The sequence below is a fragment of the Dermacentor variabilis genome, chromosome 1, assembly GCF_050947875.1.
Source record: "Dermacentor variabilis isolate Ectoservices chromosome 1, ASM5094787v1, whole genome shotgun sequence".
Lineage (NCBI taxonomy): Eukaryota > Metazoa > Arthropoda > Arachnida > Ixodida > Ixodidae > Dermacentor > Dermacentor variabilis.
The window spans coordinates 148,275,198-148,338,065 of NC_134568.1; the positions used below are offsets into that span (position 1 = coordinate 148,275,198).

The window sequence follows — 62,868 nt, forward strand, 5'->3', positions numbered from 1 at the left end:
CGCGATTGGAACACGAGGGTTGCAATGTGGGCTTGTTGGTAATGCATCTTCAAGGGGAGTACGGTAGCGCGATTAAAAGACGGTACAAAAAAAGACACATAGGGACACACACAGCGCTAGCTGTGTGTGTCCCTATGTGTCTTCTTTTGTCCCGTCTTTTAATCGCTCTACCGTACTCCCCTTGGCGACTGGAACGCTTTGAACGTGGGCTCTTTTAATAGTTCATCAATAACTTCTTTTATCACGCTCGTTGAAAACAATCTACTTACTTCTCAGTAATTATTTTTGTTTACTGTCAGTATCACTTTGTTACTACCTTTGTTTTGCATTTTAACACAATTATCTGTCCAACCCAAATCTTGCAGCGTGAACCTGATTATATATTTTTACTCCTGCTGATGTATAAGTTTATTCTGTGTATTAATGTGTATTTCTAAACCGTTATCATTGTCATGTTTGTATGTCAGTGTACTTTTTTGAATGCCCTTTCTGTTGCGATCCCTGACGGGATTGACAGTACTGCATAAATAAATAAATAAAATAAATAAATAAAATGATTACGCATTTAAAGCACAAAAATGAAGCTTTCGGCAACTCAGCCACGGCACTCATTGCTAAAATTAGGTCCTGATACAACCTCAAAATACAGCAAGGTCATACATCATACCACAACGAGCTCCCTATGTAGTGAAATAATCACCCCCTCCAAATACAGTTTCATGATGCCCAATAATAAACAATAGGAAGGCAGTTTCCAATTCCTCTCTACGATTAATAAGCTTTCTGTAAAGTTCGTTACAGCACAAATCCCAGGCAAAGCTATAGTGTCCAACAACAACACTCCTGCTGAGCCATTATAGAAATTTCTAAGCAACCATTTTTAAAACCTCTCTTCCACCGTTCCATCCTTTCTTCAGAATACGGCCCACTTCCTTCGAATTATCCATTCCAACAACGCAACACAAACCCGCTCTCACACTTTGGATGTTTCTGCCCTTTACAGATATATACCTACCATGTAAGGAAGGAATTGAAGCCCCCTTGCAACAACTTAGGACATCCTACGAGTGTATTCTGTAGAATTTTCTCTTCAATAATAAACTTAATTCTTACTCTATATTGAATCCTAGTTGAGCCTATTACCTACAAGCTTTCTGCACCAGTATGGGTAACCCATTTGCACCGACATGCGCCAACATTTTCATGGGATAGCGGGAGTCATATTTCTTAAAATTAATTCCTTTAAAAGGTCATACTTATCTCCTCTGCGTCGGTGATATGGCATCAAAGCAATACACGCATTCATTATTTAATTTAATAGCTCACATCCTACAGGATCAAGTTTATGACAAGGTGCGCTAGAATGTAACCGCTGTAGCCTAACACAGCTAGATAAACCAAATTCAACATAAACGAGTCACAGCAACATATGAAATTGATTTACAGTGGGCTAAAAAGCGAAGCCTCAGCCAGGAGCCAACATTTCGAGACAAGATGACTTGTCTTCGTCGTGGAAACAGCTGTTTTCCTTGATAGAGTTTATACCACGCGATTCTGCGACGACTGCCCGGCTTATTACATATCGAGAATTGGTGACAAATTTATACTTTTTTTACTGTCAAAACTTATAGCTGCGGTGAATGTCAGAGTTCGCGATATAATCGACAGGTAAAGTTACTAATTAACAAGTGTTCACTATATAACTTTCGATTGACCCTTAAGAGCCCAACTTGTTCGCCAAAAGAATTGCTTTAGAACGCAGCTCTTAGGCGCCCGTTCCTGTGTTGAGTTTCGGCGTCCCTTGGCGTAACCGAGAGAACGAGTGCAGCGAAGAATGAAAGAGCGAACGCCGGCCGCAGCTGGGGATGAAAGACAGCGGTAACGAAGAAAGCGCGAGGAGGAAAGTGGAAGAGGAGGGTGCAGCGTAACCTAAACCACTTGATAATTTGAAAGTAGCAATACTCTCCGTTATCCGATCCGTTATCCGTTACATTTTTTTTCTGCCAGGTGATAAAATGCGTTACTTTGTACATCTGATCTAGTATTGCTTGTGGTACATCCCTCTGTGTTATATTTATTTGTCATATTCAGTGCGCCTTCTTATAATGAATTAGTTGCGAGTACATCGTCCGTCCATGTGTTTGTCTTCTCAATGTGAAAGCGTTTGCACTGTGGTCTCTAAACTGGGGCCCTATAACGTAAAACTATTCAAACATATATTTATTCCAATCTCCTGACGTCAAATTTGCGTAACCGCCGACGCAAGCATCGGGCGATCATCCGCAGGGTTGTCTCAACAGACCAATCAAACGCTCTCCTGGTTCATAGGAGGTCACTTTTGTTTGCTTGAAAAACGAATAACATTACCTACACTGAGCGGCTTGCCTTATCTAATTGGCTAACAAGAGGCGAGGAGCTAGCTCAAGTGGAGAGGGATTTGATGGGGCCGAGCCACTGCACTGAAAATCGATAATCGGATGAAGAGGGTGGTGCCGGCGTCTGCGATTGGTCCGCTTTCCCTTGCATAGCTTGCGGTGGCTCGTCGACAATCGCGGCGGCATGCAACGGAAGCTCAAGAATCACGCTAAAACAGATCCTCAGCAAAGAATAGTTGGCAGAACGAGGTCGTAAACGTGCCGAAAGTGCTCGAAAACGTTATACGGCCACGCAAAAAAGTTTTATTTCACGCAAATAAACTCATGCTCTCCGGCAGGTGCGAATAGCCAGTGCGTGAGCGATCGGCAGCAGCCATCTTTTATTCCTTTCGGAACGGGGGCAGCCTGCGGCTATTCACAAAAAAAATTCAGTTTTGTTCGGAATATTAATGCATCTTTAAAGCGTACACGTCACTTTGACGCGGTGAGTTTAAGCGTTTTTGTGACATCGCGTGACAAGCAGGTGAAGTGGGCGCAGCCCGAAAAGCCTTGACCAATAGCCGAGGGCTGAAGGCGAAAAGGCGTCGAATCAGAGGTGACAATTTTGCTTTTGTTCGGACAATTCATGCATAATCTGTGTGTGCAGGTGGGGATCTGGGGGAGCTATCGCGGTTTTCGTGACGTCGCGTAACAGCCAGGTGAACTGGGGGCGGTCCAAAAAAGTTTTTTGACCAATCGCGGAGGGCTGATTGCAGAATTGTAATAGAAAAGTTTGGAATAGTTTTACGTTATAGCGCCTGAATAGGTCCGTTGCGCAATTTCAGTGCGAGCAAGCGTGCGCGATCATCTGAACACCCTCTGCACATTGCCTGTATGCGTGAGAAAACGAAATAATCACGACCCACTCATGCGTACGTGGCAGCCCAAATCAAAGCAGATTCAACAAGTTAAAAATAACGCAGAAACTCCACTGAAGTTGTGTGAGTATACGTAAGCATACCCCAAAATTTCAGTTGGTCCACCCCCAAATTTAAGTTGCCTCCCCCCCCCCAGATTTCAAGTTGGCCCACCCCGAAATCTCAAGTTGGCCCAACCCCAAATTTCAGTTGGTCCCCCCCCCCCAAATTTAACTTGTCCCACCCCCAAGTTGGCTACCACCAAATCTCACTTTAGTAATGGTGATCATTTGTCGGAAAAAACGGCGGTGAAAGCGCATGATACGATACGCGGCCGGCTTCCTACTGACCACAAGATGGCCGCCGTCGGCTTCACTGTTCTGTCCACTCCAGCAATTTTTTTATGTCATTTTAGGCTCCCGCGGAGGGGACGCGCAAAGGGCGAGGAGGAGGCGAGGAAGGCGCGCAACGGTGGCAGAGTTCAAAAAGTGGAGGTAGTTTCAAATTATCAAGGGACTTTAGCGGAACCATGGAAGAACCATATCCAGGGACTTTAGCGCAACCAAGCGGGAGACACGCGGTCCGATTCGTTATCCGATACGGGGTCCGATGCGCCGGAACGGCAGCAGGAATCGAGATGTTTTGCCGTGCCGCAGCGTCCGATCGGACGCCCGGCATGCGACAAGCCGGGCAGGTTTTCATCGTTTGACACGTCATCCGACAACCGCACCGTCGTTTGACCGCAGCCAATGACAGCACGGTTAGCATGCGACGTTCTCAAACGTTCCCTCCACAAAGGCGGCGCCGGCGGGCCGGTTTCTCGCCGTGTTTCTTTTTTTCCTTTTTTTTTTTCTTGCCGGCTACAATTCGTTTCCGACCCGAAATAGTTACCAGTTCAGTAAAATTGCCTCGAACGTGTACCTGTTCTGCAAAGCAGCGCCTATACGGACTCCCTTCAATAGTCTGGCGGCGCAGCGATCGGCCGTCAGCGCCACCCTGTCAGTTGCGCGAAACACCAAGGCTGCCGAGGCGGCCACTGCTGCGGAGGCATGCTTTTGCGGCGCTCGTTTGAAACCTGTCGCTCGCTCTAAGTTGCTGTTTTAAGGCAATCGAAAACATCGAGGCCCATTTTGGACCACAGATGCTTGAGAAAGGATGTTAAATTTACGACTACAACCATGTATATCGTGTCAAAGAAGCAAATAGCACGGACATCGCAGAGAGGTGCTTAAAATAAATGATGTGGTTTTAGGTGCCAAAACCACGATCTGATTAGGAGGCACGCCGTGGTGTGGGACTCTGGAATAATTTGGACCACCTGGGGTTCTTTAACGTGGACCCAAATCTAATTACACGGGTGTTTTGGTATTTCGACTGCATCGAAATTCGGCCGCCGTGGCCGGGATTTGATCCCGCGACCTCGTGCTTAGCAGCCCAACACCATAGCCATTAAGCTACCACCGCAGGTCGCGAAGTATTTGTCCCAACAAAGCAAGCACGATTACGACGTCGAACTGAGATAGAGTTAACAAATCATTATTTTATGCCACTTAAGTGAGCAAATACGGCCGCGGGCATCTTTCAACTGTCATTTGTCGTTCATTACTTGGAGCGTGCCTTGCACCTCACAATTGTAGAGGTTTTGGCGAATTGGCAGGTAAATGCATTTTTCTCCGTTGACAAAGTGCCTCGAGCATATTCTGGTATTTTCGTTCGGGCTCCAATGCGAGAGGGCATTACCGCTGAAGCATCATAGAGAGCAATGAGCTGAGACTAACGTGAAGACTGAACGTATATATGCGCTAGCGTGCGCGAGAGAAATGCCAATTTTCGAATACCCGACGTGTGCTGCAGTGTACTCCAACCTTAGTTCTGTTCTAAGCGCGAGAAAACATCGGCACGAGTGAGCTCGGTTCCAGCATTCGCGTCTTGATCTTGGCGCAGGAAGAAGCACAGTGCGTACAAGGCTCCAGCACGGAGCGCAATTACGAAGCTAGATTTGACACGTAAGAACCCCTGCGCGTTTGTTTTGGAGCAAAACGAGCTAAACAACTAATTAAACTGATTTACAACAACGGGAATCAGTTCACGCGGTGTTATGCAGTTGACGCTTTATTGCGTGTTTTTACGGATGCCGCTGCTGGTTCTTCTTTATTTTATTTTTCCTTGTTTTTGCATTTACGTCTTCGTTCGTTTAACAAAAATTTGCAAGACTGACACGAACCGCGACGATCCACTTCAGCCGCCGGGTTGCTTCCCCCGGTTTTGAAGGGAAGCGGTACAATTTCATGCCGACATTCCCTTCGCGGTTGTGACAATCCTTAACGCAGCAGTATCTGCGCTTGTTCTTTTTGTTCATACTTCCCACGAACGAGCTGCCAAGAGGCCGCGATGAATCCACTGGAAAATTGGAAAAGCAGGCTTTCAGGCTCGAGCCCCCTCCAGAGTTCAGAGTTTCCCGGGGGGGGGGGCTGAGCCCCCACCCCGCCCACACACACACACACACACACACACACACACACACACACACACACACACACACACACACACACACACACACACACACACACCTAATGTGCCATTACCAGAGCTTTGTCACCCACATCATTTGACGCAAGACCATAAATATATACAGGGTGTCGCAATTAACTATCATGCACCGAGATTTTAAAAAAGCGCAATGCGTTATTTGAAGAAAATCTATAGCGCGTACTGTTTACAGTACAATGAAGTAGCTGCCAGTTATTTTTTTCTGTTTCTGACTTTTAATTTCGTTATTGTAGTCAATTATCTAACTCGAGACGTGCTATCCTAATTATCAAAGTGTCAATGACGCATTCGAAGGCACAGCCAAGGGCATCTGTGATATTTTCAGCGACGTACTAATTGCGTACTTATTTTTCGCGACTGATAAATAAACCCCGCGAAATTTCACCGCAACCGGGCTACCTATGACCACGAAAGTTGCTATGGATCTTCCCTAACTCATCCGGCACCCGATTTTACCAGCGGAAGACCCCTGCAAGTAACAGTTGTTTGGCAGTTAGCCCTTTTATCCTGATCAAGCCGGGGCGCCACGCTTGCCTAAGGGCAACCGGCGTCTCGCCTCCGCCGCGGCCGCGTTGTGCGGCGTTTGCCTGCCTCGCCGAGCCCGAGCCCAGCCATGGAGTACGCCGTAGAAGGCGAAGACATTGACCCAGCCGAGCTGTCTGACGGGACGTGGAAGACGGCCCTGGACATGCAGCAGAGATATCGACGCCGGACCGGAGCCGCATCGAGGCCCGACAACGGAGAAGCCTCGCCGAAGGGTGAGCCAACACCGATACCGCGACGACGGGCCCGCCCGCCTCCGATCGTGCGCCGTCGACCCATGCCACGCTTACCAGTGGACGATTACAAGGTGGTCTTTCGACCGAAAGGTGCCGTCAACCTGACCGAGGTTGGGCCAGCTGTACTCGCGGACGCGATATGCGCCGCCGCCAACCTCGACGTTCGCCAAGCCCTCCCTATTGACCAGGTGAGGATCCACCCCACCAACAACACGATCACGGTCAGTACCCCGGACCGGCAGCGTGCGGAGGCCTACTACAACATCACAAAGCTGCAGCACGCTCAGCATAAGCTTGATACGCCTGTGACAACGTACATTCCGGCGCCCGACAACTCGGTGCGAGGGGTGGTGTACAGGGCATACAGCTATGAAACGGACCAAACCATCTACGCCGAGCTTCGCAACAGAAATCCTGACCTGACAATTGTGAACGCGCGGAGAATGGGCACGACTCGCCACTTCGTGATCACCTTCGCCGGAGTCAAGCTCCCGAAATTCGTACGTTACCTGGCTTTCACGTTTGAAGTCTTCCCGTTCCGAGAACGGCCGGAGGCCTGCTTCAACTGTTGGAAGCTGGGGCACCGAGCAGACGTGTGCCCTCAACCCCGACCGACAGAACCAAGATGCCGGCGCTGCGGGGAAGCACACCCTTCGCCACCCAACGGAGAAAAGCCAACCTGCTCTCCCTCTTGCGTAGTATGCGGTGGAGGCCACCCGACCGGCAGCAGGAGTTGCAAATATCGGTTTATCCGAAAAAAGCAGCCCGCCAAGCCAGCCAATGCTAACACCACGCCGTCACCATGTGGAGGAGACGAAAACGGCAAGAAGGCGTCGGCGAGAACGTCCAGACCACAGGAGCGGGGTCAGGTGAGCGGCCAGAGCCGAACCGAGTCCTTTCCACCTCTTCGCGGCCGGAGCGATAGCGTGAGGCACCGGTCGGCGTCCCGGCCACCTGGAGACCGCTCGAGCTCCAAGAGCACACAAGTCGCCTGGGGAACAGCCAAGCCTCAGCCGAAGCCCCGGAAGAAGCTGCCCCAAAACCCGCAGGTAAGGGAGCTGGCGGAGCAAATGAAATTACTCCAACAACAATTAGCTGCAGCTAATAACAAAATTCGACAATTAGAAAATGGACATACTCCTAGTAATGCCCCCAGCACAAAAAACGCGAGCGAGATCGTGGCTTGTGCTAAGCGTGGAGCGGTAGCAGAAAACGACATGGAGGTAGATGGTGCGCGCCGCACTAAACGGAAGGCGGAAGGCCCCGCCGCAGTACCCGTCGAGAGTGTCGCCGCGCCGGACCCCCGAATTTCAAAACTGGAACGCGTGATCGAGAGTATGGTTGCTCAGCAAGCCGCCCAAAACAAACAGCTGGTAGAAAGTGTTGCCGCTCTTAGCTCCGCCATGACTGCAGTTATGTCCCACATTGGATTAACCACGGCACAACCCCAATCCCAACCGCAACCTTACCTTCAGCCTCAGGTGGTAACTCCGCCTGCACCAACGCCAGAACCAAACATGCTACGCGATTCTGTGACTCAACGCGCTTCCGGAGTGCTCACAAAAACACCTAGCACGGTTTCACCGTGCATGGAACCGCAAAAACAAACGTGATGGCCAAAGCACCAATCGTAATCTGGCAGTGGAATTGCAGGGGCTTCCGCCGTAAACGCAGGTCTCTGGAATACACGCTTCAAAATCACCAAACCAAACCTGACATAGTTGCCCTTCAGGAAACTGGGATAGCGGCAAAATTATCAGGTTTTGCGGCTTACAACGAAATTACCGCTCCAGATATCTCTCCGGCCACGGCGATCATGGTGAACAGAAATCTGACCGCCAACCAATTAAACCTTGAATTCACGGCGGTGTCATACACCTTCGTTGAAATCCTGCCAAAACGACGATCGGACCAAACGCTCTACATTCTGAATGTTTATAGCCCCCCTAGGGATAAAAGCCTAGCAGTAGCTACACTAATAGGCAAAGCATATAAAGCTGCAAAGCATGCACAACTCGTGCTGCTGGGAGATTTTAACGCGCACCATTCGGCCTGGGGCTACCAAAAATGTCAAAAGAAGGGCACTAAACTCTGGGAGACCGCTCAAGACCTTGGTTTTACTCTTCTTGTTGACCCTGAAAGACCAACCCGCATAGGCAATAGCGTGAGTCAAAACACCTCGCCTGATTTGACTTTCACCAGGAACATAGACAATGCCATCTGGGAGAATACCGAACTAAACGTTGGTAGCGACCATTACATTCTTTCCATTACGGTACCCTCCAGAGGCTACAAGCGAAATAAGGTGAAAATTAAGCACACTAGATGGGACGCTTTCCGGTATGTTCGCAATAGACGCGAACCCGCAACCATTACAAACCTTGAAGAATGGATATCCACTCTTCTCAAAGACGCAGCTAACTCGACCACAGAGATAGACCAGGAGGAGGACGGCCCGGCTCCAGATGCTAAATTGGTCCATCTATGGTCTGCGCAGCGGAGTCTGCAGAAGCGCTGGCTCGCGCAGAAACACAACCGTGGCCTATACGCAGACGCATCGCGCAACTGGAACGGGATATCGAGAAATACTCACGAAAGCTCAGTCAGGAACACTGGCACCAGCTATGCGACCGCCTTAATGGCCAGCTAGGGTGCAAAAACACCTGGTTCCTGCTTAAACACCTACTTGACCCCAGTCAGACTAAAACAGCATCACAAAAGAACCTTCAGAGGATCATACATTCTTTCCCGGGAGATAATGATGCCCTTTTTGAAGCTCTAAAAAACCGCTACTTTAATACAAGCACCGATATTCCTCTACCCGTAGCTTATACCGGAAAGGAAAACAGGGAACTAGACAGCGACATTATGGAATCTGAAGTACGTGCTGTCCTAAAAAACATCAAGACAACAGCGGCGGCTGGCGAGGACCGCATCACCAATAAAATGCTACGGAACCTAGACGATCAGTCGGTTACCGAAATCACAAATTTTTTCAACATCCACTGGAAAGAGGGAACTATACCTACCAGCTGGAAACATGCAAACGTAATTTTCATACCCAAACCAGGCAAGAAGCTGGAGCTAGAGAATCTCCGCCCTATCTCCTTAACCTCTTGCCTGGGGAAGGTTATGGAACACGTCATTCTTAACAGGCGAAACGAGTACACTGAAAGCAATGGGCTGCTGCCCCATACGTTGATAGGCTTCAGATCAAATCTGTCCACTCAAGACATTATGTGGCAAATACAGCACGATATCCTACATCCGGGCCCTATAAGAGCCACCCGTACAATTCTAGGGCTGGACGTGAGTAAAGCGTTCGACAATGTGTCACATGCTTCAATACTCACAAATCTAGCCCAAATGAATGTCGGGAAGCGCACTTATAGCTATATTACAAGCTTTCTCAAGGATCGCACTGCAGAAATACATTTTGGGGACATTAAAAGCGGACAATTTCAATTAGATACAAGGGGCACCCCTCAGGGTGCGGTCCTCTCCCCCTTCCTTTTCAATGTGACCATGCGAAACCTGCCTCCATTACTGGAAAGCATCCCGCATATCAAACACTCCATCTATGCCGATGATATCACCATCTGGACCAATAGCGGTTCCGATGGAGAAATCACGGAAGCATTACAAGCGGCCGCGGATACCATACAAAATTTTGTGCGACAGAATGGTCTAGCGTGCTTGCCGACAAAATCGGAGCTTCTCGTCATCCGTGATAAATCAACCAAACACGCCACCGAAAGGGACGCCACCTTCCCTATACGAGTCAGTATGGAAGACGGCCCAGTTCCGCCCGTACTGACTATAAGAGTCCTGGGCATGTTAATTCAACATAACACCCATAATTCTGAGGCGATTGTCCGATTACGGACGACAGCCCGCCAAATATGTGGCCTAATCAGACGAGTAGCCACACGACACCGCGGTATGAAGGAGGCTGATCTCTGCCATTTGACGCAGGCTTTCCTGATCAGTCGCGTCGTGTATTCCTTCCCTTACTACCACCTACGCCTTTCTGACAAGGAAAAGGTTAACAGCGTCATTCGCACAGCTCATAAAGCTGCCCTTGGTCTCCCGAGGTATGCGAACACTGAACGCTTACTTGAGCTAGGTATATACAATACCCTAGACGAACTCGTGGAGGCCCATAAAACAGCCCAACGTGAACGACTCTCCCGCACCGCAACTGGCAGAGTTATTCTAAGTAAACTCGGGCTGAATCCCGTTATGAATTCAGCAGGAAGAACAACATTACTCGGTGCGGTCAAAAGCCGTTTGGTTATAAAACCATTACCCAAGAACATGCTCTCTGGGAGACACGACAAGAGGCGGTCTGCCAGAGCCAAGGCCCTTCAGGAAAGGTACCAAAACAACCAGCACACCGCTTATGTCGATGCAGCAAAGCAAAATCACCAAACTTACGTAGTGAGCGTCGTGACCGGAGAGGGAAGTATCCTCAACGCCGCGACCATAAAAACAGCGTCCACCGTGGAAGCGGAAGAGACTGCCATTGCTTTGGCCATCATGAATCCCTCCGTGCAAACAATCATAAGCGACTCCAAAAGGGCAATAGTCAACTTTTCGAGAGGCAGCATAGGCGTATGTGCAGCGCGAGTCCTACGGGACTTTAATAATGAAAACACTGTTGAACTCGTATGGGTCCCTGCCCATTCGGGGAATCAAGGGAATGAGGAGGCGCACTGGGTAGCCCGAGGTCTAATCAACCGGGAGATGTGCCCCTCAGACTCGGATCCCATGGATGAGGCACCGACGACATACCAGGAAATAACAAACTATTACAAGCAAAAAAGGCGAATTTACCCGCCTCCAAACGCAAGCCTCACGCGAGCGCAAGCCTCGAACCTGCGTCGAATCCAAACTAAATCGTTCCCCAACCCACATTGGCTATCCATAATTACCAACGGGCAATGGAACCCAATATGTCAAAATTGCACAAATCAAACATTGGCTACCCAAAATCACATCCTTTGGGGGTGCGAGGGCTTACCCCCTCCCAGGTCGCTCCTGCCAGCTCCCTCACAACAGACGTGGGAAGAGCTGCTCAGAACGCCGGAAGAAAAAGTACAAAAAGCCCTCGTTGCCTGGGCCGAAAGGGTCGCTCCTCGTGAGGGGCCATTCTAGGACTCGGGCCTGCCAGGTCATAACTGAGCAGAGTGTCAATAAAGTTGTTACCACCACCACCGCGAAATATGGAGAATACCACGTGACTGCGCTCCCACCCGCATCATAAAGCAACACCCTCGCACGGGCTCCCTCTGAGTTATTAATTAAAATTAAATTATGAGATTTTACGTGCCAAACACCATTTTCTGATTATGAGGCACGCCGTAGTGGGGGACTCCGGAAATTCCGACCACCTGGGGTTCTTTAACGTGCACCTAAATATAAGTACCCCCACGGGTGTTTTCGCATTTCGCCCCTATTGAAATGCGGCCGCCGTTGCTCAGAGTTACCCAGAACAAAATAAAGGAAGCAAAGAAAAAGATCGTTATCGAGTTAGTGCCTTATCTGCCGCACCCAACCTCAAGCTACACGTCGCGTATGGTGTCAGTTGCAAACAAGCTGTGATAGTTGTCTGAGCGCAGATAAAGTGCAAGGATGGTTCCTCTTCTTTTACTTCTTATTTTTGCAGCCAAACCTATCATCACAAAAGCGAATTGACCACGTCAGTGCAAAGGCTTAAAGGTGCGTTTTGTTTCGTCCCAGTCACCGTGTCTGTGCCTAATGCGCAGAGGGTACACATGATCCTTGCCTTCGTATCTTCAAATGGCAACAAGAGGAAGGCCGCAAATATATATATATATATATATATATATATATATATATATCAGTCATGGAACTGTGGCGGTTGACCAAATACATCGACTATCATCAGAAATTATGAAAACCTGAGACAAACTGGCAGCTTGTTGAGACGGAACTGCGCTCCCACCCGCATGATAAAGCAGCGCCCTCGAACAGGCTCTAATTCTGAGTTAGCCAGAACAAAATAAAGGAAATAAAGAAAAACATTGTGATCGAGTTAGTGCCTTATCTGCCGCGCTACGGACGAATTAACACGTCGCGTTTGGTGTTAGTTGGAAACAAGCTGTGATGGCTGCTGTCTTAGCGTAGATAAACTGCAAAGATGTTTTTTTTTGCCATAATACCTATCACTACAAAAGCTAATTGTCAACGTCGGTGCAAAAGTTTAAAGGTGCATTTTGCATTGTGTGACGTCCCAGTCGCCATGTCTTGCTCTATTGAGCAGAAAGTCTACATGATTCTTGCCTTGGGATCTGCAAATGGCAACAAGAGGAAGGCCGTAAATATATATATATATCAGTACATGGAAGTGTGGTTGTAGAGCAAAGGCATCGGCTAGCATCAGAAATTATGAAAACCTGAGTCAAAACGACAGCTTCAAGAAACAGCGGCGGAGGATTCCATCTTTGTGTCTTAGCTTACGCACAGATGTTCTATCATTTATGGTCTCAAACCCTCATGCTAGCGTGCGGGACGTGGCCGCCTGGGTACCAACTTCCAAGATATCCGTTTGGAGGATTCTAAATGACGGCCTTTCACCCGTACCACATTAACCAGCACCAATGCTTAGAAGATAGGAACCTGTAGAATCGTCTAGATTTCTCGAACTGGTTCCTCACAAAAGGCGATGGGCCACCGGACTTTACGACCAACATCATGTGCACCGATGAAGCCAATTTTTGCAAGAGCGCCTAGGTAAATTTGCGTAATGCACACTATTGGAGGGACTCCAACCTACACTGCGTAAAGTGCGATCGGCACAGGACCAGTGGTCGCTCAATGTGCGGTTCGGAATTTAAGCCGGTGCCATAATCGGTCCCATCTTCTTCGATCACACACTGACTGGACAGCGTTACGTCAACAAAATCCTTGAAAGAGTGGTGGATGAGTTTATCAGCGGAGTCCCGCTGTCACGTCTTCCACTTCTGTGGTATCAGCAAGATGGAGCGCCAGCACACAGCAGCCGGGCACGAAACTGGCTGGATGCGACTTTTCATGCGCAATAATTGGAAGGCACGGGCCTGTAAATTGGCTGGCTAGGTCAGCTGGCCTCTCTCCAATCGGTTTCTTTCTTTGGGACTATGCGAAAGATCATGCTTACGTGATAGAGGCGGACGTCAGGTTAGTTCAAGGCAAGGTTAACAGATGTCTGCCGCAGAATTCCGGCGTTGGTCATCAAGAAATCCACTGAAGATGTGATAAAACGGACACAGTACTGCGTAGCTGCAAAAGGACACCTGTTTAAACGCGCCCTCTAGGCTTGTATGCAACGGAGCTTACAAATTTATAGATAATAAGGCCACACTGAAATCTGTTGTTCTCATTTTTTTTTCTTTTTTGCAGACATCCTGATTGCGAATTTGGCTCATTTACAAGTGGTGTACTTTTTTTTTTACGCTTCGGTTTTGCCTTTTGTCCACACGTTGGTCGCTCACCGGTCAGATTATTTCGCTTTTATTTTTTTACACGAACCTGTTTTTGCAGCCCCTATACACTTTCATGAAAAATACAACGGTCACTTTAATTTGGCTTTGGTCCGAAGCGAGTTTCTGGCGCGAAATATAGCTTCGCGCGCACTCTTTGGATGCGATGCGAGCAAAGCCGGGATTTTGAAACATTCTATGCCTATTACATTGGTTTTTTGCATTTCGTGCGTGCTCAGAGCGGCCCTTCGGTCACGTTATCAAGGGGCTTTTATTGTCCACGTGATCAGTCCGCCTTGAGAGACGGGTAACAAGTGTGACGTAGAAATCAGAGGAAAGAACAGCTGCAAAGCCGCGATGCCTGCTGTTGGTGCCCATTCCGTACTATTATCAAGGTCATGCGCTGTCTCTTCGGCATTGTGACCAGGCAATGCAGTTGCTTTCAATCAGCTTATTTCATGTCGCTGCTTTATGATGCGGGTGGAAGCGCACTCATGTGGTATTTTTTACATACTTCCAGAGGTCTTTTTTGCCAGTCGGAAAAAAATTGTACGCAATTATTAGTACGTCGCTGAAAACACCCCAGTTAGATGTCATTTTGGGGTGTCTACGAATGCCTTATTGACACTGTGAAAATCAGGACAGTACTTCTCGAGCTAGATAATTAATTGCAATTTCCGAATCAAATCTCAGTAACGAACGAATTACTGGCGGCTACTCCACTGTATTGGAAACAATATGCAATAGGGTTTCTTCGAGTAACGCAACTGCTCTTCTTTTAATTCTTGGTGCATGATAGTTGGGGAACACTGTATAATACACTCAGTAACCGAAACGAGGCCAAGCTGGGTTCACTCGAAATCGGAATAAACAGCAGTCATGCGCAGCAGCGCTTATACTCGGACTCACAGAAAAAAAAGAACAAGTGAGAGAGAGAGGCTGCAGTTTCGCCGGAAAGGCGAAGCAGTATTAGTGATAGCCAATTATACGGAAATTACACGAAGGAAGATTGCACCACTGAGAGGACTCAGGCTGTGAAATTGACCTGTCTTCAACTATTAGGTCTTGTATATAGTCAAATAACACCGAAACTTCAGCGCTCAATTCTTCGAGGTCACACGAAGTTTTTTTCATATATATATATATATATATATATATATACATATTTACATATATATATACATATATGGGGATGGGGTTCGGAAAGATGGTCGGGCCCCAGCCCACCTCCCCCCCCCCTCTTGGAAAAAATGAAAATTCTCCGCCTATGCAGGCATTGTTCTCGAAACCGATCCGTTCACGTCAACTTCGAATTGAAACCATGATGCAGTTTCTTACAGCGCCAACGGCAAAGCCTAAAGTAAACTTGAGGCACTGCAACGCAGCTTAGGTTGACTTGATAATGAAAATAGGCTGACTTGATAATGAAAATTCGAACACCTTCTGCCTCACCACGTCTCGATCCGGCGGTGTTTAATTATGTAAACTGAGAGCCATTCGCTTCGTTAGTACGTAAAAAAAAAACCTCGCATACCCGCCTCATAAGGAAGACACCACAAGCCTCACATGAATTCACTTGATTTTTAATAATTAATTATGGGGCTTTACGTGCCAAAACCACTTTCTGATTGTGAGGCACGCCGTAGTGGGGGATTCCGGAAATTTGGACCACCTGGAATTCTTTAACGTGCTCTTAAATCGAAGTACTTTCGCATTTCGCCCCCATCGAAATGCGGCCGCCGTGGCCAGGATTCGATCCGGCGGCCTTGTGCTTAGTAGCCCAACACCTTAGCCACTAAGCAACCACGGCGGGTAATTCACTTGATTTGTGACCACCGCCTGGGAATAACGATATCATCAACTCTACTAAAGAATGAGGCTTCGGATTCTTTCTGGCTGCAGGCATACAGTCCAAAAGGCATATTTCACCCAAACATTTGGGTCGAGCAGCCTGTGTCTGTTCGCCAAACAGATTCATCATGTCTGTTTCTCAAGTAAAAATAACCAGTAAATTGCTCAAGTGAATTGAACGTGTAGCACGAAAAAGGGAATAAATATCGGTACATTCCTTTCCGTATGTTGCAAACAGCTGTAAGCCTCGGTTAGCTTTACTTCAAATTACCGCCACATAACATTAACGGTGAAGAACAGCCTAGTTTTCAGAACCAGTTAAAGAAGCAAGTGGTGCTGCTAGAACCAAAACTGCAGTGTTAAGTTCCCGTATTACTGCCGAGTGTTACTGTGAAGAAATGCAAAAATTTGATATTATACCATGAACTACTAGTCATGAGTAAACATCTTTTAGCGGATTAAATTCAAGGTAAATGTTGGTGAAAGTCACATATAGCCAACGTTTGTGAGATGCTTGTTGCATCACGGCGAGTATGATATCCTAAATAGATTCTTATGTGTGTTTTTTGCGGTTATGTTTTTATTATTCACGCGAGCTACCACTACAAAGTGTAGATCCGCGCATGAAAAACTCTCAATGGGCTGGTCTGAGCTTCTTCGGCTGGCACTGTAGCGTTAACTTTTAGAAATATATTGTCGTCTAGGAAATAAGCTTTTTAATTTTTCGCGAACGAAGACGTCGTAAAATATATTTGAGATGGCCGTCATAGGTAAGCAAGCACCGGGAACCTGGATGAACAAACGGAAACGCTGCCGAAGGCGCCCGGACACCGCCCGAACTGCATCAGACGACAGGCGCGAGTCCGTGACCTCGCGTCACGCGAGCGGCGATCGGAGCGCCACTGTAGCTCGTTCTCAGGGCTAATACCATATATGGAAACAAAGCGCTGCATGAGCGGAGGTCCGTCGGCGGCGGCTGTTGTGAATAGCGCCCACGTGTCACGCCCGCGCTGCCTCTCGCGATCTCCCGAATTGCGAGGCAGTTGCGCCCCACTTCGCTCCATTTGCAACGTGCATGCCGTACGAAACAGATTGTCCGCGCCAGCCAGTATATCGCGAAATGAAAAGACGTATAGAGCTACGTTGCAATTTCGCATTATGAAGTATCCTAATGATCGGTGAATTTTTTTATCCGCCCCATTTCTGAACACATCTTGGTTTTAAAAGTATGTTGAACCTGCAGTACTTCTGTAAAGTTTAAAAAACTGTTAAATAAGGAAGCGTGTTCTGAAAATAGGATTTTCCTCAACATAGATGCAAGTTTAGGTGAAGTTTTCTGAACGCACGACAATATAAACCACCAAATGAAACGCACACACGCATACACAGCTACCCGTACTAAAATCAGTTACCAGTGTGGACCATTTTTAGCAAGCAGAATGAGAAACAAAGAGATTGACGTGTAGGGCCCGTATTTGGTGCCGCCTGTTACGAACTTCTAGGACTAGCAAAACTAAAGCTACGGCGCTGAAGGGATTACCTCAGTACATGCATTTCTGCAGGTGCCCAACGCTCAATTCACACCCTCTCTTGTTTTAGTGCAATGTGTGCGTTTTCTAGAGAACGTCATCGCGCGCAAGCGACGAGAGCACAAAAGAAAGGAGAACACGGGCACAAGCGCAGTTCGTCTTTTAATTCCTGAATTTTGTACTCTCGTCACCTGTGCGCGCAGTATTCTTCAAGAAAAATCTGTACCAACTCAGTCAACTTTCTGTTCTAATGAGCGCACGTACGCCAACTGTATGACCCGCACTGTTGGTTTCACCGTTATAACGCTAGTAATGCTAGGGTGCACCCTTTACAGGCAGCAACGAGGAAACGGTTGCCCGGAAGGAAGGAAGGAAGGAAAAAGTGGAGAAGGAAGGCAGGGAGGTTAACCAGTTTTGCCTAACCGGTTTGCTACCCTACACATGGGAGCGGGATGGGGGGGATGAAAGATGGGGAGAAGAGATAGAGGGCACATAACACGGCACACACATCGTTGGTTACAGTCTGTCACTCTTGTGCGGTACGTGACATCGCTGTCACAGCCGCTTGTCCAAGCCCGTATCCTTCATAAACCGAAGTAGTCCCTTCGTCGCCTTCAGCTGCGATGACTTCAGTCGGCGGCCCGGAGATTTATTTAGAAGCATTGAAGTAGACGTTGTAAACCTTTTGGAAGAACCTTTACTCCGTCGTCACACAAAATTGACGCTACATGAACCTATATACAGTTTGGACAACGCGTTCAATAGGCCAAACGACCGCACCTCGCCTGACGAGGGAAGCGAAGTTATGTGCGTGGTATTCCTCTCACGAGAAAATCTTAGGCGGTATTAACTCTGTAGGACTAAGAGTGGGGCTATGAAGGTTGGATAGGAATATAATGCGGTGTTTGTGTCCTTGCAATATAGCGATCAAAAACTGCGAAATTATATTTTACAACCGTTTTAATTACGATCGACATGAGAAAAAAGTCGAAGTTTCGCCTGCAATGCGAAGCATCGATTGCGATAGCAAATTAGTGCACAGCTATACGAAGTAAGGATAGTAGCTTTATCGCCCGTATAAATATTTAGAAATTCGCGTACTAACTGAATTAACAAACATGGTGTCAGCGCATAAACAAACATGAAAATATCACACTCGATGAGCGCGGACACTCGCTGTCAAAACGCTGGTGTGAGCAAGCGCGGCGGCAGCAGCGAACAAAGTGACCTTCGCGCGGTCTATCGCTTCAACGCAAACTAAGAAGCGAGAACATAGTGACCGTTCCGTGTGGTGGTTCGGAACCAAGGACAGATTGACCAGTTATGCCGAAGTAACCAAGTGTTACCGCTTAGCTCGACGGACAATGCCGCCTCCCCACCCGGCACTCAGTCGGGAGGAGGCCGTAATCGTAAGGCAAATATAGACCGCGTCACTCCTCGCCCCCGCAATGCTGCACGTGCTTCACCCAGAGCTCTATCCGAGTGGGATGTGCGGTGTTTGTGCAGAGAGTCCGGCGGACCAATGGCACATCATGTGGGACTGTGCCAGGTTCCCGACGGCCGCTACCTCCAGGACTTACCCGCCCGAACTTCAAGGTGCACTGCAGTCTGCATATAAGGACACACAACTATGGGCCGCTCAGCAGGCCCGAGGTGCGCTCGAAAATCACAAGCCTCATGACCCACTACAAACGGGCCCAACTGGGGCAGTGCAGAGTAGGGTGTAACCTCGGGTCGACGCTTGGCCAGCGTCACGACGCGTTAAACCGTCGTTTGCAGGCGCTTTATTAACGTTATCCGTATCCCATCCTAGCGCGCACAAAGGTATGAGCTGTCTGCTGATCACTTTCACAATACGGCGCACGCGAGCGTACAAAATACGCACTTGTTGGCGGAGTCGAAAGGGGGAAGGGGGGTTCGACTCCTCCCTTCCCCCTTTCCCACGGTACAGACAAGAGGTGGGCTCCGAAAGAGCAACGTGGATTAAAGGGAAAGCTTGAATGCGAAAGCAAGACGAAGGCTAGAGTGTCGGTCCGAAGGGTGGGGGTGTTTTCATGTGGGCGATCCCCTCTCCCATGCACAGAACATTGCAGCCCCACTCATGGCGCGCCTCTACCTCCTTTCGGATCGCGTTAACAATAACTGCTGAGGGGGGATCATCGCCAAAATTCCACACACAGAAAAAGATGGCACGAGCGCCTGCATAAAACTTGGAGGCATTATTGCTCACCACCAGGCTTTCGTGTCATCGAAGAGCTTCTCATTTCTGGTACTTGACGGTATCATCAACCAAACTGCGCGAAAGCATTTCGAAAATATTGCGACTTGCTTGTCTAGGAAACGTATAATGAGTACCGCCCCCGCCCCAGTCTTTTATTTTATTTCTTCTTTTTCTCTCCCTTGTCTCTGACTTTGATTATGTTAATAAACTTGAGAAGAGCTTGCTGTTAGGCTAGTTTGTACACGCGGTCAAGAATGAAAACAGCACAAAAAACGGGAAAACAACGAAAGACCTACAGAACGCTGGCCGCTGCGTCGTTCAGCAACACGGTGAATGTTGATGAGTGTGACAGACAGAGACTAAAGGGGGGGGGGAAGAATTTTAAGAAGGGGAGTGGAATGATGGATACGAGGGAAGGGAGGGGTGGAGTCACGCGCATAAAAGGCGTCAAGAACAAAGTTGGCGGATAATTATGGACAGAGGGAGGGCGTCTCGTCGCTGCCCGATCGCTCAACACCAGACGGCCGTGACCAGTGGCCAAGCTGAGGTTCACCTACACCGTCGTGACACCTACTGCATAAGTGTTCAGGAGATCCCATGCTAACTAAACGTCTCGCCAATTTTCAGAATAGACGGGTGTCAGGAGACACGACACTTTCAAATCTTTCGGAGCTACTGGTCCTTGTTTTAGTGTGAACTACGTATGCCGTAATTTTCACAAAGGCTTCTAAACAGGAAGCAATCCTGCTTCGGACTGTCTGCCTCATCAATTCCCGAGTGCGATCAAATAACAATATGCGTTGCGTGATGACAATGCCATGATCGCAAGCTACTTACAAACATCTCTTCAAACAAGTCGGACAGCAGGTTAGCGAAAGTGAGTGACACTTGCATCACATGATACTATTGAAGTTCTAGTGCAAAACTTCGTTCCTTTATTTTTAAATCTAGAATAATATAGCATGCCTACAACGCCGAAAGCGCGACTGAGTGCGAGGAAACTTCCAAAATAGTGCCCGCCCACTCCTGCACGTAGCCGTGGCCGAACCATTCGCTAGATCTGGCTGAAAAACAACGGTTATCTCCGCTATTACCTGGGCTGCAACAAGTCTGGTCTGCTAACAAGAAGACACACGATAGTGCGACGTCTTCTTCTTGTATGGCACTGTCTTTAGCTCTGTTCATTTTTCCAAGTCATGTAGAAGCAAGGTCATCGCCATACATATCATATAAATGTATCAATTCGTAAAAGCAATTTTAGTTTTTTTTAATATCATATTTAAGAATATCATAAGGATGATAGCAGAATTTGATGTGAAATGGCTGCACACCTTAGCAATGAAAAACTTTTGTCATAATTAAGCAGTGTTTCGACAACGCAAAAACGTGCATCCCCTTTAAAGCATTCTTGTCCGGGTATTAGCGTCTTGCACAAACTCCATATATATATATATATATATATATATATATATATATATATATATATATATATATATATATATATATATATATATATATATATATATATATGGAGTTTGTGTGTGTGTGTGTGTGTGTGGAGAGAGAGAGAGAGAGAGAGAGAGGGGGGGGTGAAGGAGGGGAAGAGTGACAGCTGTCGCTCGCCCCTCTCCCCGAAATAAATTTCTGGCTACGACACTGGCTGCTACTACCACACGACTGCCACCCAGCCCGCCTTTCAAACGAAGCTGTCAAATATTGGTTCCAGTAGCGCTGAAGACGAACCCCGCTTCATTCATTGCCTCTCCTATTTTCTGTTGCATCCGTAGTTGTTAGGACTTGTTTGTTCGCCTCGACGTTTTGTTGTCGCGGAGCTCACGCATTGTTGACGTAGCTCCCAAAGTACGGCGTCAGTTACGTGTATCGTAGATCGTTTGAATAGCGCAAAATGTCGAACGCAATCGTGCCGCTTTTCTGGCAGCGTATTCAAAAAGTGATCGCGCATGGCAGCAGCGCCATGTCAACGAAAATGAACGTTTTCTGACAAACAATCCGCAACCCTTGCGATGGTTTTTCATTCTCACTTAATGCAACTTCGAATACAACAGGAACTTTTCACCACCTTTAACCTTTGTGGTTGGCATCAGCGTGCAGTGTAGACAACAAAGAACGGCATCGTTGTGCCACGATCGCGAGAAGTCGGGAAGAATTATTGCTAGGTGTTGCGTGTACCGTTGGGCGAAATGAGTTACGCTTGAAAGACCAGATACAAAGTTTTTCTGGTACACACCTATATTCCCCGCGCAGGTCACTGTATCTTCAAGATCGAAGATGTGCTGTAAAAGAAGCAGCGCTAGACTGGACGAAGGTAAAAAGAAAATCAACAAGCCGTAGAATAAGCCTAAAACCGAAAGTCATGTTTTGAACACCACTTGGTTAGAACATGATCCTTTTAGTCCAATTAATAGCGTTTTTTTTTTTTGTTTTTGCATTTCAGTCCTCTTGTAAGACTCTGCACAGAAAGAGACGAGTCTTGCGAAGTAGGCGTCATTAATCGTATTCCTCCAGTAAATTTCTATCGGGCAGTCTAGACGTTGGATGAACATGCGGCTAAGGACAAGCATTCTAGATGTGGGCAAATATGAATCAACCCGCTTAGCAGCGCACTTAGAACGTGAATGTTTTCTAACGACCAACTGCGTAAGCTGGCTTATTTAACGTTCGTTCGACCTCAACTTGAGTATGCCTCTTCACTCTGACCATATCAAAATTATCTTATTGAAGCGTCGTAAAGAATTCATATTACGGCAAGTCGTTTTATTTATTTATTTTTTTTTTGCAATGAAACAGCTCAGTAAAGCATAATTCAAATCAAAATTGAAATATCGTTACATAAGATTCCTTGAACACTTGTCGTGATATGTAACACGACAAGTGTTCGTTCACTACAGGGCGTCCCGAAAAGTCACAAAAGACAATCCTCGCTGTCCAAGCAGGGGACGCGTATAACGCATAACTTAGTAATCGCTGTATTAAAGGGCCCCACACCAGGTCTGGCCATCTTGAGCTGACAAGTGCAGCGCATACAATGCGCGCTAACGATCGTGTTTGCAAAAAATTACATTCCTACGCGCCATGGAAAGGTCCGAAATTTCAATCCGAACGGTTTTTCTTTCCCTCGCGGCGACCGCGCTCAAAGCCGGATGGTGACGTACTCGTGTCCTTGCGCCTACGTACCCGTGTCTGCAGTGTGACATCGCTCGTGGTAACAAGTGACTTCGAGAATTATTCAAGACATTTGTTATTTGTGTCATCTGCTGCTTGAATTGACGAATTGAAGTTTAGAGAATGAATAAAACACACAAACGGAATGTCCACGTGTTTTTTTGTTTTACTTCGCACCGAAGCGAGAGATGTACTTCCGCTTCGTCTTCTTGTTCCCACGGTCGTGCAGTCGCGTGCGCAGGTACCGAAATTATGCCATTTTCTACCGTGTTCCAGCTCTGCGATTCGCTTGTTCTGCCTCAGTATTCTTGTAGCACTGAATTATACCGCTAGTCATGTGCCTTTGTGCACAGCGCGCAAAATGGTGTGCTGCGTATAATGGTGTAGAGCTCTCGCGCAACGCCGTCAGCGGAAGTGCGCAGCGTAGCAAAAAAAAAAGAAAAAGCGAGGAGAAAGAAATGAAGGCGTGGCCCGTGACGTATGCGCACGCATCCTCGAGGTCTGGTATGGGAGGACGCAGGGAAGGAATTTCGCTTGCGGAGGCTAGACGGGCGAGTGGAGAGCGTCTCGCTATGCAGCAGAGCTCGCCTCCTGAAATCATGGGTTCGCGACACTGAAGTATTTCTATCTCGGCTATTAATGAGCCGATTTCAAATATTATCAGATTGCAGCAGAACGCTCCCCAGAGGACATGTAACAACTTCCAGCGTACAATCAAAATTTGCTATGGATCTGGCGAGGGGCCTTTAAGCAAGAAAATTTAGCTTCAGCTGTAATTTTGTTGGACTTTCCTGCGCGCAGCCAAAACTACCAGCTTTCAAAAGTGGGGCGGGGGTCAATTACATACTTTGCCCACCTACTTTTGAAAATGGGGGGGGGAGCAAGTGCCCCCCTTGGCCCTCCCCGGTAGATACGCCTACACGTCGGTGCGTGCGTCCTTGGCATAAAAGTTTTAATGTCGGGCTTCTGTACTAGTTTCAAAAGTTTCAATATCGGGCTTCTGGCTTCTGTTCGAATCTTGCCTTCGGGCCAAATCTATGTACACCCGCGAGCAAAAGTATGCGGACCAGGGATTGCGCAATAAAACTCATTTACTCCTCTGTCTGTGAATGCAACTTGAAAGACTGCAGTCCAAACTTGGCATTACGAATTTTCTAGTACACTCGTCAGTTACTATTCATGCGTGATAATTATGAAGAAATTCCTTCTTTCGGTGACCCTGTGGTCCGTATACTTTTGCTCACAGGTGTACATCCCACAATTACCGTGCTGGCTGAACCGCCTCAATTGCAGCTCTTGTAAACACTAGTGTCAGAGTTCCCTCTAGTAATTATGGCCTGAAACTCTGCTTTCAGCACCTAAGTGTCCACCTAGTGGTCTGTCCATTTCTGCCGCCGCTGATTGGCTGGAGCAGTACAAGCGAGGCGGGGGAGGAAGGCTGGCACCTTCCAGGTTTCACCGTAACCTCAGCCCAGCCAACCAGCACTTCAACTGAAATGGACAGTTAACTAGGTGGACACTTGCAGAATAGCCCCCCCGCCCCTCCCCCACCCCATTACACTGTGCTTCAATGCATTCTGCCCCCCCCCCTTTTTTTTAACTGTAGTGCCGTAATTAGTTAAGCACTGGAAGAGCACCTGGCACAATGTGCAGTCAACCTCAAGTGTTTAGAAATCACGGGATCTCGGTAAATGTTGAATTACGGAGCAGCCTGCAACAACAGTCACCAAAACAGTACAGCATAATGCTGTTCACATATACTAGCAGAGGCTGGAAATGCGAATGCCAGGCTGAATTGCGAGGCTGTGGAGATATGCAGCTTTTTGCATGATTCTGTTATCCGTAATATTTTGTGGTTGATTGTGCATTTCTGTTGAATGAAAACTTCACCTGCAAGTTCGAGCTGTGATATTTTATTTCACTTTCATTCTTGCCCTTTTCAGTATGAATCTTTACCAGCTCGTCCAACTGTCAGTCGTCGTGGAAGGGTTTTGACAGTAATTCATGTAAAAGGAGTGCATTCCAGTTGATTGCAGAAGTTGTTTTTAATGTTTTTAAAGCTCATAACAGTACATAAATGTTCAGTCGGCATCATTAGCGCTACTGGTAACGTGGTGGCCACTTCAGAAACCACAGGGCACTCTACACAGGAAGCCATTAACGTCGCACAAAATTGTCATTCAACAATTAGAAGCCAACATAATTTTCGCCACCATATACGATAACGTGTGCAAAAAACAAGTTTGAGCTAATGCCCTGTCCTTTCTACATCACACAAAAGTCAAGACTGCATACCAAACTACCCCAGACCACTAGCCCACATTCGTCAGCCGGTGACGCGACCTCACCACAGCAACATCACAGCAGTGCCACTATGAGCAGTGCACCATGGGTATTCATCAGACTTTTTCCATTACGTCAAGGACTATTGAAAACAGCTTTTAAAAGTTGTCGTTTTGTTGGCATAACTAGCTGTGCATACTTGCTGTCAATCTTTCAACTTCTTCCAATTTCACCATATTTTACAGTAGCCTACGGGTACAGTAGTTACCCACTGATGTCTCCAAGATTTATGCACACATAACACAAACCCACATGCACAATAAGGCATACTATAAAAAGACATTGCTTTTCCAGATGGAACACGCTAGCAGAATGTGGGTCTCTAGGAGGCAGTCTTCTGAAGCAGAGGTTAGTGTCCGTGTAGCAGCATATACAGAATTCCAGCAAATACTTCCAAACTTTTTTAAAAATTGCCTGTGGCAGATAGCACAATTCTAGTCCATGAGCTGGCGTATTCGAAGAGGTGGACATTGCACAAAAATTTGAAATATGTAATTGTCTAATTAACAAAAATTCGCAAATTAACTTTAAATAATTATGGCATATATTGCAGTTGTAGAGGAAATCATTTCAGAATGCCAACACACAAGCCATCAGAGCGAAGGGCAATGAGGGCACTGTTGCAGTTTTTAAGAACAGATTTGGACAAGCTGCTGAAGCCTGATGTTCATAGTGCCATAGGTGCTACTGTGCTGTGCGGCAATAGTATGAAGTGACAATGACTGCGATTTTGTAACTGTGCTCCCTTTATTCCTCTTTCTACTTTCCCGTCACATTATCTCCTCCATCCTCACACCCCAACATAGGGTAGCGAACCGGATCTTTCCCTCTGGTTAACTTCCCAGCCTTTCCCTTTTCTCTCTCTACAAATTCTAGCAGGTAGACTGCAAGGCATATCCACTTGAAAAAAATCGTGTGGATGACAGTATTTACTAGAAATGCGCCGTCAACCTTGCAGTAAAAATGCACTATCATCGCGATTTTCTGCATTGAAGCACAAAAGTAACTGAAACGCCAATGCATTTTCCTGCAATGTTAGGGAATTAATATTTTTTGAAACTGGTGTCATGCTGAGAATTCGTTCTAAGTGGATTTGCCTTGCAAACTTCCCGGCTAGAATTTGTAAATTGCAATATGTGCCATAATGTAATTAGATAAAAACATAGCGATTTTTGTTAATGAGTCAATTATGCATTTCAATTTTCTGTGCAAGTCCACCTCTTTGAGTAGATCAGCTCATGGACCAGAATTGTACTATCTGCCACAGGCAATTTTAAAAATGTTTTGAAAGTGCTCGCTGAAATGCGCTATACAGGAACACATGCAGAGGTCCCTGCAAGACAGTCGCAACCCACCCCGAACCACCTCCAACCGGCCAGGGCTCAAAGAACTTACTGCCTCTGTGTGCCATTCTTACATCAATGCAGCTGTCTGGTGGCATCCTTCCTTCAAGCAACTTATTCTCCGTGCAATGTCTCATGCTGTCTAAACCAACGGACAGTGCTTAGTGGCAAACATCAAGAGGTAAGGATGCCAGGAGATAAGCACGGGAAGATAAAACCATACATGGGAGCAACTGTAAGTCTCTCTTCTCATCCAAAAAGCATGTACATTGTGTTTTTTGTAGACTGCCTCTCACACACAACATTATACTATGCAGTCTTGTGTGCTTCAAAGGCAGCATTCTCAACATTAGACAAACACATTACCATTCTTCACATTCATGGAATCCCAACGTGCTGGTGGGCTAGCTGTCGAAACAGGATGCACACATACTAGATGAACACACTTCATATGTCATATCCTACCTCTTGCCTGCTTCTTCATCAAACTGCTTGCTTTGAAACGTTTGCAACTACAAGCACATGACTAATCTTGGGCAAAGCGCTCTGCATCAGATGCTACATGCTAATGGCCCTGTCTACGGCTTTTTGTTTCCGTTCATTCCCAAGCGTTGCAAAATAGTGTATACTGCACATTTATGCTACGTATAGACTGCTGTGCACCTTAACGCCATGAAGACCACCAGCAAACATGGACCATGCAAACTGCATTATTCTTGTGGCCATTACATTCATGCCAGCAATTATTTCCACTTCATTCTGCAAGTAAAAATAATGTGCAGTGGTTTGTGATGACATGCCATTTGCTGGCTGCTTATATACTTCAGAAGCTAGTTAGTAGTTTTCACAAGCTTGTGGCTTTAACTACTAGCATCACACAAAAACTTTGGCTGGCATGAATGCACTAGTCACAAACAATTGGCACGTCACTTTGATGGTGTTGCCAGCAGCTAAGCTTGTTCACTACTAACATCAAGTTTGAAAGACACCCCTTTCTCCGACACACTGTGCATGTTACTGAGAATACAACACGGGCCACAGGCAAACAGAAACCTTTTTTTGTGAAGAACAGCAATAACAAATGCTTCTTTGTTTGCATTACAGCCGTGATATTTAGAAAGTCCGGTGTAGTAGAGGCGCTGAGGTGATCAGAGGCTTACTTTTAAATAATTCGGTCAACAATACTGTGTACTGCAGCATCAGGAAGAAAGTATGATGCTTTAGCAAGATCTTGGTTTGTTAGTTGGTGTGTCATACTTCAGGAAATCATTGGTGCAATATAGACACAAAGAACAGATACAACAACACAGGTGCCAACTTCCAAGTGCGTTTATTCTGAACAAGAATTTGCTTTTATGCACAGCCAAGCTATGTGATCATGGTGAGCACGTTACAAAGGCAATAACAAAGTGCAAATGCTAAGAGATCAATCGCACATGCTGATCACTTTACGGAGTGTGCATCAGGTGTAGTAGTGTACCTCATCCTCCTTAGTTATGGGAAAGAGTACATCGGGCAAACTGGTCATTTCATGATTGCATGATTGTGTGCGGCAGCACAGGCTATGTCAAGAATGGTTTTGGCAACCTAATGGCCATGCATTGCGAGGAATGTGGGTGTGAAGTTTACTCAAACCAAGTTTATCGGCATAGGTAAAGGTAGACTGAGAGGGGGTAAAATAAAGGCCTGTTACATCAAGCAACGTGGTGACGCTTGTATCAGCATGAAGTTTTATGTGAAGCATATTAACGTAGGTTTCGGGCCTTCGCGCGACGCCCGGCGGTGGCCACCATTGACCCTGAAGTGGGGTCACGTGACATGAGGTCACGTGATGACGTCACACAGGCTGCAGATGGGGCCTCATATCGCGCCGTCGGTCGCCTCCCGGCGGTGGCCACCATTGACCTTCAAGTGCCCTTCAAGTAGGTCACGTGACATGACGTCACGTGATGACGTCACACTGGCTGCAGATGGGGCCTCATATCGCGCCGTCGGTCGCCTCCCGGCGGAGGCCACCATTGACCCTGAAGTGAGATCACATGATGTGACGTCACGTGATGACGTCACACCAGCTGCAGATGGGGCCTCATATCGCGCCGTCGGACGTCGCCCGGCGGAAGCCTCCACGCTTCGGTTCGCGCCGTCGCGCGCGATGCGGCGGCGGCGCCACCATCGCTGCATCACGTGATATGTGACATTACGCCAGGGATGAAGCGGCGCGCGCCCACTGTCGCGTCAGTCTCTGTGCCCGCAACCGCGCCAGCGTCTTTGCGCCGGGCGTGTATGCGGTCAAGATGCCTCCAAACGCTAAGGATGCGCTAAGGTTAAGCCCAGTGGATGCTTCGCATCCACTGGGCTTAACCTTGATAAGCCTCTAATTTTTTATGCCTTCTCGATGAGGAACTGCTTTTCCTGGGCAACTATCTGTATGAGCTTTTTTGATTAGCATGTACAGCTGATCCCTTTGCATTTGCTTTGTGTTGCTTTTTGTAGCATGTTCATTATATTACGCGACTTGCATGTGCATATAAGTGAATTCTTGTTATAAATAAATTCAGATGGAAGTTGGTGCCCATCCTGTCCTACGTGTTTTTCGTCTGCGTATATTTCATGCCATGAAGTATTATGCTTTACCCTCCAATTTATTAGAGTCCATTTCCTTTATACGCAGATGCATCGGCTGTCTCATACAGTCAAACCCCACTATCCCAAAACTATAAAGAATAACTGATCAGTCAAGCCGGAAGTTTAATTATAAGACAATTACCTTTGGGTTCATATACATAAGTCAGAGTATAGCTCATTAAAGATTTCGCAAGACATGCCAGCTACATCTTTATCAACAATTCTACAGCAAGTAAACCAGTCGTAACTCTTCTGTTTCTCTTTCCAGCAATTCATCAGCTCTCATGTGTGATAATCTCAGAATTACTAATAAGACTGCACACTTCAAGCAAGCTAGTGCTGTTCATTCCCAGTAGCATTCTAGAACGACAGCATGGAACATGTGGCACAATATGGAAGACAATGCAATCATTGCCTTGTTTCTTCTTGTTTTGGTGAAAATGCCAAAACATAGATTGTGCAGGTTTCCTAGTTCTTTAACAGGCTGTTCATTACAATGACATCTGCAAAAATATCCTGACAAAAGTGCTTGCATTATATGGACAGCATCATCATCACACACAACTGCTTCACCTGGTACTACTCCAGATGCCCCAGAATATTCCAACTGCCACTATAAGTGAATCAGGCCCACAACTTCACCGTATTCAATAGCCAATGTGTTAATATTCATGCTCAAAAAGTTTGTGCGGCGACACGAGGACAAGCCGAGAAAAAACAAGGACGAGTGCGCAGATCAGAAAAGACAACTTGCATATCATTTAGCATGTTCACTGTGGCAGCACTTTTTTGAAGTCCCGATTTCTGTGTATGATGAGCCACCAATGGCTCACCCGTCATACTCCTCTGGTGCGTTGTGACCCACCAGCGAGTCACCAGGGGTTATACTTCTTTGAAACTTCCCGAAGCCCCAAAGAGATGGTGCCATGATGCATTACATCAGAAGCAACAAGAATTTTCCCCTCCTATGATTTCTAGCACAGTCCTCTACACAGCATATTTCATCATGACCCACCAGTGACCCACATCGCAGTAAACGTCTTGAGACAACCTTGAGCTAGAAATATCACAAACACTGATATTTTTATTAGTTATGCTTTAAGCTTTCACGTTTCATATGGAAGTTTTGAATCATAAATAAATGTTTGACATATGGTAATATTTGGTTCATGCACGTTAACCTAGTAGGTTATAACAGTATAGGCTATACTGAAGCAGGCAGCCTCTCCAATGAAGCTTCAGGATTCTGTACTTGCATTGCAAACTACTGCTCGTGAAACCCACATTGCTGCGGTACTAGAATCACAATGCTAGACATCTCTTTAGCTAGTATCCCTTATAAACAGGCCACAAAGCTTTCTTGCATCTCCTGAAAAAAGTCTGGCTGCATTATATAAAGAACAGTTTGTTAATTTCAATTCAACACTTTGAACGGAACTCATCTAAAAAGCAAATATTACAATAAAAATTCTAAGAAAGCAGAAAATGTGCACTGGAAACAGTAAATGAGTAATGCTTTGCTGGCCAATGTTTGCCATTCGACATACGGTGAAGTAATTGATAAACATTCAGCACACACACTTGTGCACAAAAGCAATTTTGAGATATCAAAGTTTAAATGCTAAGACACGACTAGATGGCTTGCTGCATACTTCAATGAACAGCAATGCTGCAAAATACGTCAACAAATAGATGCCGAAATTTAGTTGCCAGAAATATACTTGTGGTATGTCATAGAAAGCCAACATTTACAAAGCTCTACAAGTAAAAAAATAAAGTAATACATGTAGAAGTACAAAGTCACCTTGGTACATACAGGTTATGAATTCAAGCAACAGATTTACAACATTGCTTATAGTGAAAATGTTCAACCATGGTGTGCACAAACACCTTCAAGAGTTCCGCACTATTATCGGCACTGAAAAGAGGAAAAAACCGGAAAATGTAATACACTAAAAACACAGAACACTAAACATAATGACAATGCTAGCATACTGAAAAAAATTATGCAATACTTAATGTGGAATCAGTTTGCTGAACCCTAGTGAAGTTTTCGATGCCTCTCTCAGTAATAGTAAGTTATCAGGAAAGGTGACCAGCACACAAGTAGTCAAAAACTGCATTCTTTGACAAGTATGTTATGGTTAAGGCTACAGCAACATCATTCTACTTCCAACTTGCTGAGGTGTCCAGTAAGTAACGCCCAACACCTGCAATTATGTGAAGTATAAACATGTAACATGTCACGCTACATTAAAGGTGCAGTGAATTCTAAAGAGACAAACATGACCACCGAAATAAAACAAGATGGGCACTGCAGTGCAAACAGTTAACAACAATGCCCTTGTACACTATCATTACAACTGCTGCTGTTACATTTCAGTGGGATATGTTGACACATGCCTCGTGCAGATGCTGGTAAACGAAGCGCTGACTGTTCACTACAGCATAGCACCACTTAAGAGTTACAGAAAATGCTCCAAATGTGAGCAGAGTTGTGCAACAGACACTCATCTTGCATGTCAGCATCCAGAGCTATAAAAGAAAGCTCGTGCTCATAGGAGCAAGGCCAGGTACAACACTGGCAATAAGTCTTTCTTAGAACACAGCACAGGCTGGTTGTCCAGGCCTGGGCCCGGCACGAGCCTGAAAGTACCATCCGTTGACCTGCCCGAGTCAGGCCAGGCAATTTTTAAACCTGGCCTGTACCCAGCCTGGGCCCGGAAGATTCCGGACACGACCCAGCCCAGTTCTGTTCAGCCCCTTAGCCCTTGAGCCTATATGAAGCTAGGTCAAGTTCTCGGTTATTGTGAGGATACTGTCATGTGATCTACGGGCACTGGGCGGTCTTCAAGCTGAATCAAAGCAGCTTTCTGCCCTACATCCCCTCTGGCTGGCTACTTTTACTGTAAGAGAAATAAACATTTCATTTTACTGCTAGCCAAACATGCACAGAATATTATTCGAATATTTGGTATGTTAGGGGAATAAGGAGGGATCAGGCTAGCAACAGCCACTGGGAGTGGCACAACGCCTGCTTACATTTAAGGAGGACTATATAGAAAAGTACATCCATTCATCACCATGCTCGTGCTTTGAAGTGTGATATGACCGGTTGTACTACATCTTCTAAATAGTTGCGTGGCAATATACCACAGCGAAGACTAAGGCAAACACTCTTGTACACACTGCCAGCCACTTCTCGCTTTTGGATCTCATATAATCATTGGGATCTACAGTGACGGAACACAAGCCAATAAATTTGCTGTGAATGTAAATTTAAATAAGCTGGTCTACTGGCTTTCAGCAATACTATAATACATGGGCACCAGACGCTTTCTTCATTAAAAAGTAATTGGTGATCCACAAGGCTTATGCTCATGTGCAATTATATTTTCACATGGAACATGGCATTTCTTGTTGCTTTATTCGGCTTTATTATAACGATGCCAGTTTTTCAGTCGACAATTTAGGCATTTTTGTTTCAGAATATATGCAAATTTGGACTCTATCTACTTTTATTTCAGTACAGTGCAACATTGTTTTTTTTCTCCCCATCACATTGGAATACGATCTGCTCGTTTGTTCACATATATTCGCAGGGGACCCACCTAGTGCTTGGAAAACATATACAAGGCTTCAAACATGAGGGTTGAGCCACTTAACATGTGAAAACAGCATTCAAAAGAAAAATTTGCTGAGACAATACAATTTTCTGAGTTTTGTTTTCTGTTTTACATCCCTCTCACCAATGCTGAGAAATTTTGCAGCATCCACGTAGGCTTAAAGGGCCCCTCACCAGGTCTGGCCATCTTGAGCTGACAAGCACAGAGCATACAATGCACGATAACGATTGCGTCTGCAGAGTATTACATCGCTATGCGCCGCGAGAGCTGAAATTTCAAACCGAATGCCGTTTTCCCTTCTCGCGGCCGCTGCACTACAAGCTGGAGGATGATGTACATGCGCTCGTGGTGACACGCGACTTCGAGAATTATTCAAGGCAACATCTGTTATTTGTGTAATATGTTGCTTGAATAGATTAATTAAAGCTTACAGAAATAATAAAACTCACAAACTGAATGTCTGCATATTTTTGTTTTACTTCGCACCACAGCAAGAGAGATGTACCGTATTTACTCGCATAATGATCGCAATCACGTAATGATCGCACTCACGTAATGATTGCACCCCTGAATTTTGTCGTAAAAATTCGATTTTTTTTATTTCCTGTATAATGATCACACCCCGAACTTGCTGCAGCGATATGTCGTGTGCCAAGTCTAGCTAATATTGATCGCACTTACCATCTGTCGAATGCTACGTGAACGACTCTTCAAGACAAACCAAGCGGTCTGCACGCACCAAACATTCTTAAGTAGATGCCTCATTTCATTACTTTCATCACTTTCCGCACTTCCATGACTAAAAAAAAGCTGCAACCAAACTTGCCTTTATTATGTGTAGGCTTTATAATGGTTGTGGTCAATAACAAAAAAGGTGCCTTTTGGTTCTTCTCATCTGCACTTGTGAGCACGCAACAAATCGCGAGCGACAACGATAGTAGCCACGTTTACACTGATACGTTAAAAGTGTACCCTATTCATACGCCGACGCTTGTAACACAGCTAAGATATTCACCCAACCTTAGCGGAAACGTGTCGTATTAGGATAGTAATGAAGACAGATGCCGCAGTATCCGCAGCATGCCGGCCATGTGTTTCTATGTCACTGGCAGCTAAGCACGCCCATCTGTTTCTGTCCCCTCAAAGTGGACATGGCTACGTTATTGCCGCAAACTTGCTGATATTAACGATATTATTCATTACTGATATGGAAGAAACTGTTTCAATGCACGTAATGCACTCACGAGAAGAAAAAAAAATCGCGTTTAGCACGCTCGGCTTGCTCCGCCAGCCGCCATTTTTGTTTTGGTGGGCCGCAGCAAACGCGGGACGAAAAAATGTTTTTTTTCTTTTCGTGGGAAATTTAACCCACGTAATGATCACACCCCTGATTTTGCATCAATTCTTCTGACAAGAAAGCGCTATCATTATGCGAGTAAACGGTACTTCCGTTTCATCTGCTTGTTCCCATGTCGTACAGGCACACAGACACCAAAACTATGTCACTTTCTACCATGTTTCAGCATGGGATCATGCTCTGTGATCCACTTGTCTCTGCTTCAGTATTCATGCAGCATTGACTTATACAACTAGTCAGGTGTCCTCGTGCACCGCGCACAACATCATGCGCTGCACGAAATGAGGCAATCGCAACAGCTCGTGCAATTGTTTCAACTGCAATGCGCGTAACTTTCTAACTTTTCATCATTTTTATTCGACTCTGTGATGTCTAGCAACTCTAAGTTTGCCTTTCGCCACCACTCCCAACCACCCAAACGCACTTCCTCATGTTAATATTACAATCTTGTTGACAGGCGGGGCTGCTGTCAAACTCACAGTGGCTGTTTGATTTGATTTGGCTGTTTGATCACAGTTTGATGGCTCCATCAAACATGGAGCCATCTTACGCCTTAACACAATCACCTCTAGAAATTCGATGTCTTAAAACCCGGGAACAATGTTGACCAGAGTTTTTTAGTGTCGCGAAGATGAAAGAATTCCGGCAGAACCCATATTAAGACGACCATCGAAGTTAATGCAATAAGCAATCATGCAATGTAGCGACCACGTAGCAACACACCATGTCGACTAAGACACCTTAATTTAGAATCTCTAGTGGTCCTCCCGAGATTTCAAAGGCTTCGACTATATGCGACATATACTGTCTCCGTGACTGGCCCACTTTGTTATGACCATCCTTTGCCAAAGTTATCTCACAATAGTAAGACGAGGACCATATGCCAACGATGCATGCAGTGATGGCAATGGAATTACAAAGAAGGAATGACATCGATAAAATGATGAAGGCATTACAAGGACGACGGCATGAAGACGATGGGATGATTCTGAAGTGATGACGATAAATAAATTACAATGTCACGACAGCAGTGGCACAATCACAATTGACTGATTGTGAAAACAATGTGATGACGGTGGTCTGGCGACAATGGACTGATGACAAGTGTACGACAATGATGATGTGATGACAACAGCATGATGATGTATGATGAAAATGGTGGGACGATGACAGTATGATGGGAATGAGACGGCAAAGCTGGAATGATGACGATGGAAGGACCCCGATAGTATTACGATGGTATGACAACAAATGCATGATAATGACCGACAATGTATGTCGACGACACAATGGTGTCTATGGCATGACAGCCATGACATAATCACGACTGAATGACAACAGCATGATTATGATGGAAGAATGTTGATGAAACTGTGAAGGTAATATGACGACGAGGGTATGCCGACAATTTCATGACGTTTCTGAAGTGACAATGGTACGACAGAATCACAAGAATGACATGACTAGAACGGGATGATCATGACTGTATGACGACGATAGAACTACAGTTGAACCCGCTTATAACTATACTGGTTTTAACAATATATCGGTTATAACAAAAGAAAGCTGCTGCACCGTCAACTTTTGTATGTTTTCTATGGAGAAATAACCCGCTTACTACAATGTCCCCATGCCGCATTACCAGTTATAAAGATGAAATCTGGCTGCTGGGTGTCCATGTGGAAAGGTAATGGAATTCTTGCAAAGAAAAAAGAAAAAATGAAATGCGGGCCGCTGCATGATCGCTAGCCACCTCAGCTGGACAAAAAAAAACAGTCCTATTTCAGAAGCAGAAGTCTGGGCATCAGCCTACAAAGTGCCAGAATTTGATGGGGCGGTTCCACTGTCCCCAAAATTAATAAGCCGTGTTTTAGTTGCAGCAGCTCCACTGCGTAAGCATATTTTACAATTACGTGACTGCTTTCAACAAAGAAGGATCAAGTGACACACAAAAGAAAGATATGCAAATCTGCTCACTTAGCATCTACAGAAACTGCAGCGCCACTGAACAGAGACTGCATTCTCAACAAACCACTTTCAGGGACATCACTTTTACTGCATTACACTGGATAAGCCAGAGCAAGCAGATGCAACAAAAAACAGCACCTCTCCCATTAGCATTATTTTCAGGTCATGCTATTCTTTAGTACATAACAGTTGAACCCACTTATAACGATACCGGTTTTAACAATATATTGGTTATAACAATGAGAAGTTGCTGCACCATCAACTTTTTTATGTTTTCCATGGTGAAATAACCAGCTTACTACAATGCCCCGATGCCACATTATCGGTTATGAAGTCTGGCTGCTGGATGTCCAACCAGAAAGGTAGCAAAATGCGAAATCCTTGAAAAGAAAAAACGAAAATGAGAAATTCGAGCCGCTGCACGATGGGCCGCTGCACGATGGGCCACTGCTCCAACAGCCGCGGTGCGCTCATTTTCCAGCCATCTCCACGCGGCTCTCTCCCGTCGCCCTTCCACCCCTCCGAACACAAATGGGCTGCGCCCATAGCTCTTTGCCGCCTCATCCTTCGAAACACAAATGGACCGCGCCAACTGCGTCACAAGCAGATTGCTCGCATGTTGCTCGCTGGCTCCTCATTCAGTGCAGTTATGCGAACAGCTTAATCGCTCGCAGTCGTTTTTGTTGGTTGTGTCGAAGTCGTTCCTGGCCACGTGGTTTCTCAACTTTGCTTGACTCGCCGTTGAAACAAAAGATGGCTGATCCGCCCGCTAATCATCGGCAATGCACGCTGTTGCCGGTGAAAAGAAAGCACAAGGCTATAGATTTGGAAGCTAAATGCTTCTAACCAATGAGATGATTGTAGCGGACGTGCTTGCATGAGATAGCGATGGTGACGACAGTAGCGATGACGCGGTAGGGCAGGCTGCCTCAACGTTGTCCTCACAGGAGACCCTGCATGATTTTGTCCCTCCAGAGCTTCTTTTTTGTGAGGAACCTTCTGCTGCACTACGTGGAGAGCTTGAATGCCTTGGAGGAGGATGTCGGCAAGCTCCGCGCAAAGCATGCACGGCTGACAGACATAGGCTTTTCTTGTGCAAGCCAGTAAGAAGTACGTGGTGAGATGCTTGTGGCGATCTCTCCTCAGCGTTTCTTCTGCATTTCTCAAGCTGACAGGCTGCCGCGGCAGCCTTCTCGCAATATTTAAAAGGCCTCTTTTGGGGCCACCAAAGTGCCTTGGCGGTGCTCACATATCGCTTGCCAGCCATGACACCTTTTTGCAGTTGTTATAGTAGTGTCATTCCTTAACACCGACAGCCGCAGCTTGTTACACGCGATCGGAGTGCCCAGGTAGCAGTTAAACAAGTGAACACAATCCACCAGCCGGGTGGAGGAAGGTGGTGGGGAGGGGCACTGGCCTCCCTGCCTATCTAGTTTTCTCTTATCAGCTCTGCCATCCCCCTATTTTGATTTTTTCATGCAACCTGATTATAAAAATTATCGGTTATAACAATGGACTTTTCGTGGCACTTGAATAATGTTGTAAGTGGGTTCAACTGAACATAGAATGGCCATTGCCTCAGCGAAACATCACACTTGATGTTTATCAACTGAGAATATAGCTCTGTGGTGTGTGTTGCATTGCATTGCCGCCACATCAGTTGCATCAAACAGGTGCGACATGCCAGCCCGAGATGCTGACTAGGACTCCCAGAGCACTGGCACTATCACCCTGTCAGTCATTTTGTTTTGAACAATTCTTTTTTTCTCTCCTTTTGTGCAGTTTGAGTTCAGGCAGGTTTCAAGAATACCTGGGTTTAGGTTCAGTCCCAGCCAGAACTCCTGTTTACGGATAGTTCTCAGTTCAACACTCTATTTCTAACTGAAACAGTACCCAAGATTTTGTTTGCTACCTACAGCTCACTGCTAATTTTACAAGAAACATCATGCTTAAACAGTATTAGATTACAAGTGGGACTCCCTAAATGTATCAAATACACCTTTGAAATTTAACATTTGCAGCATCGCTGTTTTAACTGTTCCATAATTCCACAATTCTTTCTTTACATTACCAACTAAAGAACAGCACCAAAACAAAAATTATTTCAGTCTTACAATGCTTTTAAAGATTGTAATATATTTTTCAAGTTTGAAAAGCTCACTCAGACCGAAGTAAACTTCATTTTCTTGTTGAAAATATTGAGAACATGCTTGCAAAATTTTTTTTACCAGGAAAATAAGCATTCAACCTCGACAATTTTAATGTTGTGGTACATCTAGACATCACCCTTATTCCTTTTTCTCCTGGGAATACAGAGAATAGCAAAAGTTAGAAGATGACACAAAGAAATACAAATGCACAAAACACACAATATGCACATGAATGGTTGCGCAAGCTAGCTTGACATCAGCAGCTGTGTGCAACATGCACAAGGTAAATTCACAAGAGCTGGTTTAAATATATCGGCACAAAAGGTGTTGGTGTGGTCCAAAATCATGTCCACAGAACATAATGTAAATCTGTGACATGAAGCTGGTTCAACATGTGTGCCACCATGCGTGCCACGTGTAAACAGACTTTTCCACATATAGGCTGACTGTCCTAATTCAGGACAATCATAATAATAATGCTGACTTATACTCAGCAATATACAATAACCTAAGACTATTCAAAATTATAAGTGCCCTTAACTTTTATGCACATTAATACACATAAGAATTTTATTTCACAAAATCTACAACTCACCAAATATGATTAGTAAAATTGCCAGGATGACTAGAACCAGTAGTACCTTCACCTGGAAATAAGTGAAAAGTTCAACCCACTTTCTTCATTCAAGCTGGCTATGAGGGTTGGTCATTTTGAGAATGCACAAAGAAAAGTATAAGCAGTTTTTAATTAAAACCATTAAATGCGTAAATGCTAGAATTAAACAAGGCATGGCTTAAGTTTCATGTCAACACCTCAAAAAGTCGAACAAAAGTATAAGCAGTTTTTAATTAAAACCCTTAAATACGTTAATGCTAGAATTAAACAAGGCATGACTTAACTTTCATGTCAACACCTCAACAAGTCAAACCTTCTTTATTAGGGCCAATGTTCAAAGAATATCCAGTATTGGTTTTCACATCTCTAGCCTTGTTTCTTTTTCCTTCTGTGTACACTGAGCAGCATGAAAAGCTGTAGTACACCAAGTTTGCCCATTTTAAGCGCCAGTTTCATGGAACTTCTAATCAAGCATGCACAGCCACTCACCCTCATGTTGCGCCACCACATACGACTCTGCATTTTCTTTGCCGTAGACCAAAACTGATCAGCATTTGTGGCAAGAGAATCTGAAATACATTTAATAACCTATAAACCAAGTTTTCTTAACAGTGGCAGCAACAAATATTGGACAAACATACATTTCAATAAATGAATAAATACAGCATTTATTAACATAAAGCTGGCTCTATGGCCTAAGTGGGAAGAGGTGGGTATGGGAGCAAAGGAGAGAGGAGGGACATCGTGGGAGTTAGCAGCTGATCTTGAGGATGTCACCTAGAGCTCCTCTAAACAAGGTGGACGACACCTGTTTCATGAGCAAATGCGTAGGCCCGCCTTGAGAGCGCCCCGCGTATTCCCTCACAGTCGAATTCAATCATCAATGTCAGCTGCCATGCCTCGGTGCTTGGAATACTGGCAGGTGAATGCTCTCCACTCCCATAGCAGGCAATAAATGCTTCGGCAGTTTCCATTTAGCATGCTAGACAGGTAAGGTCAAGTGGAGGTGTGTTCTAATTTGGAGGCATTATGTTTATTATAAAGCACTCCACTATCAAGGAGAATAGCACATTACAGTAAAACCTTGTTAAATGGGATTATATGCAACCAGAAGGAAATATCTCAATGAACCAAATTATCAAATGGACCAAGAAAACCTGAAACAAATGCTCGCTACATCAACATGCCCTTTTCTAAAGAAATCTGTTACCCACCGCAGAGAGACGCGGCCTTTCTGTACCGACGTGGGAGCGGCCCGCTACGTGTTGACGCACATTCCGAAGAACCAGAATAAAGTTTCACCATACCCTACCGTTCCCAAATTTCCCTTTAACCATATCTGCATGAAAACCGCAATTCTCATCTCATGACAGCTACAAGGGGTCACGGTGGCACAGGCCTCACAAATTCCTTTACAGCACAGCAGCAGCAGCAGCAGCAGCACAAGAAACGCTTTCACCTGAATAGATGTGCTTTTAAATAACATGCGCACCTCCTGATTATTTTGTGACCAGGGGACCAGCTGGCAAATTATTGTCAACTGCAATATTATAGTCGACTGCAATATAGCCAGAGGGTTTGACACCAGTGGATAGACCAGAGTAGAATCGCATTTCATAACTGACAGTTTCTGTAACATTTGCAGCATTGCATGCCTCACACTGAATCAAATTGAGTCCACAGCTTGCAGCAACCACTGCTGTGACCATAGCAAATACATTTCTTTCCTACCCCATCAGAATGCAGCTGTCATGGCTGGAAAACAAGGTCAAACTTTATCCACAGCAGTGAAACACCACAGCTACTAGGCAACTGTGGCAAGTGTTGCATTGGTACAAACAAGATGGAGAAGTTTCATGCAAAACGTTCTCATCATACCTGATTTTTCTTCAAGGTCTTCCAACCTTTCCCCTCGTTCCATAATTTTTTCAATATTGTCCTTCATGATGCCGGAGACTTCATCTACTTGAAATTGCACCCTGCAAAGGAAAGAACCAAATATTCAGAGGCATGTCCAAGATTTCCACCGAGAGTCTAGTGACATATCCATGCTGACAATGCCTCTTACTCTGTTTTGCAGCTTAAGTTCGCTGAGTTACATTAATAGACAGTTTTAGTATAGCGTACGCTATTCCATTGCGTACGCTAAAAAATAGCGGGTCGTCACTGCGCATGCGCGGAACGCTAAACGAAATAGCGGGTATAGCGGGCGTACGCAACGCAAACGAGTTAGCGTTAGCGTTTTTTCGGGGTTTGCGGAGTTTGCGGGAAACATGGCGGCGGTCCCGGCTGCCCGCTTCGAATTGAATTTGGCGTTGCTTTTGTAAAATGCACTTCGTTCGTAGCAAATGACTGTGTAAACGGCTTTCGCTTAGTCTCGGGCCGCTTCGACGACACAGTATTATGGATAACCTCGTGGTGTTTTCGAGATCGCTTCTCGTTTCGAACGAGTCGAAGCCTAACGCAAGAAACGTTCGAGATGTCAGCGCCCCCTATCGCTACAGGCGCGAAATAGCCGCAACGACGGCATATGGCCTCTGAGATCCGAAGATATCGCCGGCCAACTAAAATTGTAGAAAACGTGCGCTGCTTAGCGTACGCTATATACTAGCATATAGCGTACGCTATAGTTACGTACGCTAAACTAAAACTGTCTAATACTGAGCTACAGTTATAAGCTGCCATCAGCCACATTGCTGAGTGAATAAGCTCACTACAAAAACCGAAAGTAAAAGTGAACACTGCTGTCTCCTGAACCTACGTAACAGTGGCAAAAATTTTTTTAAAGTCTATGTCTCACCGATTTATCCGTGAACGCCAAAAACACACTGCAGGAAAGTCAACTTACACATCTGCGTAGAACAGTACAGTTTACATTCGCACTACTGTGCCAGCGTCGACTGGCCAGCCGGTCAATGTCTGATAACAGTGTGAAGCGACAAGCTCAGCAAGGGTAGAGCATGCACACAAAGTTCACTTGAAGCACACCTTGCATCTGCTAAGCAAGACACCAGCCTCTTTCTTTCTTTCTTTGTTTTTTATGTGCCAGAACCACTTGCTGATTATAAGGCACGCCATAGTGGAGGACTCCGGAAATTTCGACCACCTGTGGTTCTTTAACGTGCACCTAAACCTAAGTACACGGGTGTTTTCGCATTTCGCCCCCATCGAAATGCGTCCGCCGTGGTCGGGATTCGATCCCACGACCTCGTGCTCAGCAGCCCAACACCATAGCCACCAAGCAACCACGGCAGGTGACACCAACACTGCCCTGTCATGATTGACTGAGCTTCCCGGCTTATTGAAGACAGCAAGTGTGCATGAACACGCGCTCGCCCTAGGATCTGGAAAAAAAATCAAAGCCCCTTTCTTAAAGAAAGACGGTTGAACACCACACTACCCAGACGAACTGTATATATCTGCATTGCATTACGCGCGTCATGCAATGCATTCCTGGCCGTCACCATGGGTAGGCCGTGGGTGCAGCGCACGACAGAAGAGGCTGCCGTACGTGAACGTAAGTGCGGGTGCGATCGTGCCCATAAGGCCGAACCCTTGTATTGGCAATGGCATGCAGAAGGCATGTGGGAGACACTTGTGCAGTCGACATGCCTACTGGTCTTGTGATCATCAGCATGTACATCAGAGCGAACACGTCTCGTTGTGATGCGGAAACATTCCTGGCAGAAATCATGAAGACCTTAAAGCCACATAGTACGCCGATCCTCATGTGCTGTGACTTTAATATCGATGTGGCGAAAGAGCACGGCAAATGGATCAAGAGTTTCATGCTAGATCACTACTCGTTGAAACTGAAGACGCTACATAGACACACCAAGCAACACCATTCCGGCATCGATCTCACATTTGCAAACAGGCTGCATCACGTTATGATAGCAGAGCCTTTGACAGTCTACCACAGCGATCATAAGGCAATACTGTGCAAGTACAGAGTCTTCCGTGAAAGTGTGAGTGTGCATGTAATCAATGGCTACATGATCTAAAATAAAGGCTATGCAACTTCATGAAATGTGTATTCATTCAACTTCAACGTCCAAAAATACAATCTTAACAAGCAATCAAATCACATATGCACAGCATCGGGTCGCTCAGTATTTCTTGGGTTCGTTACGTGGTTGTTGGCTTAGGACTCTGATTCAGTTTGGATTGGGGGAAAGCTTCGTGTTCAACCATCTTTCTTTAAGAAAGGGGCTTTGATTTTTTTCTCCAATTATGGTAACAACAGGCCATTTCAGAGTACCTTGGAAGGGCATAAATAGTAATGTCAGTATGATGTAACATGTAAAACAACTTTTGTAATAACGCTAAAACGTTTCAAAATGACCAGTTCAATCTGGCAATAAAAACCTTCTGCATTAATTTACATAAAGGCCACTTGAAATATTGATTGATTGATTGATTGATTGATTGATTGATTGATTGATTGATTGATTGATTGATTGATTGATAAGGTTTAGGATCCTGAAGCAACATATGGACTACAAGAGATGCCATAGTGGAGAGTTCCAGATTAATATATACCATCTTGTGTTTGTTAAGATGAATCAAATGCTTGGTATACAAGTGTTGTTTGAATTCTAACCCCTTTTTTGAAATGCAGTTGCTGTGACCAGGAATCAAACTGGCAATCTTGTGGTCAGCTGCAAAATGCTACAGCCATTGAGTTGCTGCAGCTGGTACAGACTTTCTTGGCCATACTAACAGTCGGAAACAAAAAACGGGACCCATAACCTATACAATAAATTTTATTTGAGTGCTTCCTCCTTGTTGGACACATGCGCATGATCTGCAACATATCGCATCCATTCTTGTGTTTCACGTCATCAAACACACGTCTACAATCACTGTAAACAGAAATGCAAGAGTTTAATGATGCCTTCTCCAATACTCACAGTAGTAAAATTTAATTTGTATACAACACAATAAAAAAACTAAGGTTCCATGCACTGTGCGAATAGGTGTATGCGAAGCTTTAACGAGCTAGCAAGTCAGAATGGCACGTTAGGACTAGAGATGAGCTGCAGATTTCAGTGACTAATGCATTCTTCAGCCACCATGATGAACCATGCAGAGAGAGTGGAACTTTTATTCAGCATTAAAATGATTTGAATCACAAGACATAATGTAATTGACCCTGCAGAAACGTGCCGCAGCATGATGAGAGATGCACAGCGAATTTCAGCAACGAATGCATACTGTAACTTCTATATTTATCATCAGCTAGAAGATGCGCACGCTTAATTTTTACAAGTAAATTCTTGCTATGCTATGTGCCTAACACACCAGGCATCTCAAAGAGCTGACTTGCATGAAGGTAAATTCGTAAAGGTGTTTTATTCCACATTTTTAGGCATGTGCCCGTCGCCTAATGGTTAGAGCATCGGGTTTCTATGTTGGGGGAACCAGGTTTGAAACCAACCATCGAAAATGTAATTTATTATCATGTTGTATTATATATAGGCACATGTCCGTCACCCTCAAGGTCACCTAAACAGCCAGACAGAAACATACAAACCGCAATGTGGGGGGAAGAGCCAAAGAAAGCTATCAGATTAAAAAGTTGCTGCACACCTAACAGCATATAGCGAACCCATAAAAAGAGGTCTAAGAAATTACAGCATCCAAGAAACGTTCACCAAAGATCCAACTTTATTTAACCACCAGACAGCATCAATATAACACTGGCATTCGATTAAAAATCATCTAGCTTTTTCACAACAGGCATGCGCACCTGCCAAACAGTCAGTGATGGAAGTTGAGTTTAATGGTGCCACATGCAAAAAATGCATGTTCCTGGTGAAGCATATGCTCAGGTGCATGGTGAATGTTTAATAGCACAAACGTACGAAGGGCAAGATGAGAAAATGACACATGGGCAGAACGCACGTGTGCCACCCTCTCGTTCTGTCCTTCATCCGTTTGAGGTGTTAAAATGTTTACCACGATCCAGAACCACCTAGCCCACCAACAAACCATAACAATGTTCGAGTGCAATGGAGAATAGACCGGGGAGATCAACAAATGTTTCCAGGCAACAAATCCCACACATAATGCAGCACAGTAGCTTACACAAAAAATTTACGCATGTGTAGCTCACCAAAACTGGCAAGACCAACAAAATTGACAAAGAAACCCCTCGACATTCCAAAAATGCTCTTAAAATACAAAAATGCTCTTAAAATGTCCTTAAAAAAAAACAGCACACTTTAGCAATTACCCTGGCTCTGAGGTCATTTATAGTAACAGGCTCTCATAGCAGGCACTGCCACACCCAGAAGAATTCCTCCGCAATGTACACATCTTTGTATGCTACATTATTGCCAGCAGTAGCTTCTGTAATACATGCACCAATGCGCCCCTCTCAGAAGCTAAATGGCCCATAAAACTCCACACAAGTTGCCTAGCTCCATCACTGTGTTATACAGCAGTGATTGGTGCATCCGACTCTGAACTGCACATTGCTGCTGCAGGGGCACGAGTTCGATCCCCAGTGGCAGTGGTAACAGTTTGGTTTTTCTTCATAATATGGCCAGGGTGAAGCTGAGGATGAGGAGGTAGCCTGACAATGAAGGCGTAATAAAAAAAAACTGTGGTGACGATGATGATGATTTGAGTTTATTGGCACAAGGGCCAGATGAAAAAAAAAAGAGATCAGATCGGCAAGATAAACACAGCAAACATAGTTGCAAACTTTTAACTACTGCTGCATTAACATAATTACAGAATGCCGCTGTTTCACACAATGCAACTCAACTGCAAAAAATGAAAGCATTTAGATCAGTAGGTTTGCAAGATCGGCATCCCATGCAGGGGTTAGAAAAGGCTGGATGTAGGTACAGATTTCCAAACTACTAGTCACACTACTTACCTAAGCAGGAAGGACATAACTTTGAGATAGTTACCGTTTTCACAGATAAGGTATTTGACAAGGTACATACAGCCAGAACTTGAATGCCTGATGCGCTACCATCAAAATAACTCATTCAAAACATGGACACTTCCTTACTGAAAAGTCTTCAAAACTCAATTCAGTATGCCAGTTAACATCTGAAAGTGGGTGCCACACACATTGAAGCCTTGTTGCAAGATTTGTGCTTTCTTAACCCATTAAACCATGCTCCTGCACTGTATGCAGTGTCAGTGATATTTGCTAGATGAAGATGTCCTCAAAACAAAGCCTGCCTCACCAAACACCCCAAACTTACCTTCGTAGTTTTTTATCCTGGATGGTAAGAGTTTTCCCACTTGACGTTGGTCCCCTGAAAACAAACGTACGTCTGAGAATTTTGGCACCCACTGGACAGTAATATACACAAAAAGCAATTAAATGTTGTCTTAAATTTATAACTGTGCAATTAAGGACTTGAAACACATCTGCAGCTTTTAACAATCTTTTGCGAAACTGTATGCATACAGTTTCGCAGAAGCAGGCCTATCTCTTTTCCGAGATAAAGCTCAACCAGCACCTGTCCCAGAGGCTCACTCCAACACAGAGGTTCATTGATCAGCGTCATCCCCTTATAATCATAAACACACTTCCTCTACGATTTACTATGCTTAAGATTATAGAGTAGCCCACCACCTCTGAAGTATACCCTGTGATCCTTTATTAACCCTTCCAGTGTCACTAACTACTGGTACGTTTCTGCATTTCTGTCCCGCCATTTTTTTTTATTCTTTGTAATGTGAGGACCACACGAAGAGAGCATTTGCCATTATCTGTGTCATTTTTTTCAATTCTTCACAACCCAAAATAAACCGTCGTGTTCATTTTATAATATCCGAGAAAAAAAAAACAACACTGGGGGTGCATCACCTAAAGAACCTAACACTGAAAGAATTATAGGGCCCCTAAACTACTCCGAGCTCTAAAATTTGTTATGTGGTTGTAGCTGTGCGCCAGTAGATGCTAACATACAGCTGTGAGAATTCTTCAAAATGATGCTGTAATAGCAAGATTACAGGCATTTTATGAGCAACTACGTAGCCACCATGGTATCTCACATGCCTTTGCTAACCTCCACACTATCGCTTTCTCCTCCTCACCGCCTACTCTCACCAACTCCATGCTGTGTAGTGAAAGCTACGGGCTCCATCAGCACACAAGAAGAAAGGTTCCTCCATAGTCCACCCCCAATTGCCATCTATCACATGCTAAAACTGCATGTAACGAAAACATGTAATACTATTATTGCTTACATCTTTGCAACTGCACTACCCATGCACCTTACTTTGGCATCGTTGTGTAATGCAAAGAAACCATTACTCAATGATGCATGGGTCACATGCAGAGATGGCGTAGCTACCATTTCGTGCAAGATGCAATCGGCGTTAAATTTAGCCTCTCACTTGGCGTTCAGAGAGGCATTTCTCAGCAGTACCTTTGTCAATCCGAGAGGGAGTGGTCGTGTTTGAGAGCACTCACCTCTGCCATAGTAGGTACAATTCATGAGACTCAAAAACCTGTGCTCATCAGATGTTATAAGACTTAAAAGTGGGCAAATGGTCACAGAAATTTGAGAGACCCTTGGCTATGGCGCCCCCTTATTTCACAGATTGGATCCAGAAATAGAGCAAACAGACTTGGGCAGCAAGATAGAGGGATGCCATTTCGCACCCACCACCTTCGACCACGGCAGCCTCACTATGAATAGGGGCGAGCTCGATTGAAAAATTAAAGCGTAGGACCCCTGCGAAGTGTATCATAAGTTAAGCCTGTAAGCTTTGTAATGCATGCATAAATGTGACTTGTGTATTTGGTTACGTCATTTCTGCACTTTAGTGCCCCTATACCCCCACCGCATGCACAAGATGTTTCACGTACACCATTGCGGCTGCATCCCTCATACAGCCTACTTGATCATTTAGAATTCGTGGCTGCTCCACAGTACATAGCGCTACCACATTTACCAAAGATGACCATCGCAGTATTCTGTACCTGATGCATGTTTATTTATTTAGCATAAATTCAGCAATTTGCAGCCAAACATGGGACACTCACTTAGAATTGGAGAAGGGCAAGAAAATAATATCGCATTCCTTATAGTTTGAGATATAGACTGTAGAAAACAGCCTTGTAGTCTTCACAGGCACTTCCCAGACAGCACGTTACAGACAGATAGATAGATCAAAAACCTAGCTGATCATTTTTGAACAATGAAAACTGGGTGCATGCAACTGAGAAAAAAGCTTGTAAAGAACGAAAATTTAGACTGTCTTACATTCCACTCATTTTAACTCCTTCCTGCATATGTAAAATGTGCCATGAGCACTTCATATGGCATCAAGTGATAGCAACGGGCTGCAAAAACTCGTGCTGCACATCAGTGCCTTAAAGGGACACTAAAGTGAAAAATGATTTCTTCTGCATCAGTAAATCACCGTTCTACAACACCAAAAACACCCCTCTTAGAACGATAAGACGTTTGGTAAGCCAGAAAAAGTGCAAGAACGAAATACAGGTGGCGGCGCCTTCTTAAGTTCCCGCACCTGGGGGCTGTGACGTCTTGGATTTTGATGGCAGCTTCTAGGGCCTATTAATTATATATAGCAGTACAGATTGACTACATTGTGTTCTAAAGGAACCAAATATTAAACATGGCAAGTTTCGGGAACCTTTATTCAGCCAACGCGAACCAAATGCGAAAACATACTTTGGAATCCCTGACATCACGCTGACGTACCGGCGCTGGGGTTTCGGTGCGAAATTCATATACTGATACTTGGACCTTCATTTTCTCATTTAATAATCAAACTATTTTTTTTAAATGAATGCCTGCAGGGTTCTCAAACAATGCTTCATTAGTCTAAGCTGATTTACTGTTTCACTTTAGTGTCCCTTTAAGGGCACCTCGCCAGGCCCCGTAAGAAATTTTGGTTATACATCGGGAGCTGTAAAGCGCCATCTAAGGAGCCTTCTGCAGCAAGAATTTTTTAAGGGTTTCGTAACAGCAGAGAGAACTGAAATGCTGTGAGGTGATGGTGCAAGAAGGTGACCTACCGTCCCCACAGCTGAATCTCTCCTCCATTACCTAGACCAGGGCCGCTATCTCGTATGCGTCCGAAAAGCCGACGCTCCGTTTCGTCTCACACGATTGTCCTGGCCGCGCCAGTATCGTGGCCTAAGGCAATCTAGGCCAATCACGTGAGGCGAAACCAAACGTCGGCTTTTCGAACGTGCACAAGATAGCGCCTCTGCACTCGCAAGCTGAGAGGGTGATGCCACAAGTGGCATGCCCCTGCTTTCTCCCGTATCACAGCAGAGGACTCACGTGACATTTACATCCCAATCCCCGCCTTCTTTCCTTCTTTTCTGCACAGCACATTTTCAGCAGCCCTTCTGCCCACACTGCATTTCGAAGGAGTTCTCAAGTTGTTCACACTGCTGCTGGTTATTTGTATGTAACATGAAGGTCATAGCTGTGATGATGACTCCACTGGCACGGAGAGTAGTTTCTCCAAGAAGAACAGTGCATAGACTTTGGTTTGAATTTCTAGCTGTCTTTGCAACATACATCAGGATAATAATTTGCCAACACAATCGCCACTGCATAATCAATGCACCACACTTGTCTGCTTCCAATGGCCAAACATGGGGAGGGAATATTAAAAATGTTGGATGCAATGTGGACATGTAGGTTGTCATATGAAGACAATCTATTTTTTAATTAAAAAGCAATTTTTAGAAGTTTCTAGTAGTAAATAGGAACCTTTTCTTAGATGCTTGTTGTACATAAGACGGATCTATGCCACATGGCACAAATCTCATATACATTAAATTTCTCAAAAGAGCCTTCCAATGCTGTTCCCACAGTGCCAATTATGATTCAAATCAATTGATAATGTAACCTGAGGGCATATTTTTAAAACACTTCGGAAATTAGCACATGAGATTGGCAGTTATTCAATCAAGAATTTTCACAACACAAACAAACAAAAGGCTGCTCACAACTAAACTTTCTGCACCATCCCTTACTCTCTTCATTCACCCATTGACACCACCATTTGCAACAGTACCAAGTACCAATCGCACATACATAAGAGAAAATTGACACCACTATGGTTGCCTCTGCATCCAAACACTTAAAAAGAACCAGCATCAGCACTCTGAAAACATAAAACTGCAAAAGAATCATTGAGTAGATTGTTTCTCAGAGCTGATTTCCTTTTGCTCTCTGTAATCTCAAACCTGCTTATTTCAACTATTGCACATGCCCAATGCACTATTTATTTGTCCAATGATGACTCCCAAAAAGGCTAGGCTTTGTGGTTACCCATTTCAGCGAGCTTTCCAACTCCTCATAATAAAAAAAAAATTATGTCTATACATGCAGGTCACATTATCAGAGAGGTTCATCGATTAACCTTGCAGAAAAGCGACTAGAAGTGGGAAGTAGACACTTCCCACTTCTAGTCCCACTTCCCCCTTTAGGGCATCACTTCTATATAGCCAAGCATTTTTCTCACAGGCATGAAAGAATTTGAAAAGCTTAAAAGAAAAAGTGTAACATATGTCCCTACATAGAAGCTGATTAGAAACATTGCTGACACAGTCTGGGTTTACCCAATAGTGAGAGGCACCACAGATGGCATTGCTTCCTTTACAGTGGTGCTGAAGCCGTCGCTCTGTGCGTTGATTGCAGTCAGCCCAAGTGCTTTGAGTTATTGGAGAGATTGAAACAATAAATACTTTGATATTGGTGCTACAACAAACACTGACAGCATAAACAACCACTCTACCCCGACAACAAAACATAAGCAGCAACTTAATTTGAGTTCGAGAGCCCATTCAACTGCAGTACATTTAAATGCAGCTGTAAGCATTCTCCTTTTAAGTTTTCTTGAGTATGCTAATTTGAAAGATGCTGGAGAAACACCAGACTAATTACTTCTTATACTTTTACCTTGGAAGAACAACCACTAAGGTACATTTTGATATGCCACTAATGTGTTATGGCTACTAGTTCTTACAGTAAAAATTGCATCAAAGCATTTTCAAAATCGGTGCTCTCTCCTATGGCAGGGAGAGTATTTAGTAAAACTATTTTTCCTGAAGGAATGTGCTCAGACCCCTAAGGCACAAATGTGAATATACTAACACATGCACAGACATGTTGTTAGCAGCTGCAGGTTCAAGTCAATTTCTGCAAAATTCTGCATACTCCCTTTTCAGTACAAAGATTTTCAAATATAGTATGATTAGGGCTTTCAGTATAAATGCATTGTCCATCAGACAAGGCTTTAATCATGCAGTAATTCAATATTATGAAGATCAAATAGGGTGTACATACTTAAGGAAAAAATCTTCATCTTCATCTTGCAAAAGCTTTTCCTGCACAAGAAGGCACATGAATGACATCTATTTATATAATGCAACTACAAATGAAAAGCACATATTCCCTACTCCTCCCCTTTAAGTGTCAGTAATTCCGTCCATTGAAAATTTAGTTTCATCACATTTCTTGCATCTGCAGAATCATGAAAAGCACAAAGCTGCAGAACTGATTAAGAATTTTCAATTCTTCTGTAAGTGTTTTCAATTTTACAGAATATGGGCTCCATGCAAGAACTCTCTGCAGGAACTTCAGATATGCGAACATCAACTATATCAAGCCCAGCATACTTGGAAAGCACCAATCTAGCTGTTTGAAGACTACGTCTGACGTAAAGCAGTGTGAAAAACAATGAAAGATGTGAACCTGCAACATGATGGCATACTGACACTGAAAGCAAGGATTGAGCCATGTACCTTCCAACTCATTTTACTAAAACACTTCACATGTATTCTGAAACTTGTGGCACATATCCCATTAGAAGTCTTTCAAGATGTATATGACACATATTAAATATCATTATTTTGACAGTGCTTTTGCTTCTGATGCACTACCTTGGCATGCGGAATTGTGCACACAGTGCCTGCAGGGGTTAAGTACAATGGCACCAAATGCAAAGAAAGTGAGCTTGCCTTTTCAGGTTCAGCAGCCTCTGTGACATCTTCCTCAGAAAGATACCTTCTAAACTTTGGCGGCATTCTTACTGCTCTCCTGAGGTTAAAGGTGCAAACAGACACAGAACAGTCAAAACACACAAAGAAAGCGAACAAAAGGCTTTAAGTAATAAACTACACCTTTTTGCAAATTAGTATGAGCAGCCTGAACACTGCAGACAACTCACTGGCATCCAGAAGAAAGGATCCCAAGCCAGTAACGTTTTCACCCAGCTTGCAGAGTTAACTACTCAAAGCATTATAACTAGGGGTGTGCGAATATTCGAAATTTCGAATACGAATAGAATATTTTCCTTATTCGAAGCGTATTGGATTCGAGAAATTCCCGAATATTCGAAGAGGGCCGAATAACGGTAGAAACGGCGAATATTCTGACAGATGAAATAATTGAGCAAGTAACGAATTATATGCTTGCTTCGCATTCTCCTCAGAACATGTTTATTCGCTGAGAACTTCGCATGACCGGCTCATTATCTGTATGCTCCGTTTCAGTCTATCTGCATGACGCCCGTGAGACACGATCAGTTTCAGTTTCTTTTTACCAAGCTTTATACTATGGCTCTTTCATAACCATATATGATGTCATTTAGGGCTCTGTAACGATATGCGACAAAATATGTATCCCAAACGTGTTACCTGACAATCTTTAGATGTTTGGAAATTAAAAAGAAAAAATATATGTCCAAGGAGAATGTTGCATCGCCATCGACGACTCCCGCCTTGTATTCCCGCTTTTCTCATGTAATCGTCGGCTCTTTGCTACCTGCTGCGCTGCTTCTCCGTGAGACAAATGCAAAATACACTAACTTCGCCACTGCGCTATTCGCAACTATCTCAGTGCTGATACAGCCCTCGATCAGGCGTGTTCTCCAAGAATGGCATCAACTGCAGATGACGAGCCACCGAGCAAGCAAGAAAAGAAAGCCGGAAGAAGCCTCCTTTGGCGGCACTACACAAAGCTCTCGCCGTCGACAGCTCGGTGCAAGTCGTGAGAACATGCTCTTAAAATGCCAAAGGGAGCAACCACTACTATTCAAAATCACATGAAATAGCACCCTTTGTTGATGGAAGGGTACAAAAAAAGAGGCCGCCGCAAACACTCCGTTGAAGAATCAACAGACACTGGATGATATACTTCAGCAGAGGCAGCAGTCATTGTCTATATAAGAAGAAAGAAAATGCACTTCACCAGAATGTGGCAGCCATTCATTTCTTCACCATTTCTGCCAGATAAGCTCAAAGCACTGGTCAAAGCAGCTGTACAGTCGTGATACAGTCAGCCATCTCGAACAAAATTGTCGCGTGTGCTCGTCCCGCGCATGCACAACGACACAAGAGTAAAGGTACGACATAAGCTGCGAAAAGCACTTGAACACGGAACAAGTACTCTCGCTATTGCGAGCGTTATATGGACGTCGCTTGCCAATGAGGGTTTTGCAAGCCCCACGCGTCATTTTCCTGCGGTGAAGTTCGACATGAAAAAGTTCACTTTGAACATGCGACATATGCCGGAGAGTCGCACGGCTGTGAACATAGCTACGTCATTGGAGCAGCTATGCACCGACTGGGAGATACCAATCGACTGCGTGAAGTACATCGTGACGAACAGCGGCCGCAATATCCGAGATGCTGCGATATCCGAGCGCCTGCCAGGAGACTGCCTTGGCTCCAGCGAGCCTGCTTTGCGCACACTCTGCACCTAGTAATCAGCAATAAAATGTTGTGTACTCCGGCAATCAATAGACTCTGCAAGAAGGTGAAAGCGATTGTAGGGCACTACAAGCATAGCCCTAGTGCACAGAAAAGACTGAACAATCTGCAGACGTAGCTGAACAAAGAGAAGCTCTATGTTGCGCAGGTTGTTGACACAGATGGAACAGTCAGTACCTCATGCAAGGCTCCTTGAACTCTAAGAGTCCATCAGACTTGAGCTTACCCTTTCGGACACGAGCGTAGATACATTCAACTCTGCAAAGTGAAGAGATGCAGTGGAGTTTTTGGAGGCATTGAAGACCTTATTTGACACAACTGTGACCTTAAGTGCTGAAAAGTACCCCTCATTCTCATGTCAAATTCCAATTATTTTGGAATGCTGCATTGCCTCGAAGATTGCAAAGGCCACTCAGCGTTTGCTAACAATCTCGCAAAATGTATCAAGACTCGTTTTGCTGAGTGCGAATTTGACGAAGTGGCCAACCTGGCCATGTTTCTTGATCCACGCTTTAAGGACACAGTTCATCAGGTGTCTGGTTAGATGATCTGGCTGAAAGACATTGTAACAAGGGAGCTCCACACAGCTGGCGTAGAACCCAGTGAGGACACTGCCATGCCAGCATCGAGTTCGTGTCCGCTGGTGGTATCCACTATATGGAAAAGTTTTGACGGTCTAGTGATGAACAAGGAAAACGCACATTTGGCATCTGCCTCTGAGAAGGAAGTTACAGACTATACGGTAAAGCATCTTGTCGAAAGGGGGCAAGGATCCTTGTGAATGGTGGCAGTCCATTGGCCATTTCACGTACCCGCTTTTAAGTACACTCGCCCAGAAGTACTTCGCCATCACTGCCACCTCAGTTCCAAGTGAAAGCCTTTTCTACCATTTGAAATGTTGTGACAGTGCATACAGAGCGTTTACTTTCTGAACATGTTGAGCAGTTAATTTTCCTTCATGATAATCACTAAAAAGTGCATTACTTGACTGAGAGCATTACCTGTCATTACCTGAGCGCATTATCTATAATGAGTCTCTTTTTAACCTGCAGCAGCCTTGTAAAATGCAATATTACTTTTAACAAGGGTTATAAAGCTATTGTTACCACATTTTTCAACTCTTTAATACTACGTACATATTCTATATTCGATTCGATATTCGAAGACAGTTTTTTGCCTTATTCGTATTCGATTCGTATTTGAAAATTTCAATATTCGCACACCCCTAATTATAATCATTATGTACAGGTGGAGACAAAGCTATGCAGGATCTGCAAGCACTTGCCAAACTGCATTCTTGCACTGTCTGATGAAGCAAGCGCCAAGTGTCCAGACGTGGCATTGCACATGCGCTCCCTTTCATGGTTCATGCATCAGCCAATACACAATACAAGGCACTTGCTTCTTCAGGGGTACAAGAATGCCATTTCGCACATGCTCACAGATCCCACAAAACTTTGCCCCCACCTGCACTGCACCATATGTAAAAATCTAAAGCCAAAGGAAAACAACAATAGACTAATGTACAGGCATATACTTTCACAGAATGATGACATGACTAAGGGTGTGTGAATATTTGAAACTTTCGAATAATGAATCAAATAGTGTCCCATTCGATTTGGTCTTTGAATCGAATAGTCCACACTAGTAAATGCAAGTATTTAGCAAATATTCAAAACGTCAAATGCTCCCAATTAAGCATAAAATTGGAGCAAGAAAGTATGATAAATGTTCACACCAACGGGCATAGTATACATATAACATAAGAACATGTGTAGTGGCATAGGCTACATTGCTTAGGTAGACATAATATACAGGCTATACAGCGATCATTCACACTCTCTGAAGATTCCTGTGCATGTGAAAGAACTGCTTGTTTGCTACTAATGCGCCATTCGTGCTTTTAATAAACAACGCCTCATAACATACCATGTAATGACAGAAACTTGCTAACTTTAAGAATGGTAGAATGCAAACATTGTTTTATATTAATTGTGATAAAGGCTGGCCATTACTTTAAATCCTTTTGGTACTCGATTCACTGCTGGCACTATTCGATTCGTAGTCAATTCAGTCTAAAAAATCACTATTCGCACACCCCTAGCCATGACAACTGGGAACACCACCTTAAAATTGCAATAAGGATTGCATAAAATTGGCTCCCTTAACTAAAATTGGCTCCCTTAATTAAAATTTGGCTCCCTTAACTAAAATTGGCTCCCTTAACTAAATGCGCTGCACATACCTATTGAAGAATGTTTAAAGCATAGCCAATAACATGCTGTACATTTAATGCTATTAATGAAACCACCCACAGCTAAACATTTTAAGCCGTCTTTCCCATGAAAGGGAAAATACAAAGATGAATGTTTCCTCAAATGCAAAATTTTATGACAAACCCATATGGGTTTCCTTTGTAGCTTCATGCTACATTTGGATGGATGACAGTTTTCCCTTTCATGACACCTTCCCCACCATGCAGGATTCCACAGAACGTATGTCTCTCCCATGTTGCTTACACAGCACAGTGGATGCCTTTATCATAATAATATGAGACATAAAACGTCACTTCACTGCATACTGCGATGTGGCTCAAACTATCAATACTTCATAACCCCAGCATGGATCATTCACAAACTAAAAATTGCAACGCTACGCTTTCTCAAGAAAGCACACAAACTTCGCATGCATGTGAGAGGCCGCAACACAAAACTAGGCACAATGAAGTGTTGGGATATCAAAACCGGCAGTATGTATACAATGAGCTGTACAGAAAGTATACTGCATGCAATGTGCAGCTTCAACAACCTACAATACTGTGATAAAAGCAAATACAGGTCACCAAATGCCGAGCATATCAAATGGAGGTAATTCAGCTAAATTTCATTATCCCAGCTGAGCAAAACTACCGCTATACAATTTGCAGTAAAAGATCTGTATGCTCATCCACTACCCACGCATAATCTCATGAAAGGCCATAAGTGATCAACACGAATTTGCTTATTCAAAATTTAACTCTAACTCGAAATGTCAAGCTTATAGTGGCATTTGTTACACGAATTGTGTGTGTATATGAAAAACTACATACATTTTCGCAATTTTTTACACACTGAAATTTAGATGGTATTATAGTACAGACAGCAGTCGTGATAGACCTTGCGCACCTGTCTGCCTGTTTTCAAAATAGCTTGGTCACTACTTACTTTACTTTTGCGGCGTTATGGCATACACAACTTTCCTCGCAGATAACTTTTCATCTCGCTACAGTCAACACCACGGCCTTCCTATTCCGCCTTTCAGCTTGAGCAGGTAATCTGTGGGAAATGAAGAGGGTATGGTTCATTTGTTTTGGCATAAATTTTCCTCACATATTCATCATGACAGTTACTCGCATTCCTTCACTCCAAGTCTGACTCACAATTAACAATACATTAGCTGTTTCATTATCACAGAAGAAGAGACAGTATTCAATCTGCTTGTTTTGTGTGGAAAACCTGTGTATATGCAGAGCGCATGCGGATTAGCGAAAATGCATAGCAATACTACATGTGCTCACTATTAGAAGTACAAGCTAAAAGCTATATCAATGGATATGACGTTGACAAGACGGTGCCACATCTTCACTGCACGAATAGGTCATAAAACATGCAGCCTATCACGCCAGCAAGTGGTAACAGCTGCCCAACTATTCTGTCGACTCCCTTTAAATCACGTGGCGCAACAACATTACTCACCACGATGTGCAAATTTTCGACTTCACATACCAAGATCTTCCCAAGAAAGCGCTCTCCACTAAGGAAACAGAACAAATTACAACACCCACTTATTTTCCCTCTTTTTTTGACATCATTCTGCTCTACACCACGGCGTCCCGCACGACGTGCGCTACGTAGGTAGTTCGGTTGCTGTCAACCATAGAACGAGAGAACGAGTGTCCCCCATGCGGTGACTTTCAGTTTCGCTTTCGAATTTGCTTTTTAAAAAATGAATGTATCTGGACACCGTTGTCAACTCTTTATGAATAGTTTTATTCTTTTTCCACAGCATGGTTAACTAGAAGCACCTTACCAGTCGTTGGCAGGCGCACGTATTTGATTTAGTAATTTTATTTTAGCAATCTTTAAGCAAGGGTGTTGCGCATTAGTAATATAAAGCCCGATCGGGCACCGAACTATGCGGTCGAGATTGGCTGGCTCCCTTGCGCAAGCTGCGAAAGGGAGCCAATGGCATGATTTTGAGGAATTCGACGGGCTTAATTGCGATGGAAAGGGCCGCGTGTACAGTGCCTGAAATTCTTTGATGTCACACGTACACTTCTGATCGCGATCGGGGCCGATACGGATCGAGCTTGATCCGGATCGGGTGTTGCTACCCGGTCATTTGCGATCGCCATCCGCGAATCGCGACGCTTGGTCAAGCCTTGATCTATCGCAATCACAGGCTGTCGTCTGCACCCTCTAGCACAGTATTGCGAACACGCTAAAAACAAGGGCAGGCAGCTCAATAAAAAACGTTTAAAAATCTTTTTACCACCAATAATAAGCTGTACAGTTGAAATATTGTCCAAATTTAACCATATTTCTAAAATCTGAATTTGTAGCCAATACATCATGTAGTTCTGCGATTTGCTGACGATCAGTAGACGATAATGACTCGATCCAGATCGTTGGACTGAATGGCAGCGACTATTGTTGATTGCGATTAAGAAATCCGATCCGGATCGGCCCCGATCGCTATTAGAACTGTACGTGCAAGTGAAGGTGCTGTTTCTACAAACTATTTGGGAGAAAGCCTGGTAAATATTAAATTTTTCTTTCATGTGGAAGTCACTACCTTCAGGTAGTGACCAAGCGAAAATTGTACGGTCTGAAAGTTAGAAATTGCAACACGATGCCAAAAGTAGACGCTGCCTGATATATATATATATATATATATATATATATATATATATATATATATATATATATATATATATATATATATATATATATATATATATATATATATATATATATTGTTACGTGCGAAGAAGACCGTTTTTAACCCTTACGGATGAAGGGGACCGTTTACTTTAGGTCGCGAAGGTGAGCGCAAGAGCGGCCAGCTGGTTATAATCACCTCAACGTCGTTCTTTTCTTTCCTCTACTCGGGACCACAAGCACGTTCACCGGTCTTCGTTTTCTTCATGCGTAACATTCCCCTCGTCACAGACGAAGCCCGCCGGGCGAGTTAATCCATTTGCCTTGACGTGAACAATTTCAAGTGGGCGACATGGACCACTTGTGTCTTGGCAGCTCTTCTACCACTCGCCGTGAGGCGAGCTATGTTATACGTGACTTCCGGGAGTCTGTTAAGAATAACAAACGGTCCATCGTAGGTGGCCAGAAGCTTTTGGCATAATGCCGCGTTTCCGTACTGGAGTCCACAGCCAGACTAAATCACCAGGGCGATAGGTTACCGGACAGTGGCGAATGTCGTAGCGTTCCTTTGATCTGTCCTGCGATGCCAAAGTGCGCAAACGAGCAATACGACGAGCTTCTTCGGCAAGGCAGAGAGTCTCGGCGACAGTGGGATTTTCATGACTACAGAAAGGGAAAACAGTGTCGATTGTGTACCGGGGTGGCCGTGCGTACAGCAGGAAGAAAGGGCTATAGCCGGTAGTCTCGTGCTTGGCGGTGTTGAACGCGTACGTGATAAAAGGCAGTACGTCATCCCAGTTCTTGTGGTCGGATGAAACATACATAGCATGTTTACAATTGTTCGGTTGGTGCGCTCCGTAAGCCCATTCGTTTGTGGATAGTATGGTGTCGGGTGACGCAAGTGGGATCCACACAAACGAAGCAGCTCGTCTACGACGTCCGCTGTGAATTGTCGTCCACGGTCGCTGATGATCACGCGAGGCGGACTATGTCGCAGGATCACATATTGCAGCAGGAATGTTGAAACGTCAGTGGCAGTTGCGGAGGGCACGGCCGCCGTCTCGCAGTAGCGCGTGAGGTAGTCGACGCAAATAACTATGCAACGATTTCCCTTGGCTGATTTTGGAAATGGACCTGCGAAGTCAATGCCCACTTGTTGGAAAGGCGTGCTTGGAGGCGGGATCGGCTGCAGGAGACCAGCTGGAGCAGTAGATGGCCGTTTGTGGCGCTGACACTACAAGCAGCTGGCAACATACGTCTCAACAGGCTGTCGCATTCCAGGCCAATAAAAGCGCTCCTGAATCCGGTAGAGCGTCCTCGCCGAACCTAAATGGCCAGACGTAGGGTCATCGTGCATAGCACTCAGAATCGCTGTGCGAAGGCTCTCCGGTACCACTAGGAGGAAACGTGCGCCAGTGCTGGAAAAGTTCTTATACAGGAGCCCATCACGTACACCGTTTTTAACCCTTACGGATGAAGGGGACCGTTTACTTTAGGTCGCGAACGTGAGCGCAAGAGCGGCCAGCTGGTTAATCAACTCAGCGTCGTTCTCTTCTTCTTTCCTCTACTCGGGACCACAAGCACGTTCACCGGTCTTCGTTTTCTTCATGCGTAACATTATATATATATATATATATATATATATATATATATATATATATATATATATATATATATATATATATATATATATATATATATATATATATATAGAGAGAGAGAGAGAGAGAGAGAGAGAGAGAGAGAGAGAGTTTCTCACCACATTACCTAGAGGGAAATCTGGCGCTGCTGCGCTGTGGTATGCATGGAAATGCCGGTATATTGTGGATTCGGATTGGCATCGTTCTCGTAGAGACAGGACACCATGAAGACGCGCTTGGCAAGTACCGTTCCGTCTGTCACAATGATTCACTTTCTACTAAAGCAGCACGTGAAAAGCTGTTTTAGCTTTATTATTACGCGAAAACATGTTTTGTTTAACTATGAGAACTTGTTATTGTGTGTACGACTACATGTTACGTAAAAAGTATCAGCGGGCCGCTAAAGTTGGAGGACAGACCACAACGTTCGCGCTCGCTTTGAAACAGTTGGTCAAGCACAGCATATACGCCGACGACATCACCTTATGGTGCTCCAGCGGCTGCGAGGGCAGAGTCGAAGAATCCATGCAGGAGGCGATCGACGTGATCGAGGAGTATCTCCGCCCCACCGGACTTCGATGCTCCCCCGCAAAGTCGGAGCTTCTGCTTTACAGAAAAGAGAAGGGAGGCAGACCCAAAGATTGGAAGCCAGTCTCCGAAAGCAGCATCAGACTTCGCACTTGTGGCGGGGAGGGGGTGGGGGTGATACTCAGGGTCGACGTTATTCGGGTCCTGGGCATGTTTGTCGAATTCAACGGCGGGAACGGAACGGCTCTCCGCAAGATCATCGCAAAGACGGACAACGCTTTCCGCCTCGTTCGCAGAATAGCAAACCGGCACCGAGGAATGAAGGAAAACAATCTCCTCAGGCTTATCAATGCCTTCGTACTATGTCACTTTACGTACACAATTTCTATGCATAACTGGCTCACAGCGGAGCGAGACAAGCTCAACGCTCTCATCCGCAAAGTGGTCAAGAGGGCTCTCGGGCTGCCCATCAGGACCCATACCGAGGATCTCCTTAAGCTGGGGGTGCATAACACTGCCGAGGAGATTGCAGAAGCCCAAGAACGCGCGCAACTCACTCGCCTGAGCACCACAGCGGCAGGTAAACACATCCTCGAAGAGCTGGGTTACCAACCTGCGGGATTCCCGATGGTCAGTACCTCGATCCCCAGGTGCATTTGAGACAAGTTCGAAGTGGCCCCTGTGCCCCGAAACGTCCATCCCGTCCATAACGAGGGCAGACGCAAGGCCAGAACAGCAGCCATCCTCAAACAGATCAAGCAACGAGACATTAGAGCAAGCTTCGTCGACGCCGCGGAGTACAGCGATGGGAAGACCTTTGCCATCGTTGTGGTCGACTCCAGCGGCAAGATTTCCAACTGCGCCTCCATTCGCACTTCAGACCCCGGTGTCGCCGAGCAAGCCGCCATCGCCCTCGCCCCGCTAGACGGTCGTGGGTCCGAGATATATAGCGATTCCAAAACGGCAGTTAGGGCTTTTCAGAAGGGTTGCATCGCCAAGCAAGCTGCTCGTCTTCTTAGCAGCTCGAGTCGAGATGCTCTCACGCATCATTCAATCCACTGGTTTCCAGCTCACGTAGGGTCGGTCGAGGGTGCTCCCCCGAACCTCAATGAGTCTGCTCACGAGGCTGCGCGGGACCTCACTGACCGCGCTTCCTCTGCAAGAAGCACCCACTCCCCTCCTCCCTACGGCCACAGGGACGCTCCCGCTACTCACAACGAGATCATTAAATTCTTCTACATGTCTAGAAGCGTCTTTCCACCCCCTCACCCCACGTTGAATAGGGCGCAAGCCGTTTCGCTTAGACTTCTGCAGACCAGTACGTATCCGTGTCTGTCCGTTCTCCACGAGGCTTACCCGGACGTGTATCGCGACGACGCCTGCCCCTCCTGCGGGCAGACCTCCACTCTAGCGCACATGCTGTGGGAGTGTGGGTCGACATACCCCAAGTTCATCAAGGAGGAGTGGGACTCGCTTCTGCGTAGCCCCGCTCTAAAAAAGCAAATCCTGGCTGTCCGGCGTGCCCGCGACCGGGCCGGTGGGCTAGACCTGCCGGTCCCGACGTGGGACTAGCCGGGTGCGCGACGAGTTCGCGTCCTCGCCGGACCTGCAATAAAAGTTTCTTCACTCACTAACTCACTCACTCACTCACTCACTCACTCACTCACTCACTTGGTCATGCATCGTGGGTGAGTAAAGATGTAATATGCGTGAATGGAAACATTTTATGAAGATTTTACTTTGAGAACGCGTTATTTGCGTAGCCATATCCACGTTTTAGACGAAGCCTCTTACAACACCAGCCAACACAAGCCTCGCAGACACATATACCGTCATTCCCATGACGGCACGGTGCCCCCTTAAGAAACTCCCATACAGGGTGGCGCCAGATTACCCTCTAGGTGTTATAGTGAGAAACTCTATGTGTATATATATATATATATATATATATATATATATATATATATATATATATATATATATGCCAAAAGTAGACGCTGCCTGATATATATATATATATATATATATCAGGCAGCGTCTACTTTTGGCATCGTGTTCCAATTTCTAACTTTCAGAGCGTACAATTTATATATATATATATATATATATATATATATATATATATATATATTCTCATCATTATCATCA

General features: G+C 45.1%; 1 protein-coding gene across 4 annotated transcripts; it reads right to left on the minus strand.

The window, feature by feature from the left end:
- Window positions 1-24,894: 24,894 nt before the first annotated feature.
- LOC142586123 (vesicle-associated membrane protein 4-like) lies at window positions 24,895-57,564 on the minus strand. Of its 4 annotated transcripts, none has more exons than XM_075697379.1 (9): window positions 57,368-57,561; window positions 56,837-56,947; window positions 51,882-51,960; window positions 51,208-51,248; window positions 46,123-46,176; window positions 40,775-40,875; window positions 39,386-39,465; window positions 38,876-38,927; window positions 24,895-31,097 (listed from the first exon to the last, which is right to left on the minus strand). In XM_075697379.1, the coding sequence occupies exons 3-9, from the start codon at window positions 51,945-51,947 to the stop codon at window positions 31,072-31,074; spliced, it is 420 nt and encodes a 139-aa protein (XP_075553494.1). In that variant the 5' UTR covers window positions 51,948-51,960; window positions 56,837-56,947; window positions 57,368-57,561; the 3' UTR covers window positions 24,895-31,071. The 4 variants fall into 4 exon arrangements, with proteins under 4 accessions (XP_075553494.1, XP_075553500.1, XP_075553505.1 ...); XM_075697385.1 differs by lacking the exon at window positions 57,368-57,561 and adding an exon at window positions 57,190-57,322; XM_075697390.1 differs by lacking the exon at window positions 56,837-56,947.
- Window positions 57,565-62,868: the final 5,304 nt, after the last annotated feature.

Excerpts from the sequence above, each read along its gene's own strand:
- LOC142586123 (XM_075697390.1), bottom strand. The coding sequence starts at position 51,947 with ATGCCGCCAAAGTTTAGAAGGTATCTTTCTGAGGAAGATGTCACAGAG. Across the intron at positions 40,876-46,122 it reads CAGGATAAAAAACTACGAAG|GGTGCAATTTCAAGTAGATG; the intron begins GTAAGTTTGGGG and ends TTTCCTTTGCAG. Across the intron at positions 38,928-39,385 it reads TGTGGTGGCGCAACATGAGG|GTGAAGGTACTACTGGTTCT; the intron begins GTGAGTGGCTGT and ends ACTTATTTCCAG.